This window comes from Trachypithecus francoisi, unplaced genomic scaffold (assembly GCF_009764315.1).
Source record: "Trachypithecus francoisi isolate TF-2019V2 unplaced genomic scaffold, Tfra_2.0 Lachesis_group10, whole genome shotgun sequence".
Lineage (NCBI taxonomy): Eukaryota > Metazoa > Chordata > Mammalia > Primates > Cercopithecidae > Trachypithecus > Trachypithecus francoisi.
Genome location: NW_022681455.1, coordinates 68,303,538 through 68,375,626, shown reverse-complemented (window position 1 = coordinate 68,375,626; position 72,089 = coordinate 68,303,538). Strand labels below are relative to the sequence as shown.

Genomic DNA, 72,089 nt, shown 5'->3' with positions numbered 1-72,089 from the left:
CCATGATGGAATCAGGGTTGGGTCAATCTTCTCTGGCCTTCTGTAGGGTCACTTTAGTGTAGAAACAATCCCAAGGCAGAAGCAGTAGACTACAATTATGTTAAGTTATTTTTAGGTCCATGAATAGATACATTTGAGGGTTCTATTGTTACAAAAAGTGATAAGATAAAACCTTGTTTTCAACTGCAGATTCCATGTCTATGAAGCAGGAGCTATTAGAACATGATAGTAGCATGTTTCTTCCTTCCTTGGTGCTGGGTGAGGGAATGGTGGTGTTGGTGAAAGATGAAGATTAAGAATAGGGAAATATTAGGAATAACAATAAAATCAATGTTTTTTCAAGGCTGCACTAAACTGAAATAATTTGCTTCTGTACTCAGCTTGTATGGAGATTAAATAAATTATTTTTCACAGTCAGGAATAAAATGGCTATCAACCCCCTCTGTTTATAAATACGGTTCTCAAAATTTAGGCTTAGTATGATTTATTAATGATGATATAATGAAAGCCATCTTCATATTAATTAAAAGTTAGTTTTATTAAATATAAAAATATAAAAAATAAACACAAAAGCAAGGAAACTACTAAATAAGAAGACCCCTGGGAGGAGGTAGTGGGGGGAAGGCAGAACTACTCCCAGGTATAAAAATGTGTTACAAAGCTCTTTCATTAAATGGTAAGTACTGGCACAAGAATAAACTGTCAGATAAAGGGAATAAAATAAAACCTCCAGAAGTAGACCCAGCTACATATAAAAATTTATGTCAAAAGTGGTATCTCAAATCACTGGGACAAAAATGCTCTGTTTACTATACAGTGTGGGGACTAGTGGATAGCTGTTTGGAAAAATATAAAAGTAGATCCATTTCTTTCATCACACCCAAGAACAAACTCCAAATGGATCAGAGATCTAAATATAAAAAGTAAAACTATACAAGTACCAAAAAGAAAAAACACCCCATGAGTGAATTCCTTTGAAACCAGTGTTTAAGGAAAAGCTTTCTAAGTGTGACTACAGTCCCATACACAATAAAAGACTGATAAATTTGACTACACAATAAAAATTTTACATGGCCTGAAAAATACCACTAAGTCAAAGACAGCTGACAAACTGGGAGAAAATAGTCACAACATATATCAGATAAAGGGTTAATTCCTTTATTTGAGAACTTTCTGAAAAAAAAAGAGAAAAGACCTATAGAAATCCTATAGAAAAAGACCTGTAGAAATTCTATTGAAAGAAACAAAAAGATATAAAAATAGCCCTTAATCACATGAAAATATGTGTAATTTTAATCACATAAAAATGCAAATTAAAACTACATTGAAATTCCATTTTTCACCCAAAAAGTTGGCAAAAATTCAAAAGCTTGATAACGCATTCTGTTGACGAGACAGTGAAGAAACAGCTAATGCCATATTGCTGATGGATAGGTGCAACTCCTCTGGAAGGGAATTTAACCATCTGTAAGCAACTATGTATGCCCAAATCTCAACACAGAAATCCCTCTATGAATTTATTTTAAATGTATATCTTTAATAATATGAAACTATGAAAACACGTTTTAAGTTATTCATAGAGTACTGTTTATCTTTGTCGAGCATAGAAGATTGGTTGAATAAACTATGGTACATACAGAAAATGAAGTACTATACAGCTATAAGAGAATAAGGAGGAACACTATTTACTGTTAGGGAATGATTTCTGGGAGACTTAAGGGAAAAAAGCAAAATGCAAAAATGTATACATAGTATGCTAACTTTATGTATAAAAGAAGGGACTTTTAAAAATTCATATAAATGCCTGTTTTTATAGAAAGGAACACTGGAAGCACAAACCAGAAAACAAGTTAGTTGCCTTTAGGAATTTCGGGAAATTGGATAGAAGGAATACAGAAAGAAGTGACACATCTCTTATTATACCTTTTTTGTACAGTTTGACTTTTGAAAGCATGTTAATATTCTACATATTCCAAAAATAAAATCAATATGAATAAGAAGGAAGTTCCTTTTTTGTTTTTTTTGAGACAGAGTCTCTCTGTGTTGCCCAGGCTGGAGTGCAGTGGCGTTATCTTGGCTCACTGCAACCTCTGTCTCCCAGGTTCAAGCAATTCTCCTGCCTCAGCTTCCCAAGTAGCTGGGACTACAGGCGCCTGCCACCACGCCTGGCTAATTTTTTGTATTTTTAGTAGAGACGGGGTTTCACTATGTTAGCCAGGATAGTCTTGATCTCCTGACCTTGTGATCCACCCGCCTCAGCCTGCCAAAGTGCTGGGATTACAGGTGTAAGCTGCTGCGCCCGGCCAGAAGGAAGTTCTAAAACTGAAAGCAAAATAAAATACATTAACCTATTTATATTTCAAATGAATGCCACAGCCATACTAAAGGAAAGTAAAGGAAGGAGGAAAGAACAACTAAAGTAACTTGTAAATACAGTATCTAACTTATCCCCTCATTCTTGGGGTAGGAGGGGAGGAAGAACTGCAAGCAAATCTCAAAATCTTCTTGGTAGATTTCTTAGTGTAATGACATGTAATGACAAAGCAATTCCAAACCTACTTCAGGTATACCAAAGGGTTGTACAAATGAATAAATGTGTTGATGTGGTTGGAAGTTCTCACTGTGGAAGAAGGGACATATAAATACGGAATGCTGGAAGGCAAGAATGTGTGCTTAGGGAGTGGATTGGAACTGCAGTTTTGATATGAACTCATAATTTCTCAAATATGCATATGTTTATGTGCACAGATACATGCACGTGTATATTTACACATGCCTGTTTATTGGTGTGCATGTGTCTGCATATGTGTATATGTGTTTGTTTATGCATATGTACATAGATTGCCTAGCTCTCCTTACTGAGAAAGCCAAGAAGCAAAGACCAGAGTAGCCATGAGCAAACCTAACACCCAGACCATGGTCCTCACTAAAAGGAACCCAGGCTTCTAGGAGAAATGTCTGATTCCAGGGCTCATACGGGGTTGCTTGCTTCTGAGGAAATGGGCTACCTGTGGCATCCAGCATTTGTGTTCCTCTTCCTTCAAATCCTAGGAAGCCGGCCATAGTTTTCTTCCACCTACTATTGATATGATTGTCAGCCAGTCTTCCTGGTCTTCCATGAAGTTTATAGTGATCCTTAGGATATTAAAGAACTTCCACCAATCCCAAATTGTCATTTATTTTTATCCTGTGTTCCTGTGAACACTTTTTTTAAAGGCAATGTAAAACTTTCGTCTTAATACCATCATAGTAAGCTTCCCTTATTTGTAATTGGTTCCACATTTCTACTCCCCTATGTTTTTGTCAGACATTATAGATCTGAAAGGTTTTCCAGAACACAAAATAAATGTCAGAAACAGAGGCAACAGCAAATTAAACAGCTTACATTGCAGAATATACTCAGTATAGCATGGATAAAAACCCATTGGTCAAGAGGATTTACAGTGTGAATTTGAAGCTTATTGGCCCTATAAGCTCAATAGCTGACAATGCAGCTGTCCTCAGAACATGGGGAAAAATACATCAGAAACAAATGGCACTATAATAAATTGGCCCTCTAACATCTTCCGGATATGAACATAACATTTTTACTACCAATAGTATTTGAGTGAAGATTATAGTTTAAATTATCAGCCACAATATTGTGTCCCAATCCCTGGGGCAACTTACCTGAAGGAGAATTGCTGCCCAGAATTGCTGCCATCCAAGGCCGATGGCCTTTACATCCTCCTGGAGGTGGGTCTGAGCTCTGATCCTGATGGGCTCAGCTTAGAGAAGCAGTCACCAAGCAGACAAGCTACGCTTCTTCCCTCGTGGAAGAGTTAGTGAAGGTGAGGAAAAGCAACTGAAAATTATCCTTCCCAGGTTCAGATAAGGCATTAACTGCCTAATTTACAGCCCCAAGAAGGATCTGCAATGTTATGGCAAATTTTGAGTTCTGTAGTTTATTTAAGTGTGAGCTCTCAACTTTCTGGCATGCACCTCTTGCTTCTGCTTCACAGTGCTAAGCCATTTTTCCCTTTTTTGTATGAACTTTTATGGCTCCTTCTACAGATTAATTCTGGCATAACAGAAAAGGCTCAAATGACTGCATTAGAAGATTGAGGCTCACCCGACATCAATCTTAGTTACATGAATTAGATTATTACCAGTGTTAATGTTTATTTGCTTAATTTGCTTTTCTTTGGATGAAAAGAAAATGGGAGACCAAAAGCATTATGGAGGGAAAATAGATTTTCATCTTCTCCCTCTCTATCCTTGAACTACCTAGTACTGTACTTTCAAGTGACTTATGGAAAGGATTAAAAGTGAAGGGTGAAAAGACAAATAGGAGCTGTTTCTATTGTCAGCCTCTGAAGTTCTGTGAACAGGCTGAAAGTTCAATTGAGGTCTATGAAAAAATTAGCAGATGCCAAAAGGCCAGCAGCCAAGATTTGTGTCTTTGTACAAGAACTGAATAGCTACCAACAACTAAGAAATTTTTAAAACCTTGGCAATGATGAAAAGGTCCTATGAAAAAGAGAGTGAGAAAGGTGAAACATTTATGAAATAATTGGATTTATGAACTTGTAAAAGAGTGTTCTCTACAGATCCTAGGCCTCTCTACACATGTAGATAACTGAAATTTTAAGACTAGGAAATGATGTGTTTTTTTTTTTTTAATGACGCTGTTAGTAATAGTGGTTGAAATGACTCAGAGCTAACTAGGATTACTTTAGTGAAGGGAAGTGACATGCATAATTATTAGTCAAAATTGAAGTTTACAACAAGCAAATATGTAAATTTGTAAGATGATTCTATTTTTAAGTTAATAACATGACATCTTAAGAGAATTTTTTTCTCAGTAATAAATTTCATTAATTACATTCAGAAAATAGTGATTGGCCCTTCTTAATTTTCTTGTGCTTCACAGTGATTGGCCCTTCTTAATTTTCTTATGCTTCTGAATATTTAAATCAAAAATATATCTATTTTGGTCATCTTTTTAAAAAGATACTAGTCAACATAGTGAAAAAATTTGGGCTGTATAAAATGAATTGAAACAAATGCCAAAAAGTAGAAATGTTTTTTATAAAGTGGAATTTGAATTTTTAAGATAAAAGTGACAAAAATATGATTAAGGCAAATATGTAGGATTTTATTTACTGGTCAATTTATAAAACATGCACATGCTTCAAAATGCTTAGTTAATGATAATTTTCTTTTTTATAATTAGAATCTTTACAGAAATTAATTTATTGCTGGTTATTTCTGTAAGGACAACTTTTCTATTAAATCAAGTATCTTAACAGAAAGTTGGCTGTAATGACAAAGAAGAAACAGTAGAGGGCACTTTAGTTCTCTGACAAAATAATAGCTTTTCTATAACATTTTATGAATCAGTAAAATCGACAATGAGATTTGAGCTACTAGTGAAGATTAAACAAAAATGTAAAGCAAGTTCCTCTGCTTCCCATAGCCTAACAAAAGATATTTCAGGTAAATTTCAACTTCTTTCCTTAAGCAATTCATGAATCAATTGGATACTATATGAAAAACATATTCTTAGATCTGCAAATTAGTGGATCCAACATTTCAGAGTATTTCATTTTTTAAAATCACACAATTATTTGAAAATTGCCTGATTTATTGGATGCAGTTGACTTAAATCAATAAATTCTCATTATCCAGGATTTTTAAGAGGTAAATTGAGTACTCTAAATATGTAAGAATTAGCACTATATAATTGTATTTTTTTAGTCTTAGACATGTTTCTTATTCATAATTTCCTCTAAAATCATCTTTATCATCATTGCCATCACCGTCATAATCATCATTTCAAGGCATAGTTGCCGCTTTCAAGTGTCTTCCACTCTATAATAATTTTGAGTAAAACAATAAATACATGAAAAAGCATACAATGGAAAAGACATAGCACAGTTAAATCTAAATTGTGTAGTTTATTTTATAAATGAACTCAGGCAAATCATTAAAATTCCCTGGGCCTCAGGTTTTACATTTTATAAATGAGATTCCATACTTGACGATGAGACTCTACAACACTGTCATCCATTCTTACTTTGTATATTGTTCTATCAAATTTGGTTATCTGTGTCCTAGCTCTCTCAACAGATTTATGGTGTTTCTTAACCTTTTAGAGTTTAAAGACCTACTGGAAAATCTTTAAAATATATGGAGCTTATACCCCTAAACAATGCTATAGTGTATACCTTACTCAAAATGAGTGAGTTTCAGGAAGTTCGAGGACCTTCAGAAATCAATCCATGAGCTCCACAAACACTGTATCAAGAGGCATTCGAAACCATCCTGGGCAAGAGTGTGAGACCCTGTCTTTATGAACAAAGAAAAAGAGAGAAAAATGAGTATTTGATAGAGGCACAAATCATACAGTTCCCACATATTGGGCGGGGGGGGGTTATTCCTAGAAATTTCATGTGCTGTTATTGGGTAAAGATGGGCAATGAGGATGGAGAGGGAGGTAGGCCATGTCCAGCAATTTTGGGCTTTATGAAACAAGAGGAAGTAAATTGGAGTGTTTAAATATAAAGGTGGCCAATATGCATTTTGAACAGCAAAATCAGAAAGTAGAATGTAAAATAACTGGAGAAGAAAGACAGGAAGTGGGGAAAACATCAGTCTATCAGCACAATAATCTGGGTTGGATATAGTGAGAGCCTATTTTAAAACCTCTCCAACATTAAGGATGTTCCCTTTTCTAAGATAGGCCTACTTTGATTCTGTATAAAAAATAATAAGACAAAGTTTTCAAGCACTAAGAGATACTTTGAAATTAGCCAAACGTTTGTTCTATAATTCCTTTTGTTTTCTACTCAAGGCAACAGTTAGATGTTAGCCACCTTGCTTTTGTACCCTTTTGTCTACGTAGGGTACATCAAAAGCTTAAGCAGCCTAGGAGCCACTGAGGAGATGTGGCAACTCCTCCTGAATAGGAAGATGTGGAGGGCTTTGCTCACCATGCACGTCCAAGTTCAGTGACAGGTGTTCTAACTACTTTTATTACCTCCCTTGGGGCAGCAAGGGTGGCAGAAATGATTGACCACTCATATTGTCATTTAAGCTGGTCCCATGTGGAAATACCTCTCCATTCTCTAGTAGCCAGATTAAAATGAGCAAGCAAAATTTCTGGATAGGGAGGTTTATCACAGGATTTTAGTGAACATTAAATGCAACATATATAACTATGTATAGATTGTCTTCTAGGAAATTTGTAGACAGACCCTGATACTGCCTTACATTACCAAATCCATTTGTTTTCTATAAGAAAGGGAAAATATCATTAATTTAATGGCTAGGATGAAATAGAGATGTCCTCATTCTTATAAAGGGAAATTTAACCAGGAGCCTCCAAAAATAGAGCCAGAAATAAGGCAAGGTCAATGGAATTGGAGAAAATAGATTAGATTTGAGCATTAGTATGTTGAGTCCACTTGGAACTTGGTATTTAGTTAGATGTGGGAAGTGAAACTGATGGTTGTAAACTGTCTATAGAACAAAACCCACGTCCCTCATTGGAAGCACGTCACGATCTGGCTCAATACACCTTCTAGCCTCAGGTCCACCCACTGCCCACCTCATGGTCTGTGTTCAGTGGTCACCAGACTACTAAACACACCATGCTCCTTAATGTCTATGGGATGTAATGTCCTCTTGAACCAGAATGTCCTTCCGCACTACTGTCCCCCTCAGGTGAAATCCTATCCATCCCTAAACCCAGCCCCAAAGTCACCTCTACTTAAGCCCTTGTTGACTCCCTGTCTACCTCCTATAGGGAGACTTAACCACCCCACTCTCTGCCACCTAGGACTGTGTTCGTATGTATAGTGCTCATCATAGTATACAGAGGTGAACATTATTCACATCCGTCTTTCCCACTACACTGTGAGCTCCTCAAAGAAAGGTGGTCTAATTCCTTTCATACTCCAAGCTCCTAGCACAACGTTGGCACATAATATAAAATAGAACAATATTTCTTAAAGAAAGAAAAGGAGAGAGAGGAAATTCAGTCAAAAGGCTGTTGTAATAATCCAGACAGTCTCATATAAGCCTAGATATACAAGATGGGACTGGGACTAGAAATTAAAAATTATTAAAATAGAATAGTAGATTGGATGTGTAATTAAATGTAGGGACTGAAAGATAAGAAAAACTTGAAGATGATTCTGACCACGTTTTCTGGCCAATAGGACTGAGAGAACATAGAAGATATTGTAAACATAGGAAGAGGAGGGAAGGGAAAGGAAGTTAATTTCTATTTCAAACTTTTGAACTTGACATGAAGGGGGACATCAATTTGTAGATTTTAGAAGATAGTTGTATATTTAGAACTGAAACTTTGAGTTCAGGGCTTACACCATCATCGTAGAAACTATGAAGTAGATAATATGAAGGGGAGAGAGCCAATAACTGTATTTGGGGTTTTGTCTCTAAGAAATGAGGAAGAGAAGAGAAAGAAGTAAAAGGAATCTGTTGAGAGAGCAGATGAAGTGATCCAAGAAAAGACAGTGCCATGGGAACCAAGAAAGGAGACTAAAAGTGAAGAATGTTGAGTCTGAGCCAGAGAAAGACTGATGGAGCCATTGCCACTGTAACCTCAGAGAGGGCGGCTTCCCTAGAACAGTGACAGCAGAATGGAGATGGAGCCAGTGGGAAGAGGGGGTGAGGAGAGTGAGTGCAGCCTGCTCTTAAAAATATTAGTCATAACAAAGCTGAGGGATCTTGCTATACATCATATAAATCATTTCTAGTTGTGACCTACATTGTCTTCTAATTGAATGTTGGCTCAATCAAATTTCATTAAAGTTTCAACTGCCAACAGCTACTAAGATAATTTTTGCTTTTTTAATTTAAGACATTAAAAATAGAATCTCTGTATAAACCTGGGGTTGGGGTGGAGAAATAGCTCAATGATTCATTTATCCTCTCTTTTAAAGTACATCATTTAAATCTCATTATTAATCAACTTATTTAGGGGGTTTTATCCTAATAAGATAAACCCAGAAGACCTTAAGGAGTTCTTGAGAGAGAGGGGTGGGGTGCGGGAGGAGGTACTACCATTAAATCCAGTTGGAATTGCATATGTTCAGCTGCTGTAGGGCTGGGGTCAGGGTTTAATTGTGAGCCCTACACACTTGAAGTCATTATTTCTTACTTGGCTTTCTCCTCCTGTCACTGTAGATTGCAGGCTGTATTGTTTAATGTAGCAAAGGAAGAATTGAAATATCTGCCTTCCTCGCAGTTGAGTACTTTTTATTGTCTCATCCCCTATTTATTACCGAGAAGGTCTGGATTTTAGATCATAATCAGTGAGGCTTGTGGCTCTCTATCCAGTGCCATGCCCAGCTCCGGGTAGGTTTATTCTACTGAATTTCAAATTGAAGACCTGTGTGTGTTAATTTGGTTTTAGCCAATTATATTTTAAATACATTTTCTGAACTGGTTTTAGGAAGTTTGTTAAAATCCAGTTAAAAAGCAGGATTTTCAGAGATCAAAGATATTAATTACATAATACATCTCACTCTGTCAGTGACGTTTTAGAAACTATACTAGATAGATTTCTGCAAAGGAAGTGTTTCTTTCCCAGGGGAAGAAACAGGAATCCCAGGTGAAAGAAGTTTTAAAGAGCTAAGAAACCTGAGGAAAGAGACTTCTGCTTCTAGTAATCGCAGATGAGGCAATTCCTGCTGAAAACCAGTTTTAAGAAAAGCTGTAGTTTATATGTAATATATTTATTTAGACATAATTTACTTATGTATTTTGTTTATTACTTGTTTACATGGTAGCATCTCCCTGCTAGAATATAAGCTACAGGAAGGCAAGAATGTTTGTTTTGTTCAATGATACATCCCAAGCACCTGGAACTCTATCTCGTACATACCAACTGCCCCATAATTATTTGTTGCATGAGTGAACAAATTATCTAAAACTTCTTAAGTCCTGGGAGCATTTCACTTTACTACCACAGGGTAGCTCTCTTTAATGCCCCGTCCTGTCCCTGCCCGTTTACTCTCTCAGACCTCTTTGTTCTCCCACCCAGTGCACTTGTACTGCATCTCACTCCCCCAGAGAACACAACCCAGGGGAGATCTCCTGCCCCACTGTTTAATGAAAAGAATCCTCCATTGTCATTTGTTCATTCTTGCCCCATGGAGTGGAGACGAGAGAAAGGTCCCATGGCCCTCTTGGTCTTGGTTGGAACAGGAGTGCAATGAAAACTGGACATCTATCTTAGGACTTAATCCTACTGAGACCATGAGCTGGAAGAGGCGCTCAATATTAGCATGGCTTCTGTGGCATCTTGATGAGTATCATGGGCTCCACACTTAAATATTAATATCTTACTGTTTTGATGACGATGATGATGTTCATTGACCCAGGGCAAAAGGTAAAGGTTGTATTATAAAGCTGATTTATTCAATCTCTGTGGTTGTTCACTCCACCCCATCCCCTTATTGAACAATTAAAATGCCTGTAAGTATTGTATTGAGAAAGAAGAAAAAAAAACCTTAGGCAGAAGATATCATATTACCCATCCCTATGTGACATTTTGGCTGGCCAAGCCATAATGGCCAAAGAGAAGCAGCTGTCAAAATGTAAGTGGGGTTAGAAAAGAAAAGAGGAGCTTGCACTTTTGTACCTACAAGGACCCTCTTTTCTCCTCTGATAGCCATGGAAACCACTCGTTGGACCTCTTTTCAAGAGACCCTGCATGGGGAGCACAGTTGACTGACAGCTCCAACTGCTGCTCCTTCAAGTCCACCATGGCACTCATACCCAGGCCATGTTTCCTCCAGACTTCTCCAGGTAGAGATGGAGCAGGTGGGGTTGCCAGAGGCAGGCCATCAGGCCATCTTGACTGATGTGAGACTTCTAATGCTTCCAGGTCTGAAGGCTCACCTGCCACTTCCTGCTCCCTCCTCCATTATCCTTTACAGGAGTTTCCTCCCCATAAATTTCTTGTGTATCGAATCCTGTCTTGGCATCAGTTTCTTGGAGGACTTGAACTGATATGCACTCAACAGCCAATAAATCCTGCTAATTCACAAAATCCTCGATTATCAGTACTAAAGAAAGACACTGTGGGTGAAGATGTCATCTTCTAAAAGACTTACTGGGGATAATCTACCACCAAATGCAGGTGGCAAATGCCATCTTTGATCACATAATGGAATCAATGAAGGAGGTTATTGATCTGGTTCAGAGGTGACTTTAGAATGTCCCAAACCCTTTAAATATGTGTGTGTTGAGTATGTGTGCAATTCTCCTTGAAGAACATTTATAACTTTCATCTCATTAATCTACAAAATTATCAGCAGTGGCAGCTAATTGTCAGTTAACTGGGTAGTTCACAAGTCACATTAACATGGAATCTGTGTTACATAACTTATTTTATGCAATAATAGTCATGCCTCCATTTTTCACTCCAAACTAAATGAACTTTAGTCATCTTAGGAGCTCTGCAAACTAAGCCTCTAGTACAAAAACAATCAGTACTGCATTCTTCATCTAATACTGAACTTTAAAAGAAAACATGCTTTAATTTAAATAGTTATTAACATGAAAGAAGTAAGTAATTGAGAAATCAGTAGGTTAATTTTTCATATTAGGGAATTAAATCTCAGTAGAAGATGGTTCAACTCTTAGCCCAGACAGTGCTTAAAGTTAATCCACTGGAAGATAGTGGAAAAACAAAGCACCTCTAGCAGCTGTTCTCAAGGAGAAGGTTTATGTCAGCACCGTTTACATCAACTATACTCAGAACATTTGTGTCAGCAGCATAAATGCTGGCATGTCAGCATCTCTGTTTTATACCTACCCCCAAAATGTGCATAGTTTAATTAGACCAAATACAGATAGCTGATCCTGGAAATAATAGCTTCCTAAGGGAAACATTCCTGCCCGACCCTGGGGGACCATCTGATATTTGTCAGTGAAAAACCAACCCCTCGTGGCTTGTTCCCTACAGGAAACTCTTCTCAGAAAGTAATAACTTTACTCCTGGATCTAGTGGAATATTTTTGGTGAGTTGGGACCAACAATTTGTCTGGACACCCACAGACATCTGTGCTCTGCTACTACCAACTTTAGCTGAGCACTCTGAATTCCTCCCTGTGCAGGTTTATCTTGTTCTATGCTCAATTTCAATGTGAAAAAGAAAGCTGCAGAGAGAACTAGCAGAATAACAGAACAGCCCTATAGTCCACCGTTAGGTTAAAATAAGTGAGGCCTTCAAAGGAACAGCAGATTCCTTGGAAGGGAGAGTAGCTCCATGGGCAGAGAGTGACTTAAGGACAAATGGAGAACTCATTTCGTTTCATACTGGAATGTTTTTTGAATTTGTTTGGTCCTTACCTTGGTAGAAAACTCTTGCTCAGCACTCTCAGTGTCTCAGTTCCCAGTTGTGAGTGATGATTTTAGGAAGCAGCTCAAGTTCTTTCTTCAAAAACTGAGGGAAGAGATTTTGTTGGGTGGGGGAAGGTTAACAGTTGCATAGTGCTTAGGTTGCTGTCATTTCAGTCACCAAGGGAAGAATTAAATCCAGTTAAGGTTTAGAAAATATTGAATCATTTGAAACCCTTTCTGTGGAGAACAAGGTACTAGGAATAAATGTCAGAGGAGAGTTAAAATAAAACTGCTTTCAGACTTTTGAAGCAGAAACGAGAGATTTCTCTATGACAATGACAACCAGATACTTCTGACAAAACAGTCGCCACCTCCAGCTAAGTTCCTTCCTGACCACTAGCTGAGTTCCTTGTATTTCAGTTTCTACTGGCACCTTCTTTTTCTAAAAGGAGCCGTCACCTAAATCCTGAATTAAAACATTTGTTCTGAAACACACGCACATACACACACACTGATACTTTTAAAGCATTACTCTTCATTGCAGAGATATCATGGGGTAGTCAGCAAGTGTAATGTGGTCATCATAAATTCAGATCAAGTGAGAGCCCTTGTCTTGGGTTTTTGGCTATTTACTGAAAATCTTTCAGAGCCCTGGTAAAAAAAATCTTTTTACCAGGGCTCTGAAAGAGACCCAGAAAGAAAAATAGAAAGTTTAACTTGGGGCCACAAATGTCCTTACACAGTAGCAGTTAATGCTTCTGCAAATGCCTGTGGCTATAACCCCACTGACTCTTTAAAAGAAAAAAGAAAAGTATGCAAATCTTTCTTTCCAGTTTAACCAATGTCTGTTTCACATTTTAAAGATATACTTTCATAGTCATAATTCTGGAAAAGTCAGTTATGGACATGAGGATCAGGGTAAAATATATTAGGTGTCATATGTTACTTTGTTAACACAGAGTGATAATTTTTACTTGCACTGCATCTTTTTGGAGGATTGCAAATTGCTTTACTGCTGTCACTGCAGAGCCACTATTCAATCATTTTGAGGAATTATAAAAGACATTAAAAAACCTCTGAAGATGAAAGAAGGAAAATGCTTTTCCAATCTAATAAGAAAGGAAAAAGGAGTGTCACAGGAAATTACAGACTGCTGGACCTATGTCAGTACCAGAGCAAATGATCTAACAAGCCCTTATAATACTATATAAGATATGTAACAGTGACACAGCTTTCTGAAGAGCATCATACAAACTAGGATTATGTGGGGTTTTTTGAAGCAGTTTTAATGCCAATAGATTTCTGAGTTCATTGCATTGAATAAGTAACAAGGCGTCATGGACTGGGAATAAGAGACATGGATCTAACCTTGTCTCTTCCCCGGGTGACTCTGAGTAAATCACTCACCCTTTTATTTCTTGGACTCTCCTCCCATAAAATCATATAATATTTCTTACTTGTCAACATCCCTTGAACTAGAGCCCTTGAGAAGTTTAGGGCTGGGGCCCAAAATCCTCAGGCTATTTGTCTCTCTAGTAAATGCCATCTAGGGTGGCTGCTTGGCTTGCAGGATACCCACTGCTGAAATTCATCCCTTTCATGCAGGAGGTTTGGGATTGAAAATGGCCATATCTGGACCTCAGGATCCCACTCTCTTTTCCTCTTGTCCACTACTGATTAGTGCAGACACAGACACTTTATTCAAACTCGGTTGATCAAATTCTCTCTCCCAGGATGCTGAATGGAAAGACAGAAAGGCATACAGTGATTGGAAATTGTCAATCTAGAGGGTCACAAGATATTTAAAATTGTGAAATATAATAGCATAGAATAAAATAGATCAGAGGGCAATATTCTCAGCATCTCTTCCCACCACTCATTGCAGTGGCTTCCTCACAGTGCATAGGACTAGCTGGGGCCAGCAGTGCTAGTCAGAGATTCCCAAGCTCCCATTTCCTACTCCTCCTTTTTGGAATGCTCCACTCTACAACACTTCACCCTCACCTAGGGTCAACCAGGTGCCCCCAAATAGTTGAATCTGATGCCTGTGGGCTCATCCTGGGGCCCTGTGGCTGGACCCTGGTTCTAGGAGGTGGCCTGGTAAGGGAATTACTCTTGCTGGCTGGCACAGGATTTCTTTTGTGGAATTGTATGAGATTGGGCTGCCAGAATAGTGCTGAGATACTGATTTGGGAGTGCTGCACACCCTATGGGGTCCTGTCAGTGGGCATCACTAGTGGTAAGAATAAGGCTTGTTTTGTGAGACTTTCATTTCATATATATAATTATGTAATTTCCATGTAAATATTATATAGATATTTATATAAATATTTTGTATATAAAATTCTTATATAATAGAGAATTTTTATTAATATGTGTTGATATTATAAATTTATATTTATATATTAAGTTGACATACAATACATTTCTTATTGTGAGTCACAGTAAAAAATGCTGCCCTTGGTGAGCCACCACCTTCACCTAAAAATGTATTAATATATGTAAAACCAGTGTGGGTAAATGGCAGTAGCAACACATAATACAATTATAGTTTAATTATCTCAATCAAAGCAATAACTTACAAAAGGCAGAAATGAAGAAGAAACTTTTTTTTTTTTTTGGTAGAGACAAGGTTTTGCCATGTTGCCCAGGCTGGTCGCAAACTCCTGACCTAAAATAATCCACACTTCTCAGTCTCCCAGATTGCTAGGATTACAGGTGTGATCCACTGCTTCCAACCGAAGGAGAAACTTCTATACCACGATATACAATTGCCAGTTATGCTGATTTGGATTCATTCATGAGTCTAATAAATGAAAGAGATAGATTCTTCCTTTGAGAACTGAGCAGTGCTAGAAATTCTAAGGTCAAAACAGGCCAGTCATAATGGTGACAGATCACCTAAACTGCAGTTCACAACTGCATTTCTTAAATAAAGCCCACCATTTCAGGGCCCTTGCAGGTGTCTGAGTCTAATCATTATTGCAAAGACTTGAGTTTAACCTTCTCATTTCACTACCTCTACCCTATCTACTATTTCAAATTGGCATTTTAAAATTCTATTATATTATTGATCAACAATGGGATTGTAAAATTCCATCATTTTATCATTTAAATAAGATCTTTTAATTCCATGTGAAAAATAAAATCAGTCGAGGTAAGTGAAAAATCAAAATTTCAAACAGTTTTATATTTGCATGACTTCTAGAAATGTCAGATATAGCTTAAAATCTTTCTTAATCTATTCAGTCAGTTGTGTTGAGAGTCAACATGTTAGCCCTGTCAGTGCCTGGTCAAGCCTGAAAGAATCAAACTGTGATTCAAGGCTAAAAGGAAAGTTTTAATGCTTGAAAACTTGTCAACTACCTCATGATTTTTTCCAGTTTATGGAACTCATTATAGTAGTATTCCTTCCTCTTAAAAATTCATCCATAACTTACTGTCAGATACACTTCCTTCAATTAAAGGTTATTCTTCCTCATAATGTTTCCAAATGTATACTCCTTTTTTCTTTAAAAAGCCTGAAGTTATTAACAAAAATAAGAAAATAGACTTGATCATCACATTCGTTGACAGCTAGCATCACTCTCCCTGCTATTTTTTTTCTTTGAGACACCACAACTTTTTTATGTTCACACTGTCTGTGCATGTTTATGACATCTATCCCCAGAAACCATACCTGCTAGGGTAAAGATATGGCACCAGAAGAGGGAGAAACATCGCCAGCCAAATCCCTTGTAGATTATGTCAGAGTGAGTGATGATGGTGGAAGCTTGTAGAAGAACAGCAGAACCTGTGGGATCCTAAGATGCTTTATCTACATCAGAATTTGTGCAAGCTTCCTGTGCTGAGCATTTTCTTGAACATTTTTCATATTCAACATAAGCCAAAATTCCATCTTTAAGCCAGATCATTCCACATCCCAACTTACTCAACTAAGACTATTTTTCAGTGTTTTTGTCATCTTGTTCGATGGGTACACGATGATTTGGTATTTAGTTCTGAGTCCACTCAATATTTTTAGGAGATCACAGTCTTATAAGAAAGTGACATAAAGAATGGGAAAATGCAAGTATTGGCTTGTCATTGTCACTATCTTTTTTTCAGAGAAGGGAACAGTTGAGATCTCTTTTGCCTTTATTCCAAATTTCTGAGCATAGCTGCAAGGTTCTTCATGATTTGTCTCACCTCCCATTATTGCTTAGTTCTGCTAGTTCTTTAAAAGCTACTCTACATATTATCCATTGCCTACCACATTCAGTTTGCAGTCACCTGCTCCAGGTGAACATGAGCAGGGAGGTGTGCGTGGCAAGCAACCATTTTGCTATGGTTTAGCATTTATTGCCACTTCGAAGTTATGCTTTTGGCATTATCTCCAAATGATATTATATGGAGAGTCACATAAATACACTGACAGGGTATGTCATCATTCAGCTATTCATCACACAGTCTTAAACATGCAACATTGGTGGCCCACACTGCCTGGATACCTTCTTTAGATAAATCCTATGATTTCTTGTAAACAGCATTTTTATGTGTGTGTGCTAGTGGTTTGTATTTGTTAAATGTAGCAACTCAAAATATAACACAATTTTTATGTATTTATTTTGACATTTCCTCAGTTTTTAATAATCTAGGACCCCCAACTGAAAGTCATCACAAGCTCTGTAATATTTGTTTTCTTCAACTTTTAAGTTCCAGGGTGCACGTGCAGGATGTGCAGGCTTGTTACATAGGTAAATGTGTGCCATGGTGGTTTGCTGCACAGATCAACCCATCACCTAGGTATTAAGCCCAGCATCCCTTAGCTATTCTTCTTGATGCTCTCCTGCCCCCCATTCCACCACACAGGCACCAATGCGTGTTGTTCCCCACCATGTGTCCACTGTTCTTATTGTTTAGTGCCTATTTATAAGCGAGAACATGCAGTGTCTGGCTTTCTGTTCCTGTGTTAGTTTGCTAAGGATAACAGCTTCCAGCTCCATCCATGCCCCTGCAAAGGACATGACCTCGTTCCTTTTTATGGCTGCCTAGTAATTTATGGTGTATATGTACCACATTTTCTTTATCCAGTCTATCAGTGATGGACATTTGGATTGACTCCATGTCTTTGGTATTGTGAATAGTGCTGCAGTGAACATACACATGCATGATTTATAGAATATAGAATGATTTATATTTCCTTGGGTATATACCCAGTAATGAGATTGCTGGGTCAAATGATATTTCTGCCTCTAGATCTTTGAGGAATCACCACACTATTTTCATAATGGTTGAACTAATTTAAATTCCCACCAGCAGTGTCAAAGCATTCCTTTTTCTCTGCAACTTCACCAGCATCTGTTGTTTCTTGACGTTTTAATAAGCGCCATTCTGACTGGCACGAGATATCTCATTGTGGTTTTGATTTACATTTCTCTAATGATCAGTGATGTTGAGCTTTTTTTCATATGTTTTTTGGCCACATGAATGTTTTCTTTTGAGAAGTGTATGTTCATGTCCTTTGTTAAGTTTTTAATGTTTTTTTCTTGTAAATTTGTTTAAGCTCCTTGTAGACTCTAGATATTAGACCTTTTTCAGATGGATAGATAACAAAAATTTTCTCACATTCTGTAGGTTGTCTGTTCGCTCTGATAGTTTCTTTTGCTGTGTGGAAGCTCTTTAGTTTAATTAGATCCCCTTTGTCAATTTTTCCTTTTGTTGCAATTGCTTTTGGCATTTTTATCATGAAATCTTTGCCTGTGCCTATGTCCTGAATGGTATTGCCTAGATTTTCTTCTAGGTTTTTATAGTTTTGGTTTTACATTTAAGTCTTTAATCCATCTTGAGTTAATTTTTGTCTAAAATGGAAGGAAGGGGTCCAGTTTGAATTTTCTACATATGACTGGCCAGTTATCTGTCCTGCACCATTTATTAAAAAGGGAATCATTTCCCCATTGCTTGTTTTTGTCAGCTTTGTTGAAGATTATATGGTTGTAGGCATCTGGTCTCGTTTCTGAGTTCTCTATTCTGTTCCATTGGTCTATATGTCTGTTTTTGTAACAGTACCATGCTGTTTTGGTTACTGTAGCCTGGTAGTATAGTTTGAAGTTGGGTAGTGTGATTCCTCCCGCTTTGTTCTTTTTGCTTAGGATTGTCCTGGATATTTGGGCTCTTTTCTGGTTCCATGTGAATTTAAAAATAGTTTTTTCTAATTCTGTCAAGAATGTCAATGGTAGTTTAATGGGAACAGCATTGAATCTACACATTACTTTGGGCAGTATGGCCGTTTTCACGATATTGATACTTCCTGTTCGTGAGCATGGAATGCTTTTCCATTTGTTTGTGTCATCTATGATTTCCTTGAGCAGTGGTTTGTAGTTCTGCTTGAAGAGGTCCTTCACTTTCCTTGTTAGCTGTGTTCCTAGGTATTTTATTCTTTTTGTAACAATTGTGAATGAGAGTTATTTCATGATTTGGCTGTCTGACAAGGTCCATAATATTCTTTTACACATCCCTGTTTTGGTATTTGCTGTCTTCTTTCTGTTCTTTCCTGTTCTCAAAGAAGCAGCTCCAACTTACATCCTACTCTTGGGTGGAATTACTTTGCTCTCATAGTACATATCTTTATTGCAAACCATCCCATTATGCATTGTGTGTCTGTGTGTGTGCCTATCTGTCCCTCCCATACACTGTGAAGACTCAGTGTTACCTTTGTTAAATGTGAATCACCACCACAACAGATGCTTTTCATTCACCTGCTAAAAAGACCAGCAGGTATCCAGGACCCACTGAGCACCATGGCTAGGCAGCATCTCTCAGAATGTCTGCATGCTCCAATTGCCCCTTTTGAGTTGCATAGTAATCAAAAGTCTATTGCATTTGTTCTCACATCTTTATAGAAGTTTTACTAGTTATCATGAACAAGTAATCTCATTAAATATTAAACAAATATAAAATGAGCACAACAAAAATGAAAGTTTTATCTCTGTGAAATGTATTCTGAAACCTTTGGGAAAACTTGATAAAGGAAATCACAATACAAATAAACAAAAATATCCTGACAAATTAATTATGGGAAATACCATTATACATAATTGAAGGGAAATTTTTAAACATCCAGATGGATTCTTCACTCAGATATAGTGCAAGTATCATTAAATCTTTGCTCCATTTTAAAGAAGTCACAGTTGAAAAGTGTGATGCATGGATGGGTCAGTTTTTATCAAGAAGAACAAGCTAGAGCTCCAAACAACAGTGTCAGACTAATAATTTAAAAAAAAAGGTCCTGGCTTTACATCACAAGATTGGCAGATTAATTAAAGGTATAATAAAAATGTTTAAGAAATATTCTTTTTAACCTTCTTTAACCCATGTTTAAACATGAACTAGCAAATCCTTGATAAAAGGCCTTCTACTGAACTTTGCCCTGATTCCTAACCTTTGCTGCTAAGAGTGAGTAAAAATAATAGAAACTAAAGGAAAGGAGGAAACCCCTCTCTGATGGGGAAACTGAAATGTGACTGACATGCTACCTGTGGTTATGAGTCACCTTGTGGAGGATTCTGGGGTAAATGACATATGAGAGATGGAGACAGAAAGCCTGCTGATTTGGGCCCCTTAGAGTTGCTCCCAAGACCAGGCACACACCTTTTGTTCTAGAGTTGACCACACAAACAGCATCTTTTCCTTTTTATTTAAGTTCTTTAAAGCTGGGTTTGTTTCATGTGTAAGCAAAAAAGTCTGGGTAATAATAATTTTAAAACCTCTACCTTATATATTAAGGAATTACTAAGGAATCTTTTAATTGACTCAACAATATTACTGGATGTAATATTACTGGACATCTCTTCTGTGCCAGGCTCTGAGAATAGAACAGTGAACAAATTAGACAGTCCGGGTTCTCCTGGAACTTACAGGCTAGTGCTCCAAGGGCTGGAATGGATTGCAAACATAAATTTTGTATTTACATCACACTAATGTTTATATCATAATATTATTGCATTCATTATGTGTTAATAGTTCACAGATCCAACATGGACCTTGAAGAACATGTGAATATTTTCAAGGGAATAGCCATAAACCTTTAGTTGAATGCCAGTGAAAATAATTACATATTCCAAGTCATATTCCTGTGCCATTGTCAAATTCAGAATTTGGTGTTAAAGGAACTGTAAGACTTAACAAGCAAAGCAATTTCTTATGTTCTCATGATATAAATACACAGAGAGTAGCCCCACATGGGTTGGTTATTGCTGGGTGACAGCACTTGTAGAAATTCAGAACTGGAAGATGCCTACAGATTAGGAATGTGAAGCACAGAGGAATTAACTGGTGTATTCATGGTCAGCCAGACTGCAAATGTGGCAGATCCCAGCCAGGTGTTCATATACTTGATAGGTCACCATGGCTTGAAAATATGTCACAAACAGTTTGTTACTACTAATAAAAGAGTAACATTTGAAAATTATTACTTTTTTTCAGAAATTAGGTCACATTTTGATTATTCCTGTAACATGCTCATTTGCATTCCAAGATTCATTCTTGAGCAGAAGAATGAATCAGCCTATTCCCTGCTTGTGAGCCAGAAATTGCACATTCCCTGGGAAGTTCCTGAGGGAAGATTGTGCAAACCGAGATTACGAGTCATGTTTCTTGTCACTGGAGACATAAAGGCTAAGAATCATGTGAGCTGGTGGAAAATCCAGGGCTAGAACCCAGTATCTTGAGTTTTTTAAAGAGTCTTGTTTTTAATCAGCTTATAATAAAGGGTAGGATGGACTCTCAGTCTTTAAATATGGATGAGAAAATTTAACATGTGATTATTAGTGGCCCAAGAGAAATAAACCCACATCAAATGAAGCTCAGTTTGTGATATCTCTAGAATACTTTCTTTCTCTGTTCCTCAAAGATCTAGTGATAATTGTCTAACTTCTGCTTGTTGTAGAGGAGGTTAATACTTTGCCCAAACTTGGGCTTCATCACATGGTATTAGAACATGCCACCTAACGCCCTATGCAAATACCTCAAATAAAACAAAATATAATTGATTTGGGCCCAATGCTGTAAACTTCAGTTTTCAAAAGCTTTTCAGTGTCAATTACCTCCCACAGCAAAGCAGTCCACAAGCCTCTTGATGATGCTCAGAGTCTTATATCATCAATTGCAGGCCTGTTTATACTTCACAATAAAATCTAATTTCTTATAGTTACTGTTAGAGTTAGGCTGCTTTAATGAACTGAATTCCTAAAGAAAACGATGATCTCAGAAGTAAACCCGAACTAATTAAAACAAGCTTGCAATCCAAATTTCCAGCAGCAATGGGACTTCCTAATTCAGTTCATTCAATACATGCTACTCAGCAGTTTTAAGGATATACTTTGCAGAATATAGTGAGATCTCTCCCCATTAGAGGTAAAAAGTGAATGGAATGCAATTCATACAATATTAATAACTTGCTCTACTTTACAGCTTAGTAATAAAGTTATTTATGCTCCCAGAGGCGTTTCATGACGTTCGCATTAGAAAGATGGTAGTAGACAGGTGGGCCGGGCCTGTGACATTTAGAAATAGCAGAACTGTAACACCTTCCTGCAAGGCTACATAGGACGATGGCCAAGGAGAATTACCCTGGGACAAAATATTTATACGCAGCACACTGAAGAAGAGACATAGACTCTAAATAAACCTCTGTCCTACCTTTTGGAGCAAGTTAATAGCAAAAATTGTAATTTGGACGAACATAGTCTGGACATAGATCAACTAGCTACCACACCACAAATTTATCTTTCCCAGATCAACTATATCCTTTCAAGATTTAAATTACACATTTCGCCTAGCTCCTCATACATTAACATAAGTTATACTCAACCTCCACTGTACACATAGATGAAATTTTTGTCTTTAATTATGTACTGTTTTATATTCTTTTATCCATACTATTTTCTATTGTTCCCTATATTCAGTTCCAAGCACCTAGAAAACAATAATCACATCTTATCCAGTGTTCTTCTATCTCCCATAACACCTGCCACAGTAGTAAATAAAAGACCAATGCTGACGAAGTATTTGTAAATAAAGAAATAAGATGCCAAAGTTTTGTCTGATAATCATTTTCCATGATCAGATGTAGGATATGCAAACAGAAGGAAGTGGTGTCATAAATAATTCAAAGTAGCAGATAATTGGAAGGTCATTTCTATTTTACTTTGAAATGCATTAAGGCTGGCCGCAACTTTACAGAACAGCCCACTTATAGTCTCATCAGCAAATGATGAGTTATGTGCTGTGGTAAGCTAAAAGATGAAGAGGCATGGAACACAGTTTCCATATTTTGTCTACACAACATTTATCACCCACTTCCTTCTAGCATCCTATTAGCCTTCTAGGTAATTAGCTCCCCTATTATGTTCAATCATGTTGGGAAAGTGAATCCTGGCATCACTGGAATCACTAATTTCAACTAATTTATCTCTTATTCCCTGTCATAGCTGAGGGCTGGTGCATCACTTGTACTTGGCCAATCAGACCCACTTTTCCAGGACTTGAACTTCAGGCCATGTTTTACCAAGGCAGAAAGGAAAAAGAACATTGCAGGGCTGGTAACATATATGGGCATCCATCAGATCTTGCTCCTAAGACTTAGTGGAAATGTTTAGGTCCCTGAATTCCAAACAGGTTCTGGTAATCTGAGTTTTTAATGAATTCACTTGTAATAGAATACAATAGACTTATTTTCTATTGTTTACAACCAAAACACCCTAACTGCCCTATTGGGCCAATGCTTCTCTGAGAAATGTGGAAGTGGAAAACCAGGACACAGACACAGCAAAGCACAAGAATAGAGTCTGAGAGGATATGATGAGTAGAATCAGGGTCAGAGAAGGCACAGAAAGTGCGGGAAGGTTATCATTGTGCAGTAGTCAAAGGTAGGGAGGTTCAGAGGAGGCTGATGCATAGGGTAAGGTCAAGAATCATACAAAGAAGAAGATATGCCTGAAGCATAAGACCCCGCAACCTCTAGGTGGCCTGGCTCCCAGTGGCAGGTCAATGCCCAACCCTTTTTCTCAGAAGAGCCCACTGTATATTTCCCTGGATTTTCATTCATTTAATAATCTCCTTTGTACTCTTCCAGGGCTTTCCAAAAGGAACATATAGTGATTAAGTTGTGAGCTCTAGGGTCCAACTGCCTATGTGAAAATCTCACTCTGCCACTTATTTAAATTTTCCTATCTGTAAATTGAGGCTACTAATAGGTACCTCATACCTCATAGGGTTTTAATGAGGTTTCAGTAAGATAATCCAAGCATACTGCGCTCAGCCCAATGCCATTCTGATATATCAGAAACAAATCTCATGCATCTCTTCAAATTATCTCTACTTCTCACCTCCTAGACAGCCCACATTTCTGGAAATGCAGGGCCCTCACCCTTGGCCAACCCAGGTAGCTGGGCAAAACACCCTGAGCAGCCACCGAAGCTGCCTTGTGATGCAGGCTAGAAGTGACATGGAGTTGAACCCCCGTTGGAGCAAACGCTGATCAATGGAAAAGGGATGAGAGGGAATCAGGCAGGTATATTCCCCTCCTTCCTGCATCCCTGGACTGCTGCAAGGTACAATTTCTCCCTATGACTTGTCTGGAGAAGTTCCTGATAGAAAGGAACTTCCTAAAGAAAACGATGATCTCAGAAGTAAACCCGAACTTATTAAAACAAGCTTGCAATCCAAATTTCCAGCAGCAATGGGACTTCCTAATTCAGTTCATTCAATACATGCTACTCAGCAGTTTTAAGGATATACTTTGCAGAATATAGTGAGATCTCTCCCCATTAGAGGTAAAAAGTGAATGGAATGCAATTCCATTCACTTTTTACCTCTAATGGGGAGAGATCTCACTGAATGACTGGCTATTCTGGGCACAGCTCCCAGGAAGCAGGAGCCAAGGTGGTAATGTTTCCCATCCCAGTGATTTCCCATCCGTCTTTGCGTAGTTTCCCTTCTTCCTCATTCTGGCTCCCCTAGTTTTGCACCTGTCATATAAAACTCAGATTTTAAAATCCCTGTTCAATTCAATCTCTACTTTCCAGGTAACCCAGTCCAATATAATATTAATAGTGTTATTATAATCACTTGAACTAGCTGAATTGGGCATCTGTTACTTGAAAACACGGGAGTCAGGATAAAGCAATGAGGCAGAGTGTGCACTGTCAGGCTGAGCTCAATACTGATAAACAGGTGAGCTACTCAGCTACTCAACACTATGACTAGAAAATACTTTTTAGAAGGTATTGAAGGCTTGAAGATAACTTTAAAGACTAAAACTAGATGCTTTTAAAAATAGTTACTAATAAATATAATAATATGCAACAAGATGCTTTATGTTAAAAGCATAGATGTTTCATATATAAATTCTCAGATGAAAACTTTAGAGAAATACTGAATCAAAGAAATAACTTTTTTTCCCTTTCTCCCTTATGGAAATATTCTTAAGCCATTTACCAGTTTCTTCCCCATACATTGATGCTCATAGTATTATTCTCTTGAAAAGAGACATTTGCAGGATGATAGTTTGCATGGAAGATAATATTATGAAGTGTTGAACAATACCGTTATATTATCATAGCTGATGAGAAAGCTAGTGCAGTTATATGCTATATGTCACAGATGTTTTAAAATATAAAATATGTCTTATGGCTGAAAGGAAATAAAAAGGTTCACAATGGTAGTTGCTGGCTGATAAGCAAAAGATAATCTCAAAATGGTGATTATGACACAGACCCTGGACTCAGGCAGAACAGGCTCTAATCCCTGCTCACTGCATTCTAATTTTGTGTCCTTGGCCAAGTTACCCTATAGTTCTAAGGTTTAGTTTTCCTTTCTGCATTATAGTATATATATAGGAACAATATAGATATAGGTTAGATATATAGATACAGAATAAAATAGATACAGGAATAGGATGGGATAGGTGCGGTAACAGAACCCAACCTAAAGGGCTACTGGGAGAAATGGAGTCTTCCTCATCTCAGTAAATATTACCATTAGTCACCTACTTGCTCATCCTTGATTTCATTCTTTCCATAGCTTTCTCTTATCACCCACATCTAATCCATCACAAATTTCTATCAGCTCTCCCTCCAAAATGCATCTTGCATCCATTCTCCTCTCTTCTGCCTTTGATGCTCACATCAAAGCTACCATCATCTCCCGCCCGAGGTACAGAAATAACTTCTAATTGTTCCACTCTTCTCCTTATATAATCCGTTTTCCACACCGCAACCAAGTGATCTTTTATAGCATGAATTGCATCATGTTACTCCCTGCTTAAGGTCTCCAGAGGCTTTCCACTGCACTGAGACTGAGTGGAGAGAATTACCATTGCCCACAGGCTCTCGTGACCTTGCTCTTGCCTGCCTCTCCTCTCTCCTCCTCTAGTCCTCATCCCCAGCTCATAGCACTGCCCTCAAGCACATATGCTGGCCTTCCTTCTGTTCTTTGAACAGATGCAGTCCATTCTTCCTTCAGGATCTTCATATCTCCCCTTCCTCCTGCTTAGAATACTCTTCTCTCAGGTCTTTGCATGCATGACTTTCTCCTTCTCAGCATTCAGGTTTGTTTTTATTTTTTTATTTTATTTAATTTATTTTTTTATTATACTTTAAGTTCTAGGGTACATGTGCATAACGTGCAGGTTTGTTACATATGTATACTTGTGCCATGTTGGTGTGCTGCACCCATCAACTCGTCAGCACCCATCAACTCGTCATTTACATCAGGTATAACTCCCAATGCAATCCCTCCCCACCCCATGATAGGCCCCGATGTGTGATGTTCCCCTTCCCAAGTCCAAGTGATCTCATTGTTCAGTTCCCACCTATGAGTGAGAACATGTGGTGTTTGGTTTTCTGTTCTTGTGATAGTTTGCTAAGAATGATGGTTTCCAGCTGCATCCATGTCCCTACAAAGGACGCAAACTCATCCTTTTTTATGGCTGCATAATATTCCATGGTGTATATGTGCCACATTTTCTTAATCCAGTCTGTCACAGATGGACATTTGGGTTGATTCCAAGTCTTTGCTATTGTGAATAGTGCTGCAATAAACATACGTGTGCATGTGTCTTTATAGCAGCATGATTTATAATCCTTTGGGTATATACCCAGTAGTGGGATGGCTGGGTCATATGGTACATCTAGTTCTAGATCCTTGAGGAATCGCCATACTGTTTTCCATAATGGTTGAACTAGTTTACAATCCCACCAACAGTGTAAAAGTGTTCCTATTTCTCCACATCCTCTCCAGCACCTGTTGTTTCCTGACTTTTTAATGATTGCCATTCTAACTGGTGTGAGATGGTATCTCATTGTGGTTTTGATTTGCATTTCTCTGATGGCCAGTGATGATGAGCATTTTTTCATGTATCTATTGGCTGTATGAATGTCTTCTTTTGAGAAATGTCTGTTCATATCCTTTGCCCACTTTTTGATGGGGTTGTTTTTTTCTTGTAAATTTGTTTGAGTTCTTTGTAGATTCTGGATATCAGCCCTTTGTCAGATGAGTAGATTGCAAAAATTTTCTCCCATTCTGTAGGTTGCCTGTTCACTCTGATGGTAGTTTCTTTTGCTGTGCAGAAGCTCTTTAGTTTAATCGTATCCCATGTGTCAATTTTGGCTTTTGCTGCCGTTGCTTTTGGTGTTTTAGACATGAAGTCCTTGCCCATGCCTATGTCCTGAATGGTACTACCTAGATTTTCTTCTAGGGTTTTTATGGTATTAGGTCTAACATTTAAGTCTCTAATCCATCTTGAATTAATCTTCGTATAAGGGGTAAGGAAAGGATCCAGTTTCAGCTTTCTACTTATGGCTAGCCAATTTTCCCAGCACCATTTATTAAATAGGGAGTCCTTTCCCCATTTCTTGTTTTTGTCAGGTTTGTCAAAGATCAGATGGCTGTAGATGTGTGGTATTATTTCTGAGGACTCTGTTCTGTTCCATTGGTCTATATCTCTGTTGTGGTACCAGTACCATGCTGTTTTGGTTACTGTAGCCTTGTAGTATAGTTTGAAGTCAGGTAGCGTGATGCCTCCAGCTTTGTTCTTTTGACTTAGGATTGTCTTGGCAATGCGGGCTCTTTTTTGGTTCCATATGAACTTTAAAGCAGTTTTTTCCAATTCTGTGAAGAAACTCATTGGTAGTTTGATGGGGATGGCATTGAATCTATAAATAACCTTGGGCAGTATGGCCATTTTCACGATATTGATTCTTCCTATCCATGAGCATGGTATGTTCTTCCATTTGTTTGTGTCCTCTTTTATTTCACTGAGCAGTGGTTTGTAGTTCTCCTTGAAGAGGTCCTTTATATCCCTTGTAAGTTGGATTCCTAGGTATTTTATTCTCTTTGAAGCTATTGTGAATGGGAGTTCATTCATGATTTGGCTCTCTATTTGTCTGTTACTGGTATATAAGAATGCTTGTGATTTTTGCACATTGATTTTGTATCCTGAGACTTTGCTGAAGTTGCTTATCAGCTTCAGGAGATTTTGGGCTGAGACAATAGGGTTTTCTAAATATACAATCATGTCATCTGCAAACAGGGACAATTTGACTTCTTCTTTTCCTAACTGGATACCCTTGATTTCTTTCTCTTGCCTGATTGCCCTAGCCAGAACTTCCAACACGATGTTGAATAGGAGTGGTGAGAGAGGGCATCCCTGTCTTGTGCCAGTTTTCAAAGGGAATTTTTCCAGTTTTTGCCCATTCAGTATGATATTGGCTGTGGGTTTGTCATACATAGCTCTTATTATTTTGAGGTACATTCCATCAATACCAAATTTATTGAGCGTTTTTAGCATGAAGGGCTGTTGAATTTTGTCAAAAGCCTTTTCTGCATCTATTGAGATAATCATGTGGTTCTTGTCTTTGGTTCTGTTTCTATGCTGGATTACGTTTATTGATTTGCGAATGTTGAACCAGCCTTGCATCCCAGGGATGAAGCCCACTTGATCATGGTGGATAAGCTTTTTGATGTGCTGCTGAATCCGGTTTGCCAGTATTTTATTGAGGATTTTTGCATCGATGTTCATCAGGGATATTGGTCTAAAATTTTTTTTTTGTTGTGTCTCTGCCAGGCTTTGGTATCAGGATGATGTTGGCCTCATAAAATGAGTTAGGGAGGATTCCCTCTTTTTCAATTGATTGGAATAGTTTCAGAAGGAATGGTACCAGCTCCTCCTTGTACCTTTGGTAGAATTCAGCTGTGAATCCATCTGGTCCTGGACATTTTTTGGTTGGTAGGCTATTAATTATTGCCTCAATTTCAGAGCCTGCTATTGGTCTATTCAGGGATTCAACTTCTTCCTGGTTTAGTCTTGGAAGAGTGTAAGTGTCCAGGAAATTATCCATTTCTTCTAGATTTTCTAGTTGATTTGCGTAGAGGTGTTTATAGTATTCTCTGATGGTAGTTTGTATTTCTGTGGGGTCCGTGGTGATATCCCCTTTATCATTTTTTATTGCATCTATTTGATTCTTCTCTCTTTTCTTCTTTATTAGTCTTGCTAGTGGCCTGTCAATTTTGCTGATTTTTTCAAAAAACCAACTCCTGGATTCATTGATTTTTTGGAGGGTTTTTTGTGTCTCTATCTCCTTCAGTTCTGCTCTGATCTTAGTTATTTCTTGCCTTCTGCTAGCTTTTGAATGTGTTTGCTCTTGCTTCTCCAGTTCTTTTAATTGTGATGTTAAGAGTGTCAATTTTAGATCTTTGCAGCTTTCTCTTTTGGGCATTTAGTGCTATAAATTTCCCTCTACACACTGCTTTAAATGTGTCCCAGAGATTCTGGTATGTTGTATCTTTGTTCTCATTGGTTTCAAAGAACATCTTTATTTCTGCCTTCATTTCCTTATGTACCCAGTAGTCATTCAGGAGCAGGTTGTTCAGTTTCCATGTAGTTGAGCGGTTTTGATTGAGTTTCTTAGTCCTGAGTTCTAGTTTGATTGCACTGTGGTCTGAGAGACAGTTTGTTATAATTTCTGTTCTTTTACATTTGCTGAGGAATGCTTTACTCTTCCAATTATGTGGTCAATTTTGGAATAAGTGTGATGTGGTGCTGAGAAGAATGTATATTCTGTTGATTTGGGGTGGAGAGTTCTATAGATGTCTATTAGGTCCGCTTGGTGCAGAGATGAGTTCAATTCCTGGATATCCTTGTTAACTTTCTGTCTCGTTGATCTGTCTAATGTTGACAGTGGAGTGTTGAAGTCTCCCATTATTATTGTATGGGAGTCTAAGTCTCTTTGTAAGTCTCTAAGGACTTGCTTTATGAATCTGGGTGCTCCTGTATTGGGTGCATATATATTTAGGATAGTTAGCTCTTCCTGTTGAATTGATCCCTTTACCATTATGTAATGGCCTTCTTTGTCTCTTTTGATCTTTGATGGTTTAAAGTCTATTTTATCAGAGACTAGGATTGCAACTCCTGCTTTTTTTTTTGTTCTCCATTTGCTTGGTAGATCTTCCTCCATCCCTTTATTTTGAGCCTATGTATGTCTCTGCCTGTGAGATGGGTCTCCTGAATACAGCAGACTGATGGGTCTTGACTCTTTATCCAGTTTGCCTGTCTGTGTCTTTTAATTGGAGCATTTAGTCCATTAACATTTAAGGTTAATATTGTTATGTGTGAACTTGATCCTGCCATTATGATATTAACTGGTTATTTTGCTCATTAGTTGATGCAGTTTCTTCCTAGCCTCGATGGTCTTTACATTTTGGCGTGTTTTTGCAATGGCTGGTACCGGTTGTTCCTTTCCATGTTTAGGGCTTCCTTCAGGGTCTCTTGTAAGGCAGGCCTGGTGGTGACAAAATCTCTAAGCATTTTCTTATCTGTAAAGGATTTTATTTCTCCTTCACTGATGAAACTTAGTTTGGCTGGATATGAAATTCTGGGTTTAAAATTCTTTTCTTTAAGAATGTTGAATATTGGCCCCCACTCTCTTCTGGCTTGTAGAGTTTCTGCCGAGAAGTCTGCTGTTAGTCTGATGGGCTTCCCTTTGTGGGTAACCCGACCTTTCTCTCTGGCTGCCCTTCAGATGTTTTCCTTCATTTCAACTTTGGTGAATCTGGCAATTATGTGTCTTGGAGTTGCTCTTCTGGAGGAGTATCTTTGTGGTGTTCTCTGTATTTCCTGAATTTGAATGTTGGCCTTCCCTAGTAGGTTGGGGAAGTTCTCCTGGATGATATCCTGAAGAGTGTTTTCCAACTTGGTTCCATTTTCCCCCTCACTTTCAGGCACCCCAATCAGACGTAGATTTGGTCTTTTTACATAATCCCATACTTCTTGCGGGCTTTGTTCATTTCTTTTTCTTCTTTTTTCTTTTGGTTTCTCTTCTCGCTTCATTTCTTTCATTTGATCCTCAATCGCTGATACTCTTTCTTCCAGTTGATCAAGTCGGTTACTGAAGCTTGTGGATTTGTCACGTATTTCTCGTGTCATGGTTTTCATTCTGTCATTTCATTTATGACCTTCTCTGCATTAATTATTCTAGCTATCAATTCTTCCACTCTTTTTTCAAGATTTTTAGTTTCTTTGCGCTGGGTACGTAATTCCTCCTTTAGCTCTGAGAAGTTTGATGGACTGAAGCCTTCTTCTCTCATCTCGTCAAAGTCATTCTCTGACCAGCTTTGATCCATTGCTGGCAATGAGCTGCGCTCCTTTGCAGGGGGAGATGCGCTCTTATTTTTTGAATTTCCAGCTTTTCTGCCCTGCTTCTTCCCCATCTTCGTGGTTTTATCTGCCTCTGGTCTTTGACGATGGTGACGTACTGATGGGGTTTTGGTATAGGTGTTATTCCTGTTTGATAGTTTTCTTTCTAATAGTCAGGACCCTCAGCTGTAGGTCTGTTGGAGATTGCTTAAGGTCCACTCCAGACCCTGTTTGCCTGGGTATCAGCAGCAGAGGTTGCAGAAGATAGAATATTGCTGAACAGCGAGTGTACCTGTCTGATTCTTACTTTGGAAGCTTCCTCTCAGGGGTTTACTCCACCCTGTGAGGTGTGGGGTGTCAGACTGCCCCTAGTGGGGGATGTCTCCCAGTTAGGCTACTCAGGGGTCAGGGACCCACTTGAGCAGGCAGTCTGTCCGTTCTCAGGTCTCAACCTCCCTGTTGGGAGATCCACTGCTCTCTTCAAAGCTGTCAGACAGAGTCGTTCGGGTCTGCACAGGCCTCGGCTGCTTCCCCTGTTGTTTTTTAGCTGTGCCCTGTCCCCAGAGGTGGAGTCTACAGAGACAGCCAGGTTTCCTTGAACTGCTGTGAGCTCCACCCAGTTCGAGCTTCCCAGCGGCTTTGTTTACCTACTTAAGCCTCAGCAATGGTGGGCACCCCTCCCCCAGCCTCGCTGCTGTCTTGCGGTTAGATCGCAGACTGCTGTGCTAGCAATGAGGGAGGCTCCGTGGCCGTGGGACCCTTCCGGCCAGGTGTGGGTATAATCTCCTGGTGTGCCCGTTTGCTTAAAGCGCAGTATTGGGGTGGGAATTACCCGATTTTCCAGGTGTTGTGTGTCTCAGTTCGCCTGACTAGGAAAAGGGATTCCCTTCCCCCTTGCACTTCTCAGGTGAAGCAATGCCTCGCCCTGCTTCAGCTCTCGCTGGTTGGGCTGCAGCAGCTGACCAGCACCGATTGTCCAGCACTCCCCAGTGAGATGACCCCAGTACCTCAGTTGAAAATGCAGAAATTACCGGTCTTCTGTGTCGCTCGCGCCAGGAGTTGGAGACTGGAGCTGTTCCTATTCAGCCATCTTGCCCAGGTTTGTTTTTAAATCCTGCCTTCACAGGCAGACCTAGCCGCCTGTCCCTTAGCAGACCCTGCCCCATCACTCTATTCCTTAATGTTGTAATATTTCTTCAAATGACTTCTTACTATCTATAATTATCTTATTGATTTAGTTATTTAATGCCTATTTACCTAATTTGAATTAAGATCCACTAGAGCAGAGACATTTTCTATCCTGTTTACCACACTACTGTCAAGGCTGAATAGGTGAATGTGTGCAGTGCTTAGTACAGTCTCATTTCCCTGGCACTTCCCAGTGCTGGGATCATGAATTGCTTTTATGATGGAAGAAAATATAAGCTACTTTTTCTTTGACCAGGAAATGATGGGTTTTTGTTTTTGATCTGGAGTCCCACTCTGTTGCCCAAGCTGGAATGCAGTGGCACGATCTCGGCTCACTGCAACCTCCCCTCCTGGGTTCAAGCAATTCTCCTGCCTCAGCCTCCTGAGTAGCTGGAATTACAGGCACATGCTGCCACACCCGGCTAATTTTTTTGTATTTTTAATAGAGAGGTTTCACCATGTTGCCAGACTGGTCTCGAACTCCTGACCTCAGGCAATCTGCCCACCTTGGCCTCCCAAAGTGCTGGGATTATAGGCGTGAGCCACCACACCTGGCCAAAATGTTTTTTTAAAGTCATCTGTCCTAATTCCAAGTACTTGGAAAATTCTTTCTCTGTTGTCCTTTAGTAGCATCTTGGATTTCACAATAAAACCTAGTTTCCAAAATACCAGGACAACATGAGGTGTTCCTGGAGTGGAGACAGAATATGTACAGATAACATGGAGGGACAGCTGGCTGGAATAGACAGTCCTTAAGGGCAGGTGTCCAGAGGTGTGAGGTCACAGACAACATTCTCAGGAGCTGCTGTCGAGGAGCTGGCTCACAAGCTGGTGACTATGGAAAATGAAAACAAGTTCACGCTGACAATGCCCTTAAAGAGCTTTGTGAAGCCATGACAGTGCTCTTCAATTTTAACATGAAGAGAGGGCATGTGAGTTAGCAAGACTGGCCAGAGGCCAGAGCCCAGGGCCAGCAAGCCTTTCCCTGCTGTGAGGTGGGTAAGTTAGTAGCTTCAAAAACAAGATAAAGTGATTGAGTTCTTTTCTCAAGAGGGAGTTGGAGTTTATCTGCTCTGCGGTGACCTGCATTTAAATCTTTACTCTCTGTTCTTTGAGAAATACCCAACTTCTCAGGTGATTGTAGACCTTTTCAGAGTCATCACTCAGGCCCTTAATGCCTTAGAGAGGGTTTCTGATTTGCCTTCATCAGTGTCTCCTTTGCCAGGGATCTGCATTCCCTTAACCTGATCTCAGGGTCAGGAACTGGGGAAGAAAATGAGTTGGAGGTGGCCATAAGGCCCAATCTCAAAAAACATGGCCAAGGAACCAGACACTCCTGGCCAAGGCCCTGAAAGAGAATAAGGCTAGTGGAGAACCTGCATTCGTTCTCCAAGTAACTGACATAATACCCCAATCCAAGCCTAGGTAATCTGAAAAAGTTCGTGAAAGTCCTAGGAGCAAAGAAAGCAAACTAGTTAACTTCCAGGAGACACTAAGTCTTCCTCCCAGACATCTTCTGATATCACACACAGCTGGCCACCTGGTGCAGGGAGCAGTGAGTCCATATGATACAAACCCCAGCATGGTCTAGATCCTGCCAAAGTAATTAACTTATATCAAAAAAGTAGATTCAAAATTAAAACACAGGGATTTTAAATGTTAAACTGTAAATGTAAAAGTGCACAGCTGCTTATACTAAGTGGGTAAACTGCTTTGAAATTGGTTCTGAATTGGCTTTGGGTTCATAATGGGACTTGATTATTTCCACATGGTACATAGCAGGCACATAAAATTCCACTAATATGAAAGAAATGTATTTTAAATGTTGGTTGATGGAGGAAAGAATACTTTTATATTACTAAAACAAAGACACAGTGCAATTGTATGGCAGCTGAAGTATATTATCTCAGAATACTGATTTAAAACTCTTTGAGTAAGATAGAATAACTTAAAATGATCATTTAATATTAATATGTATCAAGTTGATTAGGATAGAACCCTTTTTGGTTTATAAGAAACTGATTTAGACTTTTAAATAAACTTGAATTATGTTTGAAACCTTCTGGGAAAAATATTTCCCAGAGATTGCCAAGACTCCTTGATCTAGGCGTCATTTGCTGTCTGGATTAATTTCCAACATTTAGGTCCTTCTGCATTTGCACTGTGGCTTGTCCATCCTCATGTTACTCTGTCCTGTTTGGACTTTGGTGACATAAAAATAGACAACCATTACTCAGCACAGTTTAATTGCTAATGTCTTAGCCTCTGGAGTCAGTCTAGCTGGGTTCACATCCTGGCTGGGTCTCTTATTAGCTGTGTGACATTGAACGAATCACTTAACCTTTTGTGAATTTGTTTTATCCTCTTTAAAATACAATACTTCCTACTTCAAAGATTGGAAACCAAAGAAAAGTAATTCAAAATCCCCTTCAACAGGGTCATCCAACTAAAAAAAACTCTTGAGGATTTGCAGTGATATGCAATATCGACATGTCCAAGGCCTCCTTCCAGACCACTAGATTCTAGTAATTTGAACCGGCTTCTCCTCTCCCTCAAATCAGCTCTGCTTAGTACAGTGTTTGGCACAAAGCAAACATTCAATAAATGTTAGCCAACGTTAGCTGCTCATCTGCTTTCCTTAAAGGCAAAGTCATTTCAGCAAACCACTCCTGCAGCCCCAAGACACAGAAGAACAGCATCCAGTCCAAGCCCTCTGGCCAGGTGGGAAACAGCAATCAGACTCTGCCATACATATCGCATTGATAAATGTGTGCCTCCCTCCTTGGACCACATAGTTGTAGCTTTTAGAATTAAAGATAGCTCCACTTATGTGCCCCTGTATGCCAGGATATACTTGTCATTTATAACACGATCTTATTGAATCTTTGCTTTTAATATTTGCACTGCTGTGGGAGAACACAAATGTTAATCTCTGATGTTAGTATCTTTAAGGAAAACTAATTTCATTTCCCAAGTTCCTCAACTAATGATACTTGTTTTTTTTGTATCAGGATTTGATAAGTATGCAATGATTCAGTATTCAATTATAATCTTGCTCAGTATTTTTATGAGAGAATTATGACCTTCAAAAAAAACGTTAGTATGTAAAGTGTGGCAAAAATTTTAACTCATTTTTTAGGCTTTACTTTTTATTGAAATGTGATATACATACCAAGAAGTGCACACATAATAACTAAACAATTTGCTATATTTTCACAAACTGAACACAACCATGTAACCGTTATCCAGATAAGAAAACAAAACATTATCAACATTGCAGAAATACCCTTTGTACTCCCTTCCTGTCACCAACCCCTCCCCAAGGGTAACCGTCATCCCGACCTCTAACCTCACTGATGTGTTTTCCCTGTATTTGTACTCCATATGTATATAGAACCACAGAGCAGAAACTCTTTTGCATCTGACTTCTTTCACTCAACATTCTGTTTGTGAAAGTTGGCCTCATTGCCATGTATAGTTGTAGATGGCTTCTGATCATTAGTATATAGAATTCCATCTTTGAATACACCATATTTATGACTTCTGCTATTGATGGGCAGTTTGAAGATGTTATGAATAGTTTACATCTTTTGGTGCACATATGTACACACACCAGTTGAGCATCCACCCCGGAGCTCATTGCCAGGCCACAGGGTATACATATGTTCTGCTTTAGTAGCTACTGACAAATCACTTTCCAAAGTTATACCTGTAACAATTTACAGCCCACTATTAGTGAATGAGCATTCCATCCACTGTTCTTCCACATTCTAAACAAAACTTGACATTTTTCATTACTAAAAAATTGTTTGCCATTCTAACTAGTATGTGTCAGGGCATCTTTGACTTACTCCTAAGTTAAAGTTCTTAAACCTGTTTTTCTCTGTGGCACAAAGTCTGCAAATTCTATCACACTCCCTGGTGGTGATGCAGAAGGACGATGCACGCAGACTACGCTGAGGCACCTGGAGCACAATCTCAGCACAGTTGCACAACCTGAAATATACAAATCTTACCCATGCCAAAAAAAAACAAAAAACAAAAACAAAGCCTTGGAAAGTCACAGAGGGCTTCACTCAAAGTCTCTTGAGGAAGAGGTGGTGGGAGAGCTATAGCACACAATGTACAGCAGGGTTTCCCAACGATGCTTTTACCACTGTCATGTCAGGTGCACCCTTCCTCCTCAGGACTCCCTTCTCTTGTTCTCCTCTTTTCCATGCTTGGGCTCCTCCCCTCCTTTTATCCCCATTCCTTTCTTTGATCCTTTATGTCCAACTGTTGACTCCCGGGCTCTCTCCCCATCATTCCTCATCCTGGACAGCATTCCTCAAGTCTAAGAGGACGGTCTGGCCGAAAAATAGCCCTTTCTCCCTAGAGAGAGAAGGAAAGGCAGATTGTAAACATTATAACTGAATTCTTCCTCCCGTTAGTACTTGTGCAGCAGAGGTTTTTGAAGTACCAGTGTATGCTGCACTCTTAGCTTCACCTATCTCCCCTGGTAATCCCTTTCCATGGGTATCTTGACCAGGCAGAGAACAAAACAGCCCGAACCCGAAGGACTTTTTCACTCTTTTGTGAAATACTAAATCCTCAAATGGGATTTTGCTGGGAGTCCTGGAAGAGGACGGGAGAACAGTGTCTTTAAGAAGCAGAAATGCTGAGAGAAGGGATTTCTTTCTCATGCTGTGGGAGGAAGCACAAGATCTGAGGACTCTGTAAGTAGCAGAAACTTGGGCTGTGCTCTGTGGCAGTGCTAGAAGGTGGTGCTGGCCACATCTAGTTTAGGTAAGTCTACATAAGAAGACTCTGCGCCAACTGAAAAGGTGTCCCGTCTAGGCAGATGTAGCCCAACAGGCATACAGCTTGATGAGCAGCAGATGGTACCTTTGTCCAGAGGAAAATGGACCAGCCCATGCCAAGGCACAGGGCCTGGCTGCCTCTAGGCCCCCTCATCCTCTCAATCTAGCCCTGTGGGCAGTGCACAAAATGCACCTCTGTATCTCTACGGAAATATAGCCAGACATCAGAGGGAAGCCTCTGTAGTGCACCTAGGGAGGAGAGACCCCAAGTGTTGAGAACCTCAACTTTAGCAAAAGCCCAATACCCCCCTTACTATGGAGCAGAGAGCCACGACACTGTAAGGAACCACAGATGTTGAAGTTTAACTGTGATTTGTCAGCTGGGGTCACAATGATCTAGCAACTAGAGACCTTGGTCTTGATCCCATACCATTCGACTTCCTGGATATTGATACAATTCTGGAGGATCAGGGATCTCGAAAGTAATTGAAATTTGGTTTCCTGGCAGCCTGGTGAGGGGGAGTAAGGGTCTGTTTAATTTGATTTAAAGGCAATAAGAACTGGCATGTTTCTTGTATACTTGAGTTGATTTGCTACACCTATCATACCTGAATTACAGTTTCTTTTAAAAAATAAACCATCTTTGTTTAGTGAAACTATAAAATTTAACATGCAGATGACAACAAAATGACTTCTGTTTAGGTCTACATACATAGTTTTTTATTTAGTCCTTGTAAACATTAGAATGCATTCTTAACTTCCAATGTATTCCTGTACAATTTTATTGACATTGTTCCTAACAAGAGGTTATAGTGCTCATCATATAAAACATGAGGAATTCAATATTATAATGGACAAGGGCCTGACATTTCCAAGTATTCACTTGGGTACTAAAACAGATTACTTTTCAATATTTTCTCCTCGTGGCACTGCTTTTTAGATTGTTTTCTTTGTTTTACCTGAAAAGCAGAAATATCTGAAATGTTACTGCTCTCATATTTACAGTTACTCTGAACTGTTTGCAAGTGTCTATAACTGAAATGTTTATTTTTTCAATACACAGTAGTGATTAGTTTTAATGACACTTAAAAGACTAGTACTTGAACATTATATAGCTTACTTTTGTGACTGCCAAATTAATGATTGAAATTGAAAATTAATTTTATAACTCATTGAGAGGAACAAATATCACAGTCAGAGACATCCAAAAATACTTAATAAAAATTAAATGAATATCATTCTCATTTAACCTAAAATAAGGATGATTTTCAAATAGCTTTTCCTTGTGAATAAAAGTCCAGATAATAAAACAAATATTTACTTAAAACATGTGATACCTTTTTTTCTTGTAAACTTTTCACAAAAAGGACTGGAAGAATAATTATTTTATCTTATTATAGTGAATAAAATCATAATAGTAAGAATGAAAAAAATCTGATATTCAATTATGCATAGATCTTTGGGTTCCTTTTCTCTCAAGAATTCATATTTGAACATGGCTTATCTTCACATAGTCCATTTTCTAGAATGGTAAAAGACAAATATGACCATTCCCAATGCTTAAACAAGAAAACTAGAGCACCAAGTTTTAATAAATTCCTCAAGACCATAGTCAACTATTAAATTCTCCATATAAATGTACACTTTAATGCCTCCATGTTTTTCTTTTACCATAGGATGATTTTTCCTTATTCTCTCTGCTTCAAAGTGCTTTTTATACTCTAAGATCAAATTGGAATATTACCTCTTACATCAAACCCTGCCTAACCTTCAGGCAAAAATAACTGAGTAATCATTCACCAATTTCGTTAGCTTTAATTATGGAATCTTATCCCTTTGAATTTTGAAGAGTTTTTTTAAACTGTGTCCCAGTACACGCCAAAACTGTATAGAAAACACACCAAAATTGTTACCTCTGTTTGTGGTTGTGAGTTGTACCATGTATAACTTTTCAGTTTTTCTATATTTTCTAAATTTTCTGTAAAGGTCATATAATTTATGACTAGAAAAAGCAAAACAAACAAATATGACATATTAAGTTTTATGAGCTATAATTTATAGCTAAGAAAAACCCATACTCTAAGACTAAGCCATAAGTAGAGATATCTGAGGATGAATAAAAGGACTTTGGATGAAGGAGGAACAAAAAATCCCCAAAGAAAAATGTTACCTCCTTCATATATTATGTCTGCATACTATGCCCCTCAGGCAGCTCAGGGGTCGTCAAATAGACCCTGGGAATACCTCCATCAGTTTCAATAAAGGGTAAGACAATAATCCAAATGGACAGAGGACTACTGACAAAACTAATCTACCTTCCTTAAATAAAATGAATGGAATACCTTAGAGCCTTCTGGGGTAACATAAGACTCAGTGAAGAGTCAATCTCAAATGGCTGGAGCTCCAGACTAAAGCTTCCTGCTCTCAAATGTGAAGCTGAATCTAAAAACGGCCAACAGTGCCTGCTCATGTGTACTGAGTAGGGGAAAAGCCCAGCTGCCGCATGAAGAGGCCCCAAAGTACTGTGGCATAAAGAAAAGAAGGCTCCCCTCTCTCTCATAAACTGTCCGGAGGAGAGCGGTCTGGTCTGGGGCAGCTCTGTTCCTTGCAGCCATGTAGGCACCCAGTTTCTTTCCACAGTTTCTTCACCACAGGGCAGGGATTAGAACACTACAGGCCATGGACCAAATCCAGCCTGCCACCTGGGTTTGCACATAACATTTTATCAGAATACAGCCATGCCCATTTGTTTACATATCATCTTTGGCTGCTTACACACCATAAGGTAGAGACTGAATGGTTACAAAGCTGAAAATATTTACTATTTGGCCCTTTACATGAAGAAAAAGTTTGCCCACCCATGTTCTAAAATATGACCATGCTGAGCAGGGTTGGAGGCAGATTTAAGTTCCAGCTTGTGAAAAGAGCACCCAGCCAGCATTACGAGGCCCAAGCTCAGAAGCAGCACATATCACATCCCTCACACTGTGCCACAATGGTATAGTCACAAGTCTTCACGTAGTTGTAAGAAAGCTGGGAAAGGAGTCTCTGGCTGAACAACCATGTGTCCAGCTACATCTTTACAATGGAACAAAAGGAGGGCAGTCAGTAGCCTCCACCACGTGTTGTGTTTTGTTCATCTGCTTCAACTGACATCATTAAAAGTAGCATATATCCACCTGAGTGTCATGTCATAGGCAAGTGGCTATATTTTTGTCCACACCAGAAATGTACTTTTGCTGCAACCAAGACAATATACTTTCTAGTATTGTCTTGGGAGAACATTGAGGTATGATTTGGCACAAGAAGGAGGCAAGTATAAGAGCTATCGAAAGTGCCAAGCCAACCCAAAGACAGATTGTGTTTTCTTGGAACATGCAGTGTCATAAGGAAGCTGGTTTAAAATGGTATCCGCTCTTCTCAAATGACACTGTGGTGTCAAAGGGTGGCCTGGTGAGTGTGCCACATTAAATGTATTTGGAAGCTAATGCCTTCAAAAATGTGCTGCCCAAAATTCTATTTTGTAAAAATATTCTTCAAACACACACAAAAAGTTTGAACCCATTTACAAAGAATTTACAAAGAATTGACCACACACAAAATAAACTGTAAGTCTCCAATCAGGCTCCATTTAAAAAGAAAAACGAAAGTGTACGTAAAAGGATCCAGTGAGTAGTAACAATTTCCATAGGAGACTTTATAGTCCATTTGCTCTACCACCATAAGAGATTAGAAGTAAAAAGGCATCTAAGCTTATCTTTCTGCTAGGACGATTCCCTGCAGCAAGTTTTACGGCCTTCTTTGATTCAGTTTTAAATGTCTGGAGCGGCGTGTTCTCCCCATCCTTCTCCAAAGGCAATTCAAAGTCCTGTGGGAGATTTTTGCAACAGCCATGGTGTAAAAAGTAATAGAATGAGGAATGAACAGTTAGAGATTCTGGTCCTCACTCTTCTGCTTCTCAACCACATGGACTTGCATGATTCATTCCATGAATTCACTCAAATTGTGTCAAGGCCTCTCTGTGGGAGAAATAAAGATGACAGAAACTAAGCCCAGCCCTTTAAGAGTTTGTAATCTAATGCAGGAGTAACTGCAAGAGAAAGAAAATGCTTTGATGAGTGGCTGGAATCACACCTGTTGTGAGTGATGGTTGAGGAGAGGCAGGCAAACTGTTATGGAAGGTGGATGAGACCTGGAATGCAAAGAGGAAGGAAAAGGTGGAGGTAGAAGAGGAAGGACTGGTGGCCAATTTCAGCTAGAATATGTATCATTCACAGGGGAACAGTGGGAAATCAGGAAAGATAGAATGGAACCAGTCCTGGAAAACTAATGAATTTTGTTTTTTAGTAAGCCAAGTGACTGAAAGTTTCTGAGAAGGGGGATGATTTGATTAAGGAATAGCTTTAGTAGGATTATTTACATGGTGATATTCACATGGTGAATGAATTGGGGGTAGGGAGATTACTTAGAATCTCATTAGAAAGCCATGATAACAAGACAGATGTGGAAGAGATTATCAGTAAGGAAGAAATTCAAGGAACTATTTTCCCTGTGTTGAGCATTATCCAGTTGCTTATTTTAGAGATGCCACAATCAAAAAAAATGATGAAGCAGAAAATACAATACTTAAGATGACAGGTAAATACTTGAAATTGATATGACAGAAAAATAACAGACTAGAAATGCATTTCCTTCTTAATTTAATGTTTATGAGGATTTTAAACTATTTTGTAAGCTATGAAAGGCTGTGAAAATGAAACTCTGGGCCGGCTGTGGGAGCAGGTTCCTCTTATTAAGAAGATAGAGTCATAGGGAAGAAATTACTATCCTCTCTAGGCTTTTCACATTTATGCCGAGTTAGATGGGCCTTCTAGGTGCTACTTTGAAAACTTTTAACTAGGAAGAGAGTCTGGTTTTTTTTCTCTTTTTCATATCATAGAACAATATTTTGCATACAATAAAATGTACCTATTTTAAGTGTATAGTTCAATGAACTTTGATGACATATACACCCATATAATCATCCCTGTAGTTAACCTGTGTAATGCTTCTGTCGGCCTTTCCCTTCTTTCCCCAGGCCCCACCACATTCTCTCATAACTCGGCAATCAAACTCCAGCCCCTTCTCAGGCAACTGCTGAGCTGATATCTGTCACTATAGATTAGTTTTGTTTGTTCTATAAACTTCATGTAAATGCAGTCATACAACAGGTATTCTTTTGTGTCTGGCTTTTCTTGCTTAGAAGGTTTTGGAGCTTCACCAATGCTATTACATATAAAAGTAGTTTATTCTTTTTTACTGGTACGTTGCATGAATATTCTACAAATTGCTTATCCATTCATCTGTAAATGTATATTAGGGGTGTTTTCAGTTGGGAGCTATTATGAATAAAGCTGCTGTGAACATTAGTGTACCTGTCTTGTTGTGGACATAGGGTTCATTCCTTTTGGACATAGGTTTTCATATACTTCCATATGATCTAAAACTGAGTCGTATGGAAGTATATGTTTTCCTTTATAAGAAACTGACAATGGTTTTTCAAAGTATTTATAGTATTTTGCATTCCTAGGAGCAGTGTATGAGAGTTCCAGTTGCTCCACATCCTTTCCAACACTTGTTTTTGTTAGTCTTTTAAATTTTAGCCATTCTAGCAGGTTTGTAGTAATATCTCATCAGGGAAATTTGCACTTCCCTGATGATTAATGATATGTTCATGTCCTTCTTGGCCACTGCATATGTATTTCTGTGAAGGGTATGTTCCAATCCTTCACTCCCTTTTTAAATTTGTCATTTGTCTTGTTTTTGAGTGGTAAGAGTTCTTTATATATGTTAGTATGTTGAATATAAGTCTATACACACATCTATATATTGAACATATTTCTGAACTCTTTGTTTACTCTATTCCACTGATCTATCTTTATACCAAGACCAAACTGTCTTGATTGTGTAGCTTTGAAGTAAAGCTTGAAATCAAAAAATGGAAATCCTCCAAATTTATTTGTCTTTTAAAGGACTATTTTGACAATTGTAGGTCCTTTTTATTTCCACATATCTATTAGAATCAGCTTGTGGGTTTCTACAGAGAAGTCCTCTGGGAGGACTTGCATTGAATCTAAAGATCAATTTGGGGAAAATTGATTTCTTAACAATATGAGTTTTCTAGTTCAAGAATATGATACTTTTCGTTTTTATTTGACTTTTAAATTTTCTCTTAACAATCTTTTGTAGTTTTCAATGTATGGATCTTGTACATATGTTGTTATATTTATCCCGAAGTATTTCAGACAGCCTATCTTGAGGAAAGTAATCTCTTTCATTATTTGTCAGTTTTATTAGTTTAATTATCAGAATAACAATTTCTTCAAATTGGTGGTAGTAGAGGAAGGGTTGTAATGGAGGAGGGGTACTTCTCAATTGGAATGATATATATCTAATTGGAGATATAACCAATTAGAAGATAATTTCCTGACATACTAGAAAAAAATCTGTCTAGATGAAGCCTCACTGAATCCCAGTTTGCAAGCATGTCAATACATGACTAGAAACGACCAAATCTCCCTGGTGTCAACTATGAAGCTACTTACCAAGATAATTAGGTCCAGCTCTTTTATGGACTACCCACTCTACAAATCTACATATAGTTACCACTTAAAAATTATCAGATTTATCACATTAATGGGCACTACAAAAAATGTTTTTCTAGGGCTGGATTTTGTTTAGCATAATTCTCATGCTTTAGTTTGAATCAGCAATTGCATTTGTGCAATTACAGAGTGCTTGTAGGAGGCCTAAAAACTAAGAGTAGAGAAAAAATGTTTTATCAGCAAAATTTTTCCTAGATGTACAAAATTCTCTTGAAAACACTTTTGGGAAATCTAACTACCTAACTGATGTTTTTCTTTCCACACAGAAATATTGATGATAAAGAGGAAACTAACTTTCTGAACCATTAAATGTGATATCGTTTATCTCACCAAATCCCATGATGGGTATTTTATAGATGGTTCTTAATTTTAAAAGTAGATTACCCAAAATTCCTAGAATGATTATATTATAAATATAGTAATAACATTAACTTATATAATGTTTCTTCTATTTGTGGTCTCAGTCTTTTCTCATATGAATCAAATTAGATAAAGAAGGATTCAGTGTTATTTAATCAGGAAAAAACTAAACAAAAGTCAAAGAGCAATCTAAAATATTAAATAGAGATATGGCTCTGTGTCTTTTCTTTCTTTCCTTTCTTTTTTCCCTCCTTACTCTTCTCTTTTTGATTTCGGGCTTTAAAAGAACACTCAGAAACCACAAATATTCAAGAAATATTAATAACATTCATATATTATCCAGTCTGTCAGGAATAAACATTCCAATTTTATAATCTTCAGGCCTCTGCCAGGTATTATTATTTCCACTTGACAAAGAAACTGAAGCTCGTAGAGTGTCACTTACCTTTCCCAAAGTCACATGGCCAAATCTCAAAGATAAAATTCAAATTACAGAGCCAAATCTCTCTCCATCATACAGATGCCTCCCACATTGCCCATGACTTTACAGAAGCTTGGAGTCTAAATGATGTGGCTGCTGTTAGTAACAACTTCAAGACTGAAGGCTATTGGGCTATTGGCTCCCCCATGGGCACCACTAGGTTTAAACTCAAACAGCCAGATGAGACCACTTGAACCTTGGCAGTTACCAGTTCAGAGGAGCAGCCTAACACAGCCACTCCACAGTTGCAATTTGAGAGCATCTAGAGAACACCACATACATCTTTTCACCTGGTCTCTGCTGCCACAGATGAAACCTCCTCAATGCCCCCAAGAAGCCATCTTGGGCAGGAAAAAGAGAGGTGGGTGTAAAATTTGGATGACTAGTAATTTACCAAAAGAAATAGAGTCATTCCAAAGAGGCTGTTATACTGGCCCTGATTTGAATTTCAAATAGTCTGGATGTTGAAACTAAAAGGAGAAATATAAGCATGAAGTGATAGTAGTTCCCACTGGCAAAGGGAAGATGTCCCTAACCGTCCACAGGGTGAGGCTCATGAGGATCAGATAAACTATTAAGAACAGGCGCTGCATTTCTTGACCTATCTGAGTTTGGTGTGAATGATCTTGTGACCTCATTACAGTTTTTATAATTTGAAGTCATCACCATAAGCTATAAGAGGATAAACAAAATGAGGAACCACCCCTTTCACAAAGTCTTTTAGGTGCAAGTGTTTTCCAGCCTGCAAAACACTCAAGCTCAGGAAGGTTAATGGAATTTGAGTGACCATTTACTTCCATCGACTAGAACATCCCTAGGGTTTCTATTTAAGAAAACCTTCAAATAAGTGAGCTTTTAGTTTCAATTTGGTTGTCAACATGCAGAAAAAAGGAAAGCTGAAATCAAAGTTACAATACAATCTGAAAATTAAACATTAAAGGAAAAGCCATACCTTGAAGAGTAGCCTTTGCTGTCAATCAGAATTTCTGTCTAAATTGTAAAAACAGAGGAGGGGAAAATCAGCTTTGCTGTGAGCTGCCAAGGGAATTGTCTTTACTCTGCCAGATGCTCCAGATGGTTTTCTTACAGAGGGACTTCATTTCGTGCTCACACTTGTTTATTTCCATGCATCTAACTCTCAGTCAGGCACTGAAAACAGGTACTTCATTGATCCACTAAATATGATTGTAAAATTACTTCATCTTATTTAAAATTGCAAGCCAAGCAGGAAAAGTGGGACCATGTACTTCCCTTCCTTTCTTTTAACGTCAAATTTGAACCTGCTTTTAAGTCAGTTTAAAACTAATTAATGATCCTTGTTGCTCAGTGACTCGAGAAACCAGGAAGGAACTATCATCTGACTTTGTAAAACAAAACATTAAATACTTATGAAACCTTTCCATTTAAATCTCTGTACTATCATACAAATAATTTACTTTGGAGGCTATTTGTCTTGAAGAAATCTTATCTCAAAAAGGGGTCATAAGTAGCTGCCTGTAGACATATATCTGCTCGTATATTTATAAGCAGCTGTATATTTATTTCAAGATATTACTTGTTTTAAGATATTACTGCTGAACATTTTTTTTAATTCAGTGACTGTTTATTGAGTGTTTATCATGGACCCTGCTAGGCACCTAAGATACAAAGAAACACCATGGCATTTTGTGAAGGCTGCATGCTTTCTGGTGGCAGAGGGAAGAATTTGGAGTTTCTTGCAATAGATAAACATCTGTGAAGGCACTGGAAGTGATGATGAAGTGAGGATTGGAGACAAATTCAAAGAATAGCATTGACAGAATTTGTATCAAATTACATGTGTTGATGAATGAAAAGCTAGGAATAGCTCCCTGGCTCCCAGTTTGGGGATCAGGCTATGTCATTCAATGAGATTAGAAATGTCAGGGTTACAGCAGTACAGCAGGCTCCACATTATCCCAGAGATGAGATCTGGAAGAGCTACTATGTACAGTAAGGCATGCTGTCAGAGATGATTATATCCAAAGACCATTTTTCAGAGATCCAGTGGTTTGTTTCCCAAATGGAAGCATTTGGACCTACTTCAGAACCTACCAAACATAAGCACTGGCCAGGTAGCAAACACATTAAGTGGTGAGAAAGCCTCTTTCATGAAGAGGACTCTGGTCTTAGGTTAGTACCGCAGCACAGGTCGGCCCACTGTCTGGGCTGATGCTCTTGAATGCATTCTATTAAGAGGTGTTCACTCAGTTAAAAAGAACCACACATAGCAAAGCCACTGAAAAGAGTCACATAGCTTGGGTCCCCTCAAACTCTTGCATCTGCAGCTTTTAGAGGAGCAGAGTTATGACACCTATCCATCCCTCACCTTCGTTATCTGCAAAATTAGGATCCACACTCACTGCCAACTATACAAGTCTATAATTTCCCTTCTCATTTCTGGACATCGAAACAGATAAAATGAGGAGAAATTAGTTGAATGCTACATATACATATATATATATATATATTTTTTTTTTTTTTTAGACGGAGTCTCTCTCTGTCACCCAGGCTGGAGTACAATGGAACGATCTTGGCTCACTGCAACCTCTGCCTCCCAGGCTCAAGCGATTTTCCTGCCTCTGCCTTCTGAGTGGCTGGGATTACAGGCGCACGCCACCATGCCCAGCTAACTTTTATATTTTTAGTAGAGACGGAGTTTCCCCATGTTGACCAGGCTCGTCTCAAACTCCTGACCTCAGGTGATCCACCCGCCTCAGCCTACCAAAGTGCTGGGATTACAGGCATGAGCCACCGTGCCCGGCCTAGATTTTTGTTTTTCAAAGAAAATAAAAATGTTCAATTTCTATTGAAAACAATGAGAATTTATTTCATTTCTTCTGTATAGTACAGGGGTGGTGCTTTGAGGGGATAAACAGCTGAACAAGACAATGACCCAAGACTTCCAGTGGCCTCATTTTAATGTCACAGTATGAAAATATCTATAATTTTGAATTTTGAAAGACGAATGTTTCTTTAGCACAAAATTCTTCATTCTTCTAACTCCAGTTGTAAGAATATAATGGCAATTAGGCCACCATGTTCATAGAATTAATTACATACACATTTTTAAATAGTGTTAACTTTAAGTGGCCTCCCACTAAGATATGAATTACATATCTATTTGGAGGATTGGAAATTAAAATTTCCAGCTTTCCATAAGAATCAAACCAACAGTGTACTAAAAATAAACTAAGGTCATCTGATTGAAAGGCTTCACGTCTGTCTCACACTCCAGCTCTTTCCTTGGAAGAGAAGAAACCATTTCAAAAAATTATTAAGGGAGCAACAAAGGGCTGTTGTACATTCATTACATTCACAGTGAGGGAAATTTTCTGTCCTGTCAATATCAGTGTGTCTAATATAAAATCATTAATTCCATACCTGCTAGCTTTTTTAGTAAAACTATATTAAAATTAAAACAGTATTTGTTTCGACCTATAAACCTGGTTAACATCCATTCTATTAGATTGATTTTCATTAAAATAAATGCTACACGAGACCTGTCATAACTAAGCATCTTGTTGTTGTTGTTTGTTTCTTTCTTTTGTTTTTCTAGAGCCCCAGCAGCTACTATTAACGAGTGTCTGGAGTATGTTCCTGGCATTTCACCTACACTCTCTCCAATCCTTCCAAGAAACTCACAAAGCAGGTATTCTTACCGACAAGAGACCAGACACCCTGAGAATGTACACTCCTTCCCCAAGACCACACAATTATAATTGATGATGTTGCCACTTGTACCAAAGTCCATCTGGCTTCAAAGCCTGCTCTCTCCCCATTCAACAAAATGTCTCTCTGCCCTTACTTTTTTTCCCTTCAAGGCTTTTTCTTGAACTTCTCTTCCTCACAACAGTTAAATCATCCATTTAAAGATGTCAGACAACCTCAGTGTTCTAAGGTGAGTTGTCAGATCTCATTTGGTTCACCTTGTCTACCACTTATCCTTTGTTTATTCATTCTTCTTATAACCTCTTTCTTTTCCAAAGCTGAGCAGACAAATCTAGCTATTTCAATAACAAAAATATATACCATTTGAGGAGAAAATATTTGTGTATTCTTTGGTAGTGAATATGCAATAAAGTTGTAAAAATAGAAGAATGTTAACTACTGTAGCAAAATTAATAAACCCAGTTTTCCTGATAGTTAAGTTGAATCCATGCTCACTCTCAAATCTGTCTCTTTAGTGTCCTATTTTAAAATGCTCTTCCAATTAATCCTACATATTCATGGGGATAATTCCAAGGGCAGGGTAATCTTTACTTGTTCCCCATATTAGTCTGACAACTCATTCAGTCAAGTTGCCAAAGCCTAAAATCACCCACAAGAAGCCAAACTGCCTGTCATCATTTTTATCCAGGCTGGGATTTCCCTCCATACCGGAAATACCAGCTTGTCTGTTTTGCATCCACTTTAGGATTAAAATAAGGAAAATGTTATGAATCTTTTCCAGAATCTCTCCCATATTAAAAATTACATTCCTGCAGAAGTGCAGGCTCAGTCCTGCATTTATTACTATCCTGAGAATCTTCATTTTCTTTGACTTTTTCAGTACCTTCAGACATTCAGTCTGTGGGGAAAAGAAAATCATATTTTCTGTTACCAGAATGTATTCATTCTTCCCTTATGAAAATGACTGCATGTGTGCACTTCTCTCTCTACTAAACCATTCATACAAAAGGCTGAAGTTAAAATCATGCTCATTCACCACTGAGGCTATTATTTGCTATCAGTTTCTCAGTTATGCACAATCTAACTTCACTCTCTTACTACAACTTAGTTCTTTCATCCTCTCTCCCTGCTTATATAGAATGCAGCCAAGCTCAAATGTTATGCTTTTCCTCATTTTTGTCTACATTGTCCTGTGATTCTTAGAGTAACCTCCTCACTTTCATCTTGCAATTTCAATTTTTCTTAATGAAAAACTTGACTACTTAAATATTAGCCCACCTAAGTGAAAAACATCTTTCACCTTCATTCGCTATTCATATTCATTCATCTGTAAGAAAAATACTTTTAAAACTGCATTACACAAAGAGATATCAATATCCAAGTATTTATATATGTGATCTGTTCTGTAGAATCTGACAATAAAAATAACTTCATATATACATATGATTCACCCTTCACAATATTTATTTTTTAGGATAAAAGAAAATAATGTTAGTCTTATATGTTAATCATAAAAAATACATGTTTAATGACAGGAAAACAGCAAGTCACTTTTTCTAGTTCTTTAAAAATATTTTAATCGTGCAAAATCACCATAATGTACTCTAGCACAATGCTAAAATGTTACCTAAGATGTAGTGGCTTTTATTAGTTTTACAGGATGTATATTTGGCAATAGTTATTAAAAAATAATTACTCAAAAGGAACTCTAACTCTATTATTTTAGAAACAATATTTTAAAATACAGCAGTAAGCAACAGAAACTATTGCTCTTTATACATTTTTGGCATAACACTGCCATACGGTTACAGAATTATAAAATAAGTATTTTATAGTACCATACAGATCCAGAAACTGGTTACAACTTCTACCACATACACATGGTATTGGTACTAACAAACATGCACAGCATTCTGTAATTCATACTGCAGTTGAATACAGAGCACAGAGAAGGCCCAGTGGCCACTGGAGAATCAGAGCTTATGTTATAAGTAAAACACATGTCTATGTAACAATCGTAGCCATTTTCCTGAAATATTTAAAACACAAGGGACATAATAGTTTCCAAAATGACATAATCTGCCATCCTTCTTCTTAGATAATACTAAAAAAGAAAGATTACCTTACTTAAGAAACAACTTAAAGCCCTTTTGAAAAACAGGAGGAAAATGCTTGTCAAAGGACCTAACATTTTGCTGTCATTTGTTTCTCACAATTATAATGCCACACAATACGCTGTCAACTCTTGACAGTGTGGGAGTTACTTCACTCACAAACCACCTATCACTAGTCTTTCTCTTATCTGCAGCCAGTTCATCGATTTAACTTGTAAAACTACCAACTGTTGCTACACACAGGCAAAGGAATTAAACTTGGTAGCTGATCATTTAATTACATCTATCAGTCTACTGGAGGGCTTCAAAGCAGAGTAGGTGGAATTCATGGTTCAAATCAGAGTATTAATGGGATCTGTTTGCACACCAATACCTGATCTCCTTGGCACAAATACAGAGCTGATTCTTAAAGCATGTCCCCACAATGAAGCTTTTCTTAATCATTCGTCACCTGCTTCCAATAATTCTGGCACTTACACAAACTTATCAAGGGTTATGTCTTTATTTCTGTAGTGAGTTTCCTGTTGCTGTTTCTAGACTTTTATTTCATTTGTGTTTTATTTTTCTTCACATGAAACAAAATCTGTTAGCACTGGAAAAAAATGTTCATTTGACTAATGAGTGCAGAACGTAAATGTTTCTTAGTACCAAAACTTATTCTATCTCATTTCTCTAGTTAATGTAAATTGTTACACAAACTATAATTTAAAAAGTAAAACTATGACAAACCCTAAAGCTTAAATATTTTTAGAAAAAAGGTATTTTAGCACAGTAAGTGACCATTACTGCCTTTTCTCTGAATCATTTCATAAAAAGAGATTTTATATTAATATACAGCTATGAATGAACAACTTCCCTCATTTTTTAAATTAAATAAATAAGGATGAGGGAAAAAACTCATATTCAGTGTTTCCCAAGATCGTTAAGATATAACTACAATTTACTAGTGCCCAACTGCTCACAATTTTCTAAATAACTACAAAATAAATTATAGCAAGTATTTTATGAGAACTGATATCCACCAAAATTGTGTATGGAGTCCATGATGGTCCATCCTCCCCTGAAGTCAGAGCTCACAGTGCCCAACACCCTCATTATCCAGAGCAGAATCTGAGGACCCATCATGCCAGTGGAGAAGGGTGGAGCCCAGCACTGGCATCACCTTCCTGAGACACCTACACTGATTCTTGTCCCTTCTCCCTCTCTGAACTCTACTTCCAGCCAGTTTGGGTCATAATACAAAACATTTCATTGTATTCTCCACATGAAAACTTTAATTCAGGAAAATAAACATATTAAGAGGTTATTTCCCTCAAATAACTGAAACAATAAACTTCACAACAGAATAAGAAAAAAATGACAAAGAACACTCTCTGTAATCTAGGAAAAAATGCAAAAACAGTGCTTTTTACATGATTCTAATGAGACTACAGCATAAATTTTTTTCAAATTAGCTTCAGATTTCTCCAACTGCCTACTGGAATTAAACTTTTAATAATTTCTCTAATATAATTATATTTCTGCATCCGTCTACATCTAAGAAGCAGCAAAACATAAACATTACTTGTAGTAACTAACGAATGTTTAAAATGAAAATTGGGCTATGTAGCTAAACTACCAAAAGCATAAATAAATGTAACAGACAGTATAGTTAGTCTTTCTTACTCTAAACACTTTTTGTCAAATATAACACATTGTTGAATATCATGGTGAGGACACTTCTTTATGAACTGATGCTATCGTCCCGAACAGCAACTTCTCCAAAATGATAAAGCACCAACTAAATTTCATTAAAAGAACTGATATTCATGGTTTAGAAAGTTCCCAATGATGAGATTTTATAATGGAGTAAAAATGTAAACTTCTGAATGAATACCGTTACATTTGTTAAGGCACATCTGGATACCTCCAGACATTCACATTTATAGCTATATTATTATTAATTTCAATAATAAGGGATATCGAAAAACACATTCTGTCCCTGAACACAATCTGCTGGGTGGGTTGGATAACTAGTACTCACTGTCACCCGAGAGATTACCCACACAAATCTGTTCCTGTAATAAACAGTACAAAACTCAAAGAGAAGCCAGCAAATGTACACTCCTAATTTTCTAGATCCTACATTGACCCAGGCTATTTTTCTCTACAACTTCACCTACATTTAATGATTCTAGCGTGTCTAAATACAGCCTACCTTATACTCAACACATATACCCCAAATGAGAGAGGGGAATTTCCTAAGTGGAAAACAAAATAGAAATCTTCAAAAACATTCCTACAAAAGAGGATCGCCACTCACCCCAAACAGACATTAAAGACTTGTAGATGTAGTTACAATCAAGCAAGATCAAGAATATCCTTTATATCTTAGATTAGAAAACAAAGCTTTAGAAGAGCCTCAATTATAGTTTTAAAAATGCTTGATTACTCAGTATGGATGAATACTCAGCCATAACTCTATTATAAACTTGAAAATGTAATATTCAAACAATTAACCAAATATTCTCCCCCCCACCTTGGTTAAACCAATTTTTGACCACTCAGTGTTGAGGTTCATTTACTACTATGATTTTTCAAAGACTAACTCAGATGTAACACTGTACTGCTTTTCCTTTCCACCACATCATACTTTCACTCAGATTAAAGTATAAAAGCTAGAAGCAGGATAGGTAATTTTATATGACAAAATATGAAACAATGACTATGACAGGCATTATGGCATTTTCGTATGTTTATATTTTTAATACTTAGCAAAAAAATACTTAGAACTTCTCTAGTAACTCCTGAGTTGTAGATTTTATTTTCTCATTGACGCTGGAAAAAAAGTAGTCCCAAAACCTAAATTCAAAATAAAACTATACAACATAATTTTTGAGTTGACAACCAGACTTGATTTAGAGAAAGTAAACATATTTTCAACTCTATCATTAATCTTTTGAATTTCTTATGAGATCGAGCATGAAAATGTATAATGGTACAATTATAAACTCATGTTATAAACTCTTTCTCTACTGTACAGAAATATATCTTATAACTATATGTCACTTTATAGTATTTCAAAATAGTTTCACATAATCTCCTTTGATATATGAAAGCACAAAATATTAGAAATGTTCTAGACTAATTAAGCGATATAACATCTATTTGCCATGAAATGCAAGTTAGTATTTTACCAATAGCCAATATTTAGTATCCTTGTACTCCACAGTACAACAACAATAAAGACTATAGATTTGTAAAGATCCAGTAATATTTTTAGCTATTTGGTCATGCTTCACTGCATTTTTTGTAACAGCTTCTCAATGAATTTCTGCAAGCATGTCGTAGTTTTTAAAAATACAAAACATAGGAGTCAAACCCAGAGAACTGTTTCATATATAAGACACACATAAATACATATCTATAGATCTTATTTAAAAAACTAATATACAAAGCATTAATAGAAAAAATTCTAGACACTCAATGTTTTTCTCCAAAAGGAAAGATATCCTTTTACTTGTTCTCTACTGAATGATTATCTAAGTTATTTAGGGATTAAATGTAAGAAACATACTATTATATGTGAATATGCATTTAAAAACACCATAGTGGGAAAAGGCCTCTATTTAAGATGGATGCCAGGAAGTTTTCCCCTTGAGACTAAATATTCTCAAATTTAATGGTGCAATCTAATCAAAATCCCTAAGTAGGAATAGTATTCTAAAAGTTAAATTGCTAAATGAAATGTTTTTATTCATAAGGGCTCTAATATACTATAATTTCTAAGTAATTCAGATTATATTCATTGATTTTAGTATCTGGTAACTTTATTAATATCATAATATCTGGTCACAGTATTTTAATATTATGCATTTAGAAAGTGGTCTGAACACTTTATCATCTATAAAAAATTGGTAAGTTATTTTGAATTAAATTGTGTTTCTACAATTCAGCCTAATTTGACAATCGCTTCTCATCCTGTAAACCGTGTAGAACTATTTACTGAGCTCTATGGCAACACAGCTACAAGCACCACATAAGAGTGTCCATGTTTTTCTTGCATGTAAAATAGAAATTGAAATGCAAAAGCTGACTGCCAAATCCTAATACTCACAGAACACTAGGAAAACAAAAACTGGCATATTATGGGAACTAAAAATGAGAAAGTGTTCCATACTATACTTATTGGAATACAACGTACAACAAAAGTGCTACTGAGATTCATATAAAAAATTAGAGTTAAGCAACTGGCATGTTTCATGTAAACTTCAAAGCAGTAAAATCATATTTCTAGAGGCATACTGTAAGTGTGATTATTTTGAAGAAATCCATTGCAGAAAATGTAGATCAATAGAGGCAACAGAAGATGATGTGTGATATGAAGTAGGACATATTACAAATTCCCTAGGGGAATAAAATGAATAGAACTTTTCTTAAAAGCCTAACAAAAAAGTTAATTCATTTTTAAATGAAATAAAGTATAAATGTTTCATCTATTCATTGCTTTAACCATATTTGTATGTATGCTTTGAAGTTCTTATCACAGTGTCTTTTGATTTATAATAATAATTAGTAATAATATAGAAAACAAAATTGTTCTTAATCAGTGCTATGTAACATAAGTGCTTACTAGAGTTGTATATATGAACTTTTAAATTTGTTCTCAATTTTGAAGTTTGATAACTTAGAGATGCACAAAACTATACTTTTTTAAAAAGACACATTTGAGCTAAACAACATTACTAATTTCATAATCCATAGAACACTGACATATTCATGGTTTAAGGAACTACTGTCCTGTTCACAGTGCAAGAGGCATGCCTTTTAAAAATGAATAATTTCTTATTTTTTAATTCTTCAGTCATTTACATTCAGAATCAACCATCAAATTTATATGGAACAGCCACAGAGAGCAAAGTTCTTGTCTTGAACTTTTCAATCAATATGTGTTTTTAAGCACTTAATACTGAAAACAGTGTTATTAATTTAAACAAAGCAAAATCTTGAAGTCATACAATTAGAAGTCCCACACTGTTCCATGTAGATTTCAATATAGATCATCCTAATGTACACAGTGGTCCCTTGATATCTGTAGGGGGTTGGTTCCAGGACCCTCTGCAGTTACCAAAATCTAGGAATGCTCATGTCCCTTATGTAAAATACTTTAAATAATCTCTAGATTACTTACAATACCTAATACATACAATATAAATGCTATGTCAGTAGTTGTTATACTGTATTGTTTAGGGAATAATGACAAATAAAAGGACTGCACATATTTAGTAGAGATGTAACCATCCATTTTTTCCAACAAATAGTTTCAATCTGCAGTTGGTTGAATCCACAGATGCCGGACCCCTGAATATGGAGGGCCAACTACACTAGAAACATACATGCTAGCTGAGAAAGATGGTGGCTTAAGGGCATGGAAAGAGGCAAGGAGGTGAGGACAGCAGGACTGACAGATAAGCTGGGGGAGGTCACAGTTCCACAAGGACATCCATTTCACTTATCAGAATCTACAAATAAACACGTTGAGGTACTAGAATCAAAGAATCCAAATTAGTTTCTGAATACATTTGAAAAGATCAAACTCTTACAGTTAAAAAAAAAATTAATCAGCCGGGCATGGTGGCTCATGCCTGTAATCCCAGCACTTTGGGAGGCTGAGGCGGGCGGATCACAAGGTCAGGAGTTCGAGACCAGCCTGACCAACATGGTGAAACCCCATCTCTACTTAAAAATACAAAAATTAGCCAGGCGTAGTGGCACATGCCTGTAATCCCAGCTACTTAGGAGGCTGAGGCAAGAGAATCATTTGAACCCAGGAGGCAGAGGTTGCAGTGAGCCAAGATCATGCCACTGCACTCCAGCCTGGGCAACAGAGCGAGACTCCATCTCAAAATAAAATAAAATAAAGTAAAATAAATCCATAAATCAGGTAAAAGTGTAGCAATCCAATGAAATTATCCTCTTGATTTCCTTTGTGTAGACTATAATGTCTCAAAAGGATGTATTTTGCATACCAAATACTACATGGTAATTTCTAGACACTCTAAAAATATTTTCAAAGTAATTATTATACACAAAATTTGAAAATTCACATCCTAAAAGCATTATAGAATACATTCATTTATGGGGTCTTATCTTAAATCTCCTTATTAGTTATTGACTTCATTGTCATCCAGAATAAAAAAACAAACAACAACAAAATGCTTATGACAGAAATCACAAACAGATGGCTAAAATTTAAAATCGACCTCGTCTCTGTTCTTTAGGATAAATGATACAGTAGTTTTTTCCTCTCTAACCTAAACTGGCCTATGGGTTTTCTGGTAATTCACTGTGCTAGTACAACATCATGGCAATTTGTATCTCCAGGATTTTCACTGTCTTGGTTATGATTTTCACCTTCTTCATTATTTTCAGGAGATACACTCTCCTTTTTTTCTGTGGGATTAGTACCTGTTTTCTCGGGTTGAGAATTGACATTCTCAGCATTACTGTCCTTCTCTGTATTTCTTGGCTTGGCAGCTTCATTGCTGGGCTCTGGGCTGGGCCTGTCTGTCTCTTCCACAGGCTCTTTTGGTGCCACTTTTTTTTCTTCAGCTGTTTTGCTATTTAAATGAACAGCTGAGGAGGAATTTTTGAAGTCCTTGGCTTTTTTGTGCACAGAAGTTTGACTGTTATGACTGGAGGCGAGAGGGGAAGACATTTTCTGGGCTTTGCTTCCCTCCGACTGTTCTTTTCGAGGCGGTCCCCAGATAAAGTTCTCTGAAGGCGTGTAGTGTTTCTGAGCGAACCGCAGGAGCTTTCTCCTTTCTCTTCTGTCTCTAATTGTATAAACAAAATACTCTAGAGCACTCTGCTTAATATTGGGAATAGTATTCTCCACAAGAGCTTCATGAAGAATAAATTTCACAAGAGGAGATTTAAAACTTTCATATCCAAGCTCACCAAGGCTTTTAAGAATACGAGTGATTCTTAAATAGTTGTGCTGGGACCTGGAAGAGAGGATTGAATAAAATGAGTGGGGGAAATCAGGTGTAGAAAGGCAGGAGAATGAAAACTATTGGGAAAATATTTTTTATGGAAATGTAAGCCATGGAAATTTGCCGTGTAATGACTTTTTAACGCCATATTTGATACCATTAAGAATAATCCAGAGGGTATTAAATCCTTAGGCCACAATGTAACATAAATCTATGTGAAAGTCAAATTTATAAAATAAACTTCCCTTGTCTGTTGAGTTCTTCACATTAGAAAAATATTTAGATTTAAATTTATTACCACTGTTGAATTATTACCGAAAATACACTGAAGATGAATTTTCTAACAGAGCATTTATTTGCACCAACATCAATGTACTGTACTCATCACAGGTAACCGTTGCTAAACATAAACACATTAGCTAACAGCTGACTGGTGCAATTTATAGCGCCAGCTGATCAGCAAAATCCACCACATAAGCCAACTCATAAGGAGGGTGGCAAAAACCACTCTACTTTGCTAGAACAGTTCTGACAAAGGATACAAAACTGACTTGTTTAGCAGAGCACAGTTTAACAGTTAAGAGCATGGGCTTTGGAGTCAGACCCAGAGTTCACACCCTGGCTCTGTAACTTACCAGCTAAGTGCGACTATGTTTCTCTATGTCTCAATATCCTTAACTGTAAAATGGGGAAAAGTGCCCAGGACTTACTGGACTATTCTAAGAATCAAATGAGATGATACACATGCTCGGTATAAAGAACTCAGTAAGTACTAGATACTATTTAAAACTATTAGTATTATAATTTAAAGATACGAGATTAGGGACCACAATATTTGTACCTATCCCAACTTAACCTAATTTTCTTCAATCTCTGGTCATTCTCTCCTCCTCTTTCCCTATCTGGTGATTTTAAATCTTATTTCTAATGGCCTTGATTCCAAGGGTACATTTTCCCCCAGATTACACTAACATCTTTCCTCTCTATCACAAAACTAATGCCATTACTGGATGAATGTTTGCCAAATCTGTTTTGTCACAATTCATAATGCAACTCCCCAAACTCACTCAGCTCAATCTTTGCTTTATTACACATGCCTTGTCAAATTCTAAAAGAATCATCAGCCACATGTATTAATCATAGGTGTTGTCAACAGCCCAGGTATTTATTTACCCAATATTGCCACATAACCATAACCATCACTTATTTCTAACTTCCTAAAGCCTGTTTTATACCTCAGACACGGAACTTTCTGCAAACATTATATATACCTGTCCTAGCTTCCAAAAATGCTTAAAGATTTCATTTTGAAATAATTAGCAAATTACTTGGGAAGCAGGGATAAAGATGTTGATGAATTAAGGGATGGCAGGGTATGGTTCCATGGTCTTATGTTTCAATGAGAACATTTCTTTGCACGAAACAAAAACCTTATTTCAGACTAACCAAACACTGGAAAAGCTAAGCCCAACAGTTGATCATCTTCATCTTTCTGGATGTTTACTAAAAAATTATTGTCTTAACATTCAACTCTGAAGCCCAGAGAGTAAAATGCAGCACAGATGTCTCAGTTTTATACATCTGTATTTTTAAATAGGAAGTAACACACTTGAGACAATACAAATTTGGGTACAGTTAAGACAATGTGTCACTAACAGCAGCAGCAACTTAGTTGTTACATTCCTGTGGAGTTTGTATACTCTAAATACTTAGTGACAAAACCTTGGGCAATTCTGCTTCATATGTCTGTGAGAAAAAGATGTATAGAAAGGTGGAAGAATTTGTTTTTAAAAAAAGAGGAACTCTGTGACTAAAGAAAATTTACTATTGGCCGGGCGTGGTGGCTCAAGCCTGTAATCCCAGCACTTTGGGAGGCCGAGACCGGCGGATCACGAGGTCAGGAGATCAAGACCATCCTGGCTAACACGGTGAAACCCCATCTCTACTAAAAAATACAAAAAACTAGCCGGGCGAGGTGGCGGGCGCCCGTAGTCCCAGCTACTCAGGAGGCTGAGTCAGGAGAATGGCGTAAACCCAGGAGGCGGAGCTTGCAGTGAGCTGAGATCCAGCCACTGCACTCCAGCCTGGGCCACAGAGCAAGACTCCGTCTCAAAAAGAAAAAAAAAAAAAAAAGAAAATTTACTATATTTGCAACCAGCTCAATTTTATATAGCCAATCCTAGATGAATGCTGAAGTTAAAATTTCTGTACACATTTACTATATCTATATATTCTCCAATTAAAAATATTTATATAAAAGTATAAAAAGACAAAAACTTGGGTTAAAAAATGATGATGAGGATCCTAGAACAAAACTACAAAATAAAGCAATTGGGTGTTTCAGTATGACTTGTAATAAATGTCATAGTGAAAGACTAAATGGTATAGAAGAGACTGGCTAAAATCCTTATAGTGTACAAACCATCTTAGGATTACACAATAGGCAAAAGAAAGAAGCTGAGGTTCCAGACAGAGGTTAAGGGTAGCAAATAGTGTTGAAATTGCAGGAAGACTAGGGAGGTAAAGAGAGAAGACATACAAGGTAAGAAGTAGGAAACAGAAAATAAAAGTTAAAAGGCACCGCAGAGTCTAAATATGATTCAGTAATCCAAGTTGATTACAAACAAAATTGAAAACACAGTCTAGTGGTTGGTCCATATATTTGTACTCTCATGTTTGAAAATATTTTGCCTCTTTTAAGGTCAGTTGTTCACTCAATGTTATTTTATTTCACCTTGATTCAATATTTTCCTCTGCTTAGCTACTATAAATATATTGAGTTCCCTGCCTACTCTAAACTACTCAAGATGCTATACACATTAAAATACAAATAAGTTATGACATTTAACAATAAGTCAGAAAAGGACCCAATTGAAGAAGAAAATAGAATAGACATTTTCATAGAATCCTCTATCATTTGTTCAAATCTAGTCAGTAGAGATGTTTTGCAACTAAACTAGAGAAGAAACAGCATGTTTTCTGACAGATTCTCAGTTAATTCACAGCTCGAAAAGCTCTATGCTGACAATAGGTGGCAGAAAGAAAGGATGGGGCACAGGAGTGAGAAGTGACTTAGCTCAGGCTCCCCTCCCCTGCCTCAACCCTGGAAATTGTTTAATTAAAGCCTTAAAAAGAGATTCTGTTTCCACCTATAAATCAGAGGATATGACAACAAAACTCCAAGGAGGATTTAAGCTGAAGACCGTATTTTATTCATCATTTATTCATTCAATAAAAATTAACTAAGCAAGATTGCTATTCCAACCAAAAATAACAAGTTTGAGGTGAGTCTCTAAACTGGTAGTCGTTATATACATGAAAGATGAGGTACTATCAAATCCTTTCAAAAGATTTACTTTTGCTGTCTTTCATGTCAATAGGCTGCTTGCATGTAGTTCTTTCACAGTGTAACATAAGTGTTTAGAAACTTTGTCCAGGGCTAGATACCTACATTGCTTAGGTAGAGGTATATATACTTATGCTTTAAGTGCCCTATATAAGTCAAATTTAACTTCAGTTGTAAGTTAATGGGTCTTCTAGTCAGGAACATAAAGCTTTCTGTCCATATCTTTAGTGTTTTAGTACAAATTACCATTTTAATATCATTGATTATAAGTAATAAAGTAAAAAGAAGGCTTAACATTAATATTATACCCATCTTACCAAAGCAAGATGAAAGTTCTATAAAAACACACAAAAAAATAATTAACTGGTACACAAAACTCAGACTGCTGTGGCCAAAGGAAAATTCCTTAGGTTAGTTTTAATTTTTTTGCTCTTAGTATTTGCTCAGTTTAGCTAATTATAATATGCTTAAAAGTACTTTGGCCGGGCGCGGTGGCTCAAGCCTGTAATCCCAGCACTTTGGGAGGCCGAGACGGGCGGATCACGAGGTCAGGAGATCGAGACCATCCTGGCTAACACGGTGAAACCCCGTCTCTACTAAAAATACAAAAAAACTAGCCGGGCGAGGTGGCGGGCGCCTGTAGTCCCAGCTACTCGGGAGGCTGAGGCCGGAGAATGGCGTAAACCTGGGAGGCGGAGCTTGCAGTGAGCTGCGATCCGGCCACTGCACTCCAGTCCGGGCGACAGAGCGAGACTCCGCCTCAAAAAAAAAAAAAAAAAAAAAAAAAAAAAAAAAAAGTACTTTAAAGCTGGTGGCTGTATAGGCCAGCATTCAAAAATAATTCAACTATGATTAGTTTAAATGTAACTATAATTCGTTAAAATTTAACCATAAAAAAGAAAAAAGTTTGCATATGAAGAAAATATTAAGAAAAATACACTTTGGTTATGAGTACTAACAAAAGTTATAAACATCCAACCAAATGAATACGGCAAAACAATTCCACATAAACTATGTTAAAATGTTCTTCATAAGTTTTGGGACTTACTACCCAAAAATGATTTTTTGTTTTTTACCTTAATATAGTGAAGACAAGTGTAATTTTCTCTCTGTTTTACTAAAAAGTATGGACCCATCTCATTCTTATAAAATGATTTTTATCCATCATAGGCTTAATTCATGCATTTAAGAAGGCATCAGGCTTAGAAATAGATTATGCCCCAAGAAGCTTACAGCCTACAAGAAGGGATACACAGAATTGTACACAGGCAGTAACAATAAACTCCGAGAAATGTGGCATATGGAGGAGGGTGAGAGGCAACATTTGGCTGTGGGCAATAGGAAGGTTTCAGGGAGAAACACATCTGAAACTGAATAGCTGTGTTTCTACCTAGAATTTTGTTCCTTTTTGTTGTTGTTTTGTTTTGTTTTAGAATGTGGTACAGGAATGTAATGCATTTCAGACTAGCTTTTGAATCCAGATTCCTGGGCCCATCTCATCTGTTATTGTTTCTGTGTTTCACAGGGAACTCTGACCAAGGGAAAATAACTATGCTGGCCCCTGATTTATCACAGGGGCTTTACTTACTCATTCAGGTGCTGAAATCTTTCCTGCCAGTTAACAGCCCGAGCAACATTTCCAGTTTTATCAGTCAGTTTTATTCCAAAAAATTCTAGCATCATTTTATAAGCCAGGAGAAATCTTCTAATCGCTTCTTTTGTTTTTTTGAATTCCTAATATAAAAAGTGAAAAAAGTCAACTGCAATGATTCAGGAGCTATAAGGACAGTCAAATAGCAATATTATTTGGCCACCCTGTATAAAATGAAATGAGTTTGCATTACCTCAATTTCATACGTAGTTAGTTCTTTAGCATAGAAGTTCAAGCCTTGTTCTCTCAGGGGGAAAAGCCTATTTTTTAAAAAAATAAAATTTTTCTATGAACATTGTCTGGGAAACATACATGATTAAATAGGACATGGTTCAAGATAGATAATATGTAACTGACCATTGAATGTAAGTGTGGTTGTGCTCCAGTTTTTCATAATCTCCTTTCCATTTATTTAGAACTTCTTCAATGTAAACACCTAAATAGTGAATATTTAAAAATGAATCAGACATTTAAAACATTGTGAAGGCATTTTAAGACTTGAATCACTTGAGTTTTATATTAAAACTTGTTTAAATTTAATAATAGCACACAAGAATAATGCTTTTAAAAAGATGAATACCCTATGCCCATATATTCAGTTATGTGATAAATCTAATTAAAAAAAAAATAATGGCACCTCAAATTGCAGAAGGCTTTATTGGGCAATGTACTCTAAAGCAGAGCTGGGCAAACTGTGGCCTGCCAGCTGTTTTGTAAGTAAACTTTTATCGGAATATAGCCATGCACATTCATTTATGTACTGTCTATGGCGGTTTTTGTACTACAATAGCAGAGCTGTGTAGTTGCAATACAGACCCACTGTCCCCCAAAGCCTAAAATATTAACTATTTGCCCCTGTACAGAAAAAGTTTGCCAATCCCTGCCCTAGGAGTTACATAGTTCTTTAAATACTAGATTGGTTCAAAATGAAATGCATCCTAGGGAAAAAGAAAGAAAGGGGAGTAGAAAGGGAAGAAAAGAAATGAGAAGGAGAAAACAAAGGGGAAGGAAAGGGAGAAAAGAAAAATGTAGGAAAAAGTTGTAAGTGCTTACCCAATGCTGTGCCCATATTACATAGAGTGCACATTATCTAGCTTAGTCTTTACAGAATGCTCCCAGTGTTATGATCCTCATTTTAATAATGAAGAAACTGGACAATTTGTTCAAAGTTACACACTAGTAAAAAAAAGTAAATCTTGGAGTGCAACATAGATCTTTCTGGTTCCAAGAAGTAAGCCCTTTTTACCCCATCCATTTTTCCCCTACAAGAACTCACAAAAACAAAATCCTCCTGGTTCCTATGTCTGTCAAAGTCCTTACAATTGACTAGCCATTCAGTCAATCTTGTAGGAAAAAAAACCACAGCAATATAATATTTCTCCAAACATAACTCATCTCATTCTTGTTTCCTCCAGAGATCACCAGTTTACAGTAGAGGCCCACTCTCGGAAGACTTGGTAAAAAGTTGTTTTGAATCATATTGTTGGCTTTATTGGCATGCTGAAACCATTTACCTCTGTAATTTTCCATTTGTTTCCCTTTCCAATTACCACTCCTCCTGCCTGATAAGTGAAATATACTATTGCAAGATTATGCTTACTGGCAAGTAGTTTGTGTGTGTGCATATGTGCATGTGTGTGTATACTAGGGAGGAAAGTGAGTTAATATAATTTATATAATAAACTAGGATAACATTTTATGTGACTTTAGCTAAAACTTCTGACTCCCACCAATCATAAGATTTCAAAATACACTTTGTAATAAAGATGAACAAAAATTCAATATATTGCTTGAAATTACTTTTTAAATTAATATTTACAAAATAAATTCCCTAGTAGAAAAAAAAATAGAGTTAAATACTATCATAGTTTTATGTTCAATATTTTTAATACATGAAGGCATTCCTTTAGGAAAATTGTATGAAATTCAAATCAGACTCAAATTAACAATCTATCATTGCATTTCTTCAAAAGATTTTTCTACCCCAAGTCCTAACAAAATGAATAACTTAGCCAATATTTTTCCATTAGTAAATAAAGCAGCACATTTCTATCATTAGTAAATATAACTGTGCAATTTTATCCAGAGGTTTCCCTCCACATCACAGCAGACTTTTGGGATACCAGAAAGCTAAAGACAAGTAGATCTGGCCACGTCAACAATGTTCTCAAATATTAACTCACACTGGTAGGTCTGTCAGTATACAATACTGGGACTCCCTCCTCCCAAACTCCATCCAGGCTTTAGACCTCTTGCCTCGAGTTAGTTCACCAAAGAATGCAAGGTCCTGCCACTTGAAAGCCTTGCAATCTATCACCTTCATTCCATGACTTACAGTGCTGTGGAACTGGCTCAGTTTCCACTGAGAGCAAATAGCAGAAGCCAGGGCAGTCTGACCACCTCACACAGAAAAGGGCTCTTGGGAGAGAAGCCAGCTTTGCTAGGGTGACCTAGATAAAATTAGGATGACCACCATGAACCACAGCATGATGCCTCAATGAAATATGCAATGTTGTGGTCATATTACCATAGCAGCTGCATCTTCTCACTATGGGTTTGGAAAATATCCTAGGAGAGCAATTGCAGAGTTGGGAAGGACACAAGTGTATTTGGCAGAGTTGGATGGAGATCTACTGTATCTGCAGTTCCCTTCCCAGAATATTAGAACTGCAAACAGGAATTGCTGTAGATTCCTGATACCTGAATCTGAAAACTGACAGGAAAGATAATTCTAAATACAAACAGCACTTTTCAGTCACATGCTAAATAATTTTCAGCTATGGTACAATGGAAAGAACAGTGGACTCTAGAACCTGCAATCGAGTTACCTAAGCTTTAAGTCCTAGTGACCTAATCTTTGACATGAGAAAGCTGAATTTGATCTTCTCTACTGTTCCTTAATAACCTAAAATTCTGTGGTTCTATACATCTCCTCTCTCTTCCTCTCACAAAAAAATTGTCCCTACTATCTTTCAGATAATAGCGATGTAGACAAGGAAGATACCATTAATCCATAGCTCTTCCTCCAGAATTTACCAAGTGCATGCTCACAAACCTATGGTCTAGGATGTGGGGGACACATTAGACTGCATAGCAAAGTAAATCCAATCAATGAAACAAACCACAAAATAAACAAAGAATAACCAAGTGTATGTGATTATTTAAAGTGCAATTTATCAAGTAGTACGTTACTCACCATCTGGCTTGAATGGAATTTTATTCTTATAAAAACGAAGATTGCTCAAGTCATTTTGATATCGGATATCTTTGAAGTTCTGCTAAAGGAAAAAATGAATCAATCTCCAGCACATAGAAATACAGTAAAGGGACAAGGACCCTTCATGCATGTTTTCTCAGTGGCACCATAAAAATTTAAAAACAGAAGGAAAATAGTTTACATTTTAGAACATAATGTTCTATACTCTTACTGGGTACTGGTGTCGGTACTTGTACAAATCCCTCGCAGCATAAAAACTTCTCTTTGGTTTGGCAGTTGCTTCAGTGGAATCACCACCCTGAAATAAAAAGTGAAACTCTGTTTACATGTTGACGCAAGATAATTTCACAAAGAAATTTCCAGAACAAACTTATAAGGAAGAGCCATAAAGAAACCCTGAAAATTGTCAATCTGTTCAGATTAATGAAAATATTATAAATGTTCCTTTAATAACGCTTACTAGCAATATTTCTTAGCATCCTGTTTTTCTTATTTGAACCAATAGTATTTGTCCTAAGATATATTACTGAAAAAAACACTTTATTATTAACCAAAAACCAAAAGAGGCCAATGTTATTGATCAATAGCCATCAGAAATAGAATTCAAAAGGAATTCAATACATTTATTTACTAGAGGATTATGCAAGTGATTCTATGATAAAACTTACTTCAGAATATTTTACATAATACTAAGAATGTGTTAAGATACTAAATCAATTCTGCAAAGAAAATTTTCATTAAATTTGCAACATTTAGCTGTACTTGGAAGTCAAGTAATATTTATGAAAAGAAAGGATTTTAAAACAAACTATCTTTCTAAACTCCATCCTTTATAACACCATGACAGGTACACAAAGGCATGAATAATCATCTGTTCACTGAATAATACAATGTGATAGAAACATTTAAAATATATGCACACAAAGCAATAAAATGCTCTTAAATGGAATGATGTCCGATTGAAATAACTTATATGTAGAAGTTTACTCATACTATTTAAACTCTAAGTAAAATTCCTATCACCATGAACTGATTTTTAAAGTATAAGATGTGGGTTAATATAATCGATTTGCATTCCCTATATGTACTATTATAATGTATGAGAAAGTGCTGATGACAAAGATGAAAAAGAAAAACTTTAGACCTTTAAGAGTCATTAAAAGCTTTGCCCAAATTCTTTTCTCCTCAACCCCTGTCCTCCATCTGTGTTGACAGATTGGCATCCTCTAAGTAATTTTCACACATTTTTGAAGTAGTGTGATTCTCACTATTACTACAAGTACCGAGTTACTTCAACACCAAATCTTCTGATGCTTAACATTAGTTACTCTGTCATGTTACATAAGCAAGGAAAAGCTTCAATTCTGGTCCTTGCCACAAGTTTCAAAATAGCTCTGCCTAGCAAGTTTCTGAATCTATTTAGCCTGAGCTACAACCATATGAATCATCATCCTACATTTGTATAGAAAGCACTCTCCATTTACAAAGCACTTACATATATAGTGGAATAGACAACAAACAGTGTTGACAGTCAAAAGGCATTATTTCATTTGATTCGTAAAACACACCTGACTGACAGTTAATTAGTATTTCCATCTTAGAAACAAGGTATCAGGAGCTTAGATAAGTTGCACACCATCCAGAGTCCAGTGACAGTGCAAGAACAAGAATCCCAGGCTCTGGGTTCAAGTCCAAGTCTGAATCAATCTTAGTCACACTAAAAAATGAAGGATATATGGAGACCTTGGTGTAGTATCAGTAGCCCAAGACTTGGAGTCAGAAGATTAGGAATCTTAACGCTGCTACTTGGTATTTGTGAGGCCTTAAGCAAATCATTTAGCTGAATCTTAGTTTTATCATCTCTGAAATAAAGCTAATGACTCATGCCCTACCTATTTCTCAGGATTATCATAAGAATGACTGTGTCCTGCCAGCATCTGCTCCTGCTCTTCCAACCCCTATTCCCTTTGGACTCTACCCAGACCCCTTTCACCTGTTCAGACAAGGATTCTATTGTTGAATATTGTTCCTCTTTCCTGGATCATCAAAATTTCCCTCTCTTCTGGATCTCAAACAAACATGCTGCAGTATCTTTAATATTAAAATAAACATACAAAACATCCTTGACCCAAGCCTACCATCAATTACAGATCCATATATCTACTCCTTTTTTATAGTAGATCACCACCAAAGAATTGCCCATACCTTCTGTCTCCTTCTCTTCTTTCCCCATTTTCCCCTGACCCACCTCAATCAGGCTTTTGTCCTCAGCACTCCAAAAAAAAATAGTTCTTGTGAACTTCACCAATAAATCTCCATCTTGCCAAACCATTTCTTAATGTTCACCTCAGGTGACTTCCCAACAGCACTGGGCCAATTAAAGCATCCCTCCTTCCTGAAACTGTCAGTATTTGGCTTACAGGATACTACACTTTCTTAGTTTACTTTCTGTCTCACTGGGCCCCCCTTGTCAGCCTTCTTTTTTGGCTCCTCCTCCTCTTCACACCCTCTAAATGGAGGGGTGCCTAGGGTCCTCATTTGTCATCACTTCTTGATAACCCCTTATCTTCCCATGCCTTTAAATGCCATTGATCTCAGATGCTGAGGACTCTAGTCCTGGACTAAGTCTCCATTCATAGATGTAATTTAACTACCCAACAAATAATTAACTACCTAACAACTCTACTTGGATGTCTAATAGGATATCAAACTCAAGAGAATCTTTGATTTAACCTCCACAGCTGCATTCTCCCTAGACTTCCCTGTCGTGGTTAATGTCACCATCATTTGTCCAATATTCAGAGGGACTAGGATGATGCAATGGAAGTGGTGTGAAGGAGTCAGCCTGGGATATGCTTTAAAAGTAGCTCCAGTATTACCTGCAAGTGGATTGGCTCTGAGAAATAGACAACAAACAGGGTTGTCAGTCAAAAGGCAAAATTGAAAAGCAGATTTTTGGGGGAAGTCAGATGGTGATACTAACAAGAAAAATTAATCAATCATTAAAAGGGAATAGGGAGGGCTGGTGTAGTCTACTAGTTACTGGGGTTGCAACTAACTGACTGAACATTATTAAAATGTTTTATATAGATGGACCTGGTAAGTTGGATTGAATCTTAGCTGGTGTTTTTTGATATTCCAAATTTCTGTAGGAGGTTACTTAACTGGGAGACAAACGGAAGGGAAAAACATGAGAATGCAGCATCTAATAATTTAATAAGATTGAATTAGCAATGCAAAACAACAGCGGCAAACCAGACACAGGGGCAGATGGAAATTCAGAATTCCACAGGTCCAAGGCGCTGGTATCAGTGATAGACAGACTTGGGTTTGCATCGTCCTCTCCTTCAATGATCTTGGGCAAGTTTTCCTTTCTCTCTAAGCCTCAGTTTTCTCTAAAATGGAGACCACACAGCAAACCCCCACCCCAAAATTGTAGGTCACTTAAATAACACGTTTAGCACAGAGCCTGCACTAAGACTTTATGATTTTCTCCTCACCTAAATAGAGTTGATCATCAAGATGGTTGAGGCAGTGTTAGCTGTAATATTTCGGTTATGATTCCCCCAAAACCCTGTGGTCACATTGGACTTTGGGCTCCGTTTTCCCACTCTCCATCGCCCCTAGCTGATAAAGAGAAGGGCCTAATGCAGAGCTCAAACCTGAACCACCTCTGGGATGCACACTTTTTCAGGGAGCCGACTACATATTTCCCCCTTTTTAAAGTTCCTGATTATTTTCAGTGCATCAGAGGTTAAGGGGGTTACGTATCTCTTGCCTAACCTCTCCCCCAAGCTGTATTAGTCAAACGGTTCAAACAGTTGGATCAACAAGTCTTCTGGTGAAATAAGATTCGTGAAGAATACCCTGACTCCTAGGTTGAAAGGCCTGAGTTGGGCAGAACAGTGACGTATGAACTTCAGATGGGGGCCTACACTTCTGACGGTTTAGACCCCACTGTAGGGGAGAGCGCTGGCTGCCTACACTTGTAGCCCCACCTTATTCTGAGTAATTTTTGTTGTTGTTGTTGTTACCAATAACACGGACTAGAGGGGTTGTCACAAACCTCTATTTTTAGACAGGTTCCTCCCACCTCACCTTCGCATAACCCAGCTGCGCTGCAGAGGCAAAGAAAACACCCATTCAAGTTGGGTTCTGCCTTGAGCCGTGCCCTCGGCCAGGCCCCAGGCCGGCAGTGGGAGGGTTCGGCGCTTTGGGCTCCTGCAGGCCCCCGGGCTCCACCTGGAGACAGGTCAGCCGCGGCGCGGAGGGGTCGGGTGGCAGTGGCGAGCAGCCCCCTAGCGCCCCTGCCCTCCCATTGCGAGGGCGGTTTGGCACTTGCCCCTCTGGGGCGCCGGGGCGCCCTGGCCCGACCCGAAGCCACCGCTGGGCCGCGTACCTGCTCGGCGCCCGCCGCCTCGGCGTCCTCGTCCGGCGCGGGGCTGGCGCGGGGCCGCCCGCCGGCTCGCTCCGGGGGCTGCGCGGGCTGCTCGGGCTCCTGCCCCGGGCCCTCGCTGCCGCCGCCCGGCCCTGGCTCCTCGGGCTCGGGCTCCGAGTCGGTCTGCCAGGTGGAGTCGCAGTCCTCCACGGTGGTGGGCTCGCGGAAGCTGACCCCGCCGAGCAGGTTGCCCATTGAAGAGGCGGCGGCGGGCGCGAAGCTGCGGGGCTGCGGGGCTGCAGGGCTGCGGGGCCCGGGCTGCGGCAGGCGCTCTACGGCCCGGGCATGGCCGCGGCGAGGGCGCTGGGCGGCAGCCTAGGCGCGCCCGCCCCGCACTGCCTCAGCGCGGCGAGCGGCGGACAGGCACCCTCGCGGGGAGGAGCCGGCGGCCCCGGGACCGCCGCCGCGCGCGCCTGAACCCGCCCATCCGGCTCCTTCTCCTCCCCACAAGCGGGAGAGGCCGCCTGCCCAGAGTCCCTGGGGGAGCCAACTGCGGCCCCCAGCCGAGCGCCGCCGGCCCCTGGCCGCGCCTTACTTCCCCGTTTCTCCCCGGAACACCTGCCTTCACGTGGCCCCCGGCGGTCCCTGGAGTGGATCGGGGTCGGCTGCTACCTTCGCAGCCCGGAGCCGGGGGACGCCCTCCCGGGGCATCTCCCAGCTGAGCGGGAAGAGGGATCCCGCGCAGCTCCGGGAGCTTAGGACCGGCGTGGACCTGATGTCGAGGAGGTATCACCGTCAGCAGGCGGGTCCTGTCCGCACGCCCTCCCCCTCTCCCTGGTCCAGGAGGAAGACACTTTAGCTGCAGCAGAAGACAAAAGCTGATGGTGCTGGGCACCATATAAACAGGAAATCCCAGCTGCCACGACTGTACTTAGGGCAGCCACCTAGAGTGCGTGTGGTCTTAAAAAACTCAGAGCTATCAGTCACCTCATCTAATGAGCGAACGTCGCGTGAAACAAAAGAAACAGTAACAACTGGATGATCACATTCATTTGTGGGTAACCTTACACCCACTCCAAATTGGTGCTCTGGATAGGCAAAAATCTCGGAATCGTAGAACATATGGCTGTTTCTAAGGGAAGAAGCCTTGGCCCTTTGGTCTCTCCTGCAAATGAAACAAGGAGGGAGAACTGTGTTATAGAAGTACTTTTTTCTTCTTTCTTCCTTTTTGAGACGGAGTCTCCCTCTGTTGCCCAGGCTGGAGTGCAGAGGCGCGATCTCGGCTCACTGCAACCTCCACCTCCTGGTTTCAAGCGATTCTCCTGCCTCAGCCTCCCGAGTAGCTGGGATTACAGGCATGAGCCACCGCAACCAGCCTGTAGAGGTACTTCAAGATAAGGTAGCATTATCAAATACGTGACCCAGAGGAAAGTGACTGTTGTAAAATGTGTCTTCTGACTTTCTAACTAGAAGGGAAGCCCAGGCAGCCCCCGTCTCAAAGTGTGTCTGTATTTACAGTGCTGTCAGCTTGGTGGGTGCTCAGTAAACATTTGTTAAATATGGACCGAGAAAAACAAGCTAGATATTTGAAGATTAAACTGTTGAACTTGGAATGAATAGTTTCTTTTTAAATGTTTCATGAAGAAGTAGGAAGCCAAATCATGTTAGAGGGACTGTTTCTAAGAGAAGAATCAGGTAAACTGTCTGCCTATTCCATGGATAAATCAGGATTACCTAAACGCTTCATGCATTGCAACAAGACATCGAGGCTGTGGCTCTGTCACTAATCAGTTTCTGACTTTAAGTAGGTCACATGAACCTAAACTTCCTCGTCTGTAAAATGAAACCAGATCTCTGGGATCCCTTTCAGCTCTGACCTTGTGTGATCCTATGACTAGGAAAAGCTCTGAAGCTAATAAGAAATAGACACGGGATGCACAAAAAGACTTTTGGGGCCAGGTGCAGTGGCTCACGCCTGTAATCCCAGCACTTTGGGAGGCCGAGGCAGGCAGATCACCTGAGGTCAGAAGTTCAAGACCAACCTGGCCAACATCTGATGAAATCCCATCTCCACAAAAAAAAATACAAAAATTAGCCTGGCTTTGTGGCGGGCGCCTGTAATCCCAGCTACTTGGGAGGCTGACGCACGAGAATCGCTTCATCCTGGGAGGTGGAGGTTGCAGTAAGCTGAGATCGGGCCACTGCACTCCAGCC

The 72,089-nt window shown here is 38.3% G+C and overlaps 1 protein-coding gene across 6 annotated transcripts; it reads right to left on the bottom strand.

Moving 5' to 3' along the window:
- Positions 1 to 36,300: 36,300 nt before the first annotated feature.
- On the bottom strand, positions 36,301 to 70,641 carry OGFRL1 (opioid growth factor receptor like 1). 6 transcript variants are annotated; one of them, XM_033217603.1, is made up of 9 exons: positions 69,897 to 70,641; positions 65,709 to 65,795; positions 65,477 to 65,558; positions 62,638 to 62,716; positions 62,474 to 62,540; positions 62,218 to 62,363; positions 56,757 to 57,295; positions 49,079 to 49,093; positions 47,337 to 47,768 (listed from the first exon to the last, which is right to left on the bottom strand). In XM_033217603.1, exons 1-8 carry the CDS (start codon positions 70,128 to 70,130, stop codon positions 49,089 to 49,091), a joined length of 1,239 nt encoding a protein of 412 aa, XP_033073494.1. In that variant the 5' UTR covers positions 70,131 to 70,641; the 3' UTR covers positions 47,337 to 47,768; positions 49,079 to 49,088. The 6 variants fall into 6 exon arrangements, with proteins under 6 accessions (XP_033073491.1, XP_033073493.1, XP_033073494.1 ...); XM_033217600.1 differs by lacking the exons at positions 47,337 to 47,768; positions 49,079 to 49,093 and adding an exon at positions 36,301 to 36,592; XM_033217602.1 differs by lacking the exons at positions 47,337 to 47,768; positions 49,079 to 49,093 and adding an exon at positions 37,710 to 41,039.
- Between the last annotated feature and the right edge of the window lie 1,448 nt (positions 70,642 to 72,089).

Bases quoted from the DNA above. Each gene is read 5' to 3' on its own strand.
- OGFRL1 (XM_033217598.1), bottom strand. From the start codon at position 70,130: ATGGGCAACCTGCTCGGCGGGGTCAGCTTCCGCGAGCCCACCACCGTG. The intron at 65,559-65,708 runs GTAAGAGTATAG...TTTTTCCTTTAG, and splicing joins AGTACCGACACCAGTACCCA to CAGAACTTCAAAGATATCCG. The intron at 62,717-65,476 runs GTGAGTAACGTA...TTCACTATTTAG, and splicing joins AATTCCATTCAAGCCAGATG to GTGTTTACATTGAAGAAGTT.